This window comes from Myotis daubentonii, chromosome 1 (assembly GCF_963259705.1).
Source record: "Myotis daubentonii chromosome 1, mMyoDau2.1, whole genome shotgun sequence".
Classification (NCBI taxonomy): Eukaryota; Metazoa; Chordata; class Mammalia; order Chiroptera; family Vespertilionidae; genus Myotis; species Myotis daubentonii.
Window position 1 is genome coordinate 110,018,107 of NC_081840.1, and position 70,976 is coordinate 110,089,082.

The window sequence follows — 70,976 nt, forward strand, 5'->3', positions numbered from 1 at the left end:
TTGGGTCTATTCAGAGCTTTTGTTTCCTTTGTAGAGCTCAGAATGCAGGGAGGGTGTTGCAGGCTGTATTCTCTGCCTTGAGGCCCCTGGGAGGGGCTAGCTCTTCTGGGAAGAAATTGTTGCTTAGGTTTGGAGGGTTAGGAAGAGTCTTGGTTACATCTGACTGCCCTACCTCCCTCCCCAGACTCTCCTCAGACTACACAAATCTGTGCCTCTCCCTGCACCAGAGCCTTGGGTGAGTTTTTGCAGCTGAAAAGTCCTATATTCTGGGTTTAGAGAATAAAAGCAAAGACAAAACGAAAGCAAAACAACCTTGAAATTGCGGGTTTCTTCCCCATCCCCCCATGGGCACCATGCCACTCAGGCCGTTTTTCAGGCCATCTTTCGCCCCCCATGGCTGTGGTCCCAGGTCTAGATTCCCTGGGCGCCAGCAGCCCTGTGGGTTTTCACAATTTGGTGTTATGCCTGTCACCAAGGGACATGGCTTTGGTGCAATGCAGCCCCTCCACCTTACCTTCTCGGCCTGGGGGCGGGCATCCCTCTCCAGTCCTGATCCCCATTCCTAACATTCTCCAGGAATCCTCTGCCCTTCCTTATTGAAAATTGTCTCCTCAGCTGTGTCTAATTTGTTAATTTCAAGTGGATGTTCTCCGATTTAGTTGCTTTTCCAGCCTGGTCCCCGGAGGATGTGCACAATACATCTGCCTATCTGGCCGCCATTTTTTCTTCTCTTGATAGTATCTTTTGAAGCACAAATGTAAAAAAGTATGCCCAGCTGGTGTGGCTCAGTAGTTGAGCATCAACCTGGAAGGTGAGATACCATAATCACGAAGATGGCTTTCCCAAGGTGAGGCTTATCCGTTATGTTCCAGATGGGCTGACCCTGCAATTTCCCCAAATGTGGGAACTCGATTGCATAATTTATAGTAGTGGGGGACTGTGTTTGCACTCTCCCTTAGTAGATTTCAGGCTTTGGTGAGCAATAGAACCATCAGGAACACACATTAAAAGTGCCAAAATAAGTCTTTACTAGTATTTCTCTGGGATAATTGCAGTTGTGGGGCCCTTGGTGAGTCCATTGTTTTGTTTTGGAAGGAACATGTTATATTTTGAAGATAGAACCAAGGATCTGGGTGTGGGAGGAGTTGGAAATGTCTTGAAATGACTGATGTTACAGAAGACTGGAGAAAAACCAAGCAATGCTTAGAGAAATGGAGTTACACTTTTTTTATGCTGGCGGGATCAGAGAAAGATGTCTCTCAAATTCTGAGCAAAACAATGGAGGAAGCTTATCCTTTTTATATCTTTCTAGCCCTTTGTCTCCCAAATAAGGGTTTTTCTGTCCCCTTTGCAAGTTCTTAAAGAGCCCCATGTGCTGGGGCCTTGAGACCACAACTAAAGGCCTGGCACCAGCACTGATAACTCTGTCTGGGTATGGTTTATGGCCTCTCTAAAATGGGAGTAAACAGGTCTTGCGGGACCAAACAATTAAAGGGGCATTGGCTAGACCAGGGGTAGGCAAACTTTTTGACTCGAGGGCCACAATGGGTTCTTAAACTGGACCGGAGGGCCGGAAAAAAAGCATGGATGGTGTGTTTGTGTGAACTAATATAAATTCAAAGTAAACATTACATAAAAGGGTACGGTCTTTTTTTTTTTTTTTTTTAGTTTTATTCATTTCAAACGGGCCAGATCCGGCCCGCGGGCTGTAGTTTGCCCACGGCTGGGCTAGACTATAGGCTAATAAGAATGTACATTATGTTAATGGCACAGATTCAGATTTCTAGCCCCCCAAAATGTCTCATTTTCCCCATCACTGATACACTCAGAACAGAGCTGGAATGGAGTAGGGACTCAGTGAATGTCAGCTAAACAAGTGACAGCAAACACAACTCAAACTATGGGGCAATGAAAAAACCCATGAGATACTATTTACTGCACACATTGCCCAGGCAGTAGGAGTCACTCAGAAGGCACTTGATGTATAGAAACCCCTCTGAGTTCCATTTCCTCTTAGGATGTAGAAAGCCACAAGAGACTGTCACTCCCAATCTAACAAGAAAAAGCCAGACAATCTATAACAGTATGAATTTTAAACCCATCAGAGAGTTGAGGATGTCATAGGTAACCAGGAGAACTGACTTCCAAAGAGTGACAGGCTCTCTGAGGAAAGATGGGACAAACGGTTTTGCCCTGAGAGAGCATGTGGGAGGTGTGAGGGAGTTTGTCCCTCCCCCACCATTTTCTAAGAGGAAGATTGGAGGGGGAGCAGGAGGAACAGAAGAGGGGAGAGGCCCTTTCACACACTTGATGGCACATACATATAAAAGGCGATTGGAAGATAGGCCCACAACTCATCTACTTCGGGAGGAGGTTCTTTCAAATAAAGCCATTGGGGGTGATAGGAAGCAGAAATTAAGATCCACTGCTTCTGGGGAAAGGATAAAAGTCAACTCCTGTGGGAGGGGCTCGCCTGTTCAAGTCCCACCAGACTTGAACACTGCCTAGGCCCACCTTCGAGTCCCAGGTGCAAAGGCTCTAGGAGGCTGAGCAAGCAGAACTGAGAACAGTAACAGCAGCTACGCTAGGGAGAGAGCAAGAGCACATGGAGGGGCCCATCTGGGGAGGCAGGCAAGGGCCTTTGAAAGCTATTGGTGGAACAGCAACAGTGAGAAAAACCCTCTGGAAACCGCCCCCCCCCCGCCCCCAGGCTGTCTACGAGAAGCCTAAGCTTAAAGACCTAGGTAGGTTAATAGTAAAAGAATGACAAAAAGACATGCCATGCCAAAATGAATCCAAAGAAAGCTGACGTATCTGTATTAACATGTGGCAAAGTAGACTTCGGAATACAGAATATTTCCAGGAATAAAGAAGGACAATGCATAATGATAAAGAGGTCAAGTTCATCAAGAAGAAAAGCAGCCGAAACTGGTTTGGCTCAGTGGATAGAGCGTCGGCCTGCGGACTGAAAGGTCCTGGGTTCGATTCCGGTCAAGGGCATGTACCTGGGTTGCAGGCATATCCCCAGTGGGAGATGTGCGGGAGGCAGCTGATCAATGTTTCTCTCTCATCGATGTTTCTAACTCTCTATCTCTCTCCCTTCCTCTCTGTAAAAAATCAATAAAATATATTAAAAAAAAAAAAAGAAGAAAAGCAACCTCAATGTGTATGTACTGGGAACATACCCTCAGGATACATACAGTTACAACTGATAGAACTGAAAGGAGAAATAGACAAACGCACTTTTCTCTCAATACTCGACAGAATGAGTGAGTAGACAGAAAAGCAGTCTAGATATGGATAGCTCGGATAACAGTATTAACCAACTTAACCTAATTGACACTTAGAGATCACTCCACCCACTGAAACAAAATATACATTCTTTTCAAGGCATATGGAACAGCACCACGATAGATCATGTTCTGAGCCATAAGACAAATCTCAAAAAAGTTTAAAATAATTAAAATCATACAAATATGTTCTCTCATCATAATGAAATTAAACTATAAATTGGTAACTGAAAGGTATCTGGGAAATCCCCATATATTTGGAAATTAAGCAACACATTTAAAAATAACTCATGATTGAAAGAAGAAACCATGAGAATAATTAGAAATATTTTTAATTAAATGAAAGTGAAAACACAACATATCAAAATTTTTAGGGCACAATTTTTAAAAAAATATATTTTATTGATTTTTCACAGAGATGAAGGGAGAGGGACAGAGAGCTAGAAACATCGATGAGAGAGAAACCTCAACCAGCTGCCTCCTGCACACTCCCCACTGAGGATGTGCCCGCAACCAAGGTACATGCCCTTGACCAGAATCGAACCTGGGACCCTTGAGTCTGCAGGCTGATGCTCTATCCACTGAGCCAAACCGGTTAGGGCATTTAGGGCACAATTTAAAGTAGCACCTAGAGGGATATTATAGTATTACATGTTTATATTAGAAAATATAGGAGAAGATCTTTGTGATCTAATTTAGGTAGAGATTTCTTAGAGAAGACAAACAGTACAATTCATACAAAAGAAAACATAATTACAGTGGCTTTCACCAAAATTAAAAAGAAAATTAAAACACGAACCATAGATTGGGAGAAAATATTTGCAAAACACATAACTGATAAAGGACTTGAATCCAGAATAGATAAGGAACTCTTCCAATTCAGTAATAAGACAGATAGGCCAATTAAAAATGGGCAAAGGATTTAAACAGAAACATACCGGGGGATGAGATATGGTGGAAAATATCTACATGACCAGATGCTTAACATTATTACTAACTATGGAAGTGAAAATTAAAACCACAATGAAACACCACTACATACCTACTAGAATAGCTTTAAAAAAAAGGAAGACAATACAAAGTGATAATAGCCACTTTGTGGAGCAATAGCCACTTTGGAAGACACTCAGGCAGTTTCTTGTACAGTTAAACATACCCACATGTGACTCACCAGCCTGATCCCTAGGTATAGAACCAAGAAAAATAAAACACATACCCATTCAAAGACCTGTAGGTGAATGTTTACAGCAGTTTTTTTTCATAATGGCTCCAAACTGGAAACGACCAAAATATTTCTTTTCTGGTATATGAAAAAATAAGCTGTGGGCCACACAATGTAATACTACTTAGCAATAAAAAGGCAAGCTATTGATATACACAACAACATTGATGAATTTCATAAGAAAAACATTATGTTAAGTGAAAGCATACAGATACAAAAAGGCCATTTATATGAGATTCTGGAGAAGGCAAAACTAGGGACAGCAGATTAGTGGTTGCCAGGGTCTAGGGATGGGGTACAAAAAATCACCTTTAAAGAGGCATGAGAGAAAATATTTTACATCTTGATTGTGTTGCTTTTTTTTTTTTTTACAACTACACATAGTTGCCAAAACTCATCAAACTATATACCTAAAATGGGTGAATCTCACTATATGCAAATTATTCCTTAAAATACTTGAATTATCCTATATAATAAAAGGCTAATATGCAAATTGTCCCCTTGACCGGAGTTTGACTGGGAGTTCGACTGGGAGTTCCACTAGGGGGGCGGGGCTGGCCAGCCAACCTCCTGTGTCCTCCCCCCTGCCTGGCCCAATTGGCAGCGATTTGGGCAGGCCGGCCAGCCCTCACCGGTGCACTGGGCCTCTAGTATTTTAAAAAATGAAAGAGAGTCAGAAATGAGATGGCCTTTGATGTCACATATTCTGGACATAGAGTCCTGCACCCTGTGGTGGCCTCCAGGTGCAGTGACCGTCTGTTTGCTGGCTGAGACGCTCCTAGGCTGCTGGGACCCCAAACGGAGGCCCCATCTCTTGTCTGACATAGGTGCTCTGCCAGCTGGATCAAGTCCCTTGGGCCCAGGATTCAGTTGCCGAGGTGACCACAGGCAGGCACTGTTCCAAAGTGTTGAGCATATGCACATTAATACAGCAAAAGAGGGAATTCCATCAGGACTTGATTATTTAGTCAGATATTACCAAGCCCAGTAGGGAGACGCAGAGAATGTAACCTACTTAAAAACAAAGAAACAAACTAAGACCTTCTCAAAAAGAAAAATAAATGACAAATTATCAACTCAACAGGGTATCCCAGCTGAAATTTGAGCTGTTGTCTTTTGTGTTTTTGCAAGCTTTGCACTCGCACTCCAAAGTACTGCCAGCCTTTCATCTGGAGTTTTTGTTTCCATGGCCAAGAGCAAAATTGCCTGTGGTTATCATCAGGAAGGAGGTTGGGGTAGGATGGCTATCTTTGTCAGACTGGGTATCGGAATGATGTTGGCTTCAAATTCACTCAGAAGGATGAAATCAATTCATCATTTCCCCCTTATGCTCTGAAAGAATTAAAAAAACAACAATATAAGAAGTGACCTGTTCCTCCAGTTGGAAGGAACTCACACTCAAATTCTACACCTGGTGTCTTTATTAGAGATAACAATTTTTTAACTTTCTTCTGTGGTTATTGGCCTTTCACTCATTGAGTCAGTTTTGGCAATTTACAAATATGTGCCTAGAATATTATTATTTAATGCTGAAACACTCTACTTCATAAGCATGGATATATATATATATATATATATATATATATATATATATATATATATCTTTAATTTCTTTATTTGTTAAGGTATTACAAATGTGTCCTCATCCCCCCATTAACCCCCAACTCCCCCCCCCCCCCCACTCATGCTCTCATCCCCCTGTTGTCTGTGTCCATTGGTTGGGCTTATATGCATGCATACAAGTCCTTTGGTTGATCTCCCCCCCTTACCCCCACCTTCCCCTACTTTCCCTCTGGGGACTGACAGTCTGATAGTTGCTTCTCTGTCTCTGGATCTGTCCCTGTTCATCAGTCTATGTTGTTCTCTATATTCCACAAATGAGTGAGATCATGTGGTATTTATCCTTCTCTGACTGGCTTATCTCACTTAGCATAATGCTCTTCAGTTCCATCCATGCTGTTGCAAATGGCAAGAATTCCTTCTTTTTTACTGCAGCGTAGTATTCCATTGTGTAGATGTACCACAGTTTTTTAATCCACTCATCTGCTGATGGGTACTTAGGCTGTTTCCAAATCTTAGCTATGGTGAATTGTACTGATATGAACATAGTGGGTGGCATATATCCTTTCTGATTGGTGTTTCTAGCTTCTTGGGATATATATTCCTAGAAGTGGGATCACTGGGTCAAATGGGAGTTCCATTTTAGTTTTTTGAGGAAACTCCATACTGTTCTCCACAGTGGCTGCACCAGTCTGCATTCCCACCAGCAGTGCAAAAGTGTTCCTTTTTCTCCACATCCCCTCCAACACTTGTTGTTTGTTGATTTGTTGATGATAGTCATTCTGACAGGTGAGATGATACCGCATTGTCGTTTTGATTTGCATCTTTCGTATAATTAGTGACTTTGAGCATGTTTTCATATGTCTTTCGGCCTTCTGTATGTCCTCTTTCGAAAAGTGTCTATTTAGGTCCTTTGCCCATTTTTTGATTGGGTTGTTTATCTTCCTTTTGTTAAGGTGTATGAGTTCCCTGTAAATGTTGGAGATTAAACCCTTATCGGTGATAACATTGGCAAATATGTTCTCCCATGCAGTGGGCTTTCTTGTTGTTTTGTTGATGGTTTCCTTTGCTGTGCAAAAGCTTTTTATTTTGATGTAGTCCCATTTGTTTATTTTCTCTTTAGTTTCCATTGCCCTAGGAGCATTATCAGAGAAGAAATTCCTTCGGCATATGTTTGCGATTTCGCTGCCTGTGGATTCCTCTAATATTTTTATGGTTTTCCGTCTTACGTTTAAGTCCTTTATCCATTTTGAGTTTATTTTTGTGTATGGTGTGAGTTGGTGGTTTAGTTTCATCTTTTTGCATTGGAGTTGTATATATTATTTTCTAAAATTTCAAAAGTTATCTCCATGGCTGTGTTAATATTTCCTTTCTCATCTCATTTTTTAAATTCTCACAACTGAGGATATGTTTATTGATTTTAGAGAGGGAGGAAGAGGGAGAGAGAAAGGAAGAGATAGATAGATAGATGATAGATAGATAGATAAGAAACATTGATGGGAGAGAGAAACATCCATCAGTCTCCTCCCACACATGCCCTGACCAGGGCTTGAATCTGCAACCCAAGTATGTGCCCTGATCAGAATGGAGCCCCCAACCTTTTGGTGTATGGGATGATGCTCCAACCCTGGCCAGGGCTGTATTTTTATTTTATTGACTAGATTCCTGGTCAATTTTAATTTGCTCCTCCCTTCCTCTGCCCATAAAGAACAATCTAAGTATGAATCATACTTCTTCTAGGAGGAATTCTGCTTTTCCTCCTGCAGCCTGTGTTTGAGCTGCTATTTCCAGAGAGCTGTGAAAAAAAGAGATAAAGGTTTGAACAACACTCTGGCTACACTTCAAAGCGCAAGCATATGGCTTTCTGTCTGTTTCCAGACTGCCTTTACGAAAGGAAATCACATGACCTCTCTATGCCTCTGCTTCTCCATCTGCAAAATGGTAATAACAACAGTGTATCTTTCACAGGTTCATTATGAGGATTAAATGGGTGAACTTTTGTAGAGCATTTAGTACAGAGCCTGGCACATTGAAGAAGTTAGCTGCCATCATCATCATTACTGGGTCTTTCCCCCCTCCCCCAAGAGGTGCTTGTGTTTCCCCACCCAAAGGTCAGGTCTAAAGGAGCTTCTGTGAATTGAGGCACACTATGGGGTGATGGAAGTTTTCCCCAAAGAGAAAGAGAGGCAGAGTGAGGAGCTAAGGAGGACATGGTAGAAGCAGGCAGAGGAAAGAGGTTGGGAGAGCTGGGTGATGGGGCTGAGGCTTTGCTCCATAGCAAGGACAGTGTCCTCACCTGGCAGCGCCCTGAGGTCATGGTGAACCTTGAGGGGCGATAAGACTGACTGGTGTCCTGCGCCCAAGCTATGCGGGAATTGGAGATGCCTCCCCTCGGAGGTTCAGTCAACAAGCCTATGTGAGATAGAGGGGACTGAAGGCCACAGGGCTCCTCTCTGATGTTCTGGGCCTTTTAAGGCCTCTAGGATGAGAGTAAAACGACTCAGCACATTGAATTTCCCACTTGGTAGCCAGGGGCTCAAAGCAGATTGCATTTAATTTTGAAAAATTAAAGGGGAAAAAGGAAGAAATGATTTCCTATAGTCAGAGCATATGAGTGCCAAAATCCACAACTGCTTCCCCTGCTTTCCATGTTTTGTGTTTCAGCATTAAAGCTTTTTCAATACCTTCTCATTTTCAGGAAGTTCTGCAAATTCCAGGTAGCATGTGTCATGTGTACCCTTGAGTCCCAGGTTCCAGCTGCTCTGTACAGCGGTATCCACACAGGCTTCAGTGAGGCTCCTGGTTGGGGCAGCATCTCTCATGCACCCTGGCCAGGTCTGCCCACGGGCTCCTCCTGCATGACTCAATCTGGGGATGCCAGGGGGTTTGCAGAGAGCTGCGTGAAGATTTCCAACATATGCTGTGGCTGTGGTGTGTGCCCAGAGGCAGCCATAATGAGGAGCCCACTCCTGTGCATGACCAGCTGGCCTCAGAGGCTATGAGTGGATAGCCAAGGGCACCTTGGTCTCTGGTCTTGATCACAAAGGGGGAGAGATGCCTGGAGGGAGCTGGGAAGTAGCCCCTCATCCCAGGTTAGAGAGGCAGGCATTGTTACCTCAGTCAGTCTGGAATCAGCAGGGCAAGCAGGACCCTCCCTTAGCTGGGGGTTGGGCATCATAGGCATGAGGCATGGCCTGTATGCTAGTGTGGATGCCATGGGATTGGGCCGAGAGACTCAGAGACTTCCAGCACATGGGGCAGGGGTAGGTGTGCCCTGGGCTTCCCATCGAGAGTCAAACTTTGTTTTCATGAAATCTGCAAATATCCTCACAACCTCCCACCCCTGGCCAAGCAGTGTATTGACATGCTCTCTTAAAAGCCATGCCGATGCATTGAGAAGCTCCTCACCTAAAAGCCAGGAAGAATGTCAGGCCAGCTCCACCATTCACACTGTGGGTCTGAGATGTTTCCTTGACATAGGTCTAAGTGGCTTTTCAAACAAGGTGGGATTTTTGTGGAGTGAGGGCAACGGGGAGGCTCTACACTGAGGGTGCTGCTGCCCTGGGTGGCAGGCAGCTATGAGCATCTGGGGCTGGGGGAGAGGGAGATCATCTCGAGCAGGACAGCAATGGGATCTGGGTCCCAGCTGTCCCCTAAACTGGTTTTCATCAGAGGCCCTGCCCCTGCCCACTCAGCCACTCCTTCCCCTGCTAGGTCCAGTCTGGTTTGGCATCTAATGCCCCATTTTAGGCCTCTGTCTGCAGTGACGCCCCAGGCCCTCCCAGGCTGCAGTCTCTCCGCTGGCTCTCCTGCTCTGAGTCCAGCAGTCTACCTCTCCTGCCTTCACACAGGCTGGGTTTGCCTATTACCTCTCCCTTCCCTCCCGTTTCCCACCTTCTCTGATAGAGCAGCACTGGAGCGTAAGGAACCAAGCCTCTCAGGACACAGATGGGGAGACTGAGGCCCGGTTAAAGACAGAGTTAGGACCACAGCCAGGTCCCCCGCCTCTTGCATAACCCCTCTGTGTCCTTCGCCCACCCTCACTCCAAGTATTAGAACTTAATAAATCTGTGGCCCTGACCAGAGATAGGCTGATGGGAGGTCCATTCCCCCTCCCGGTGTTCTCACAGCAGTGTCTGAGAGGTGGTGGCCTCTCAGCTCCAGGGCTGAGCAAGCTGAGGAGGGGCTTAAGGCAGGTGACTGAGAGGCCCTGTGCAGCCCAGGTGGATTCTCACACATCAGGATGCAGAGGGAGGAGGTTCTGGGTCAGGAGTGGAGATGACCTGCCCACCATGCCATCCTCATTTTCCTGGAAAGCCCTGTTTGGTGCTGAGTGCCAAGCTCAAGTGAGCACACAGGCACTGCCAGGGACCAAGAGGGACACTGGTTGGTGCCAAGGCCCCCACCAACCAGCAAATTTTCTTAGAAATCCACTTTCAAGAAATAACCCTTTCTTGGTTCAGCCAGGGAAGCTGGTCCTATTCCCCCTCCCCTCCTACTCCTCCCCCAGCCCTCTAGCCTATCCAGACCAGGCAGACTACCCTTCCCCCAGGAGCACTGTGTGTCCCCAGGAGCCTCCCGGGAGCATTGGCTGAGACCTGTGGCCTCAAACAGGCTCCCATTCTGGGCTTCCTTTGTGACCTGGGAAGAAGGGACTTTTAACTCCACCTCAGGGTCCTCTGATAGTCTGGGACAGGGTGACCTTGCCTGAGCCCTCCCTTGCTCCCTCTTGGGGGTATCTAGAAAGGAGAGGGGTGGGCCTGGAATCAAGATAGCATCTCTGAGGCATATGTGGGTGAGGGGTGCAGCAGGACGATGACCTTTGGATGACAGGCTTTTGCCTACTCTCTTCAGGCCTCTTGGCCCAGCCCTGGATGGAGGGTGGCAGGATGAAGCGCCCCTGTGCCAGGGAAGAGCTGATCCTAGCAAACCTTGTGAGGGAAGGTGGAAGGTGGAAGGGGCTGTGGCCATGCTCCACTCCATCCTGCTGCCTGGGATGGGAGTGGCCCGAGGACCTAGGGGGCTGGGGCCAAGACTCTTTTGGCGGCATGGCTGCAAGAAGCCCTCCCTCCCCCACCCCATCGGAAGACCTAGTTGCTGCTAGGGACCCTGAGTTATGAATTGCATGAGAGAAAAAAGGGGGGTTACTTTCTCCTTTGGGGGCACTGAAATGCAAACAGGTGGTGGTCCACAGTGATCTGGAGCCTCTGCAGCTCACCCAGTGCTGTCCTGTGGCTCAGCGTGTGAGCCTGGCAGGAGTGCTCCCACTTGATGCTGAGGAAACCAAGGCCCAAGGAGTAGCATGACTTGCCCAGAGTCACAGAGCCAGTGAGCAGGAGGGCCCTGGGACCAAGCCCTGCTTCTTGGATGTCTCTGCCCTTTTTTCACTAGTTCCTCCCCTGGGGAGATAGGGAGCTGGCAGCGGGCAGGTGGGTGCAGAGGCATCCTGAGGGCTGGTGGGAGGGGAAGGAGGAGGAGAGGCACACCATGACCCAGTGCCCAGGACCGCAGGAAGACCACAGACAAGGCTGGAGAGGAAGGGCTGCAGCAGTCAAGGGCTTCCCTGCACCTCTGCCTCCCGCCTCCATCAGCCTCTGCCCAGTATACCCCTGTCCCTTCCCTTCCTGGGGAGACCACCTCCCATGTGAAGACTCCACCTTCCCCCCAGGAGTTGTCTCAGTAGGTGTGGTGTGCTCTCGTCTCCATTCCTATGAACTCTAACAGCAGGAATTGTGTCTGGTTCTCCAGTGTGTGCTTAGCCTAAGCATAGCCCCAGCTTTCGGTAGGCGCTCAGCATGTGAATAAGTGGCTGGTTGAATGAGGCAGGGGGCAGGTGGGGAAGGAGTGGGAGACTGAGCACTGACCCCACCCGCAGGGGGATCCTCTTCCTACACAGAGGACTTGGCCTTGGGGTGAACCTCTCAAAGTTTCCACAGCGGGCTTGATGCCCTCTTGATCAAGCTGTAGTCCTGATGGGTAGTGGCTGCTCTTTCTGAATTCTGCGAGGAGAAAGAGCAAGTCCCATGTTGTCCCCTGAGCCCACCCTAGCTCTCTTTGGCCAGCCCAGCGGCAGGCACAAGCAGAGCCACAGAGTAGAAAAACCTTGTTTTATTCAGCCCAAGTCTGGGCAATCTTGCTCTGTGGTATGGTCAAAATATAAAAAATAAAAACCAACAACCAACAAAATAATGTTGTAGTGAAAACTTAAGTATGAAATTGGGCCTGGCACCCGGTATCCCTGTGGTTTCGGTCCAGGTTCACTCCCTGAGGCCGGCAGAGAGGGATGCCCCTGTGTTCAGCTGCCCCTGCCTGTGGGTGGATGGGGTTGCACCCCTTGGACCAGGTGTGTCCTCGTGGGAGGCTGCCTGGTAAGCAGGACCTGCTTTGGGAAGCGGGGAGGTTGGCAGTTTGTCCACCTTCTTGGAGATCAGGATCTAAGGAGAGAAAGAGAGGCAGGTTTCTGGGTAGGGCCTCTCACTCCACTGTCGGCAAAGCCCCCACTGCCAACCCTGCCAAAGGCTTCCCTCCACAGCCCAGATCCCATGTGGAAGGGCAGGCACAGGCTTTGTTCCCCTCAGTAATCTGGGCTTGGGGAGAGGGGCCCCTCAGCCCAGGTCCAAGAAGACTTTCATGGACTCCCACCCAGGACAGGGTCTCAGCACCCCCCTTCCCCATGCCCTGGCCCCAGATAGTTTCCTTCCTTCCTTCCTTCCTTCCTTCCTTCCTTCCTTCCTTCCTTCCTTCCTTCCTTCCTTCCTTCCTCCCTCCCTCCCTCCCTCCCTCCCTCCCTCCCTCTCTCCTTCCTTTCTTTCTTTCTTTCTTTCTTTCTTTCTTTCTTTCTTTCTTTCTTTCTTTCTTTCTTTCTTTCTTTCTTTCTTTCTTTCTTTCTTCTTTCTTTTGTTGTTAAGCCTCACCAGGGGATATTTTTTCTATTGCTTTTCAGAAAGAGTGGGAAGGAGAAAGGGAGGGCGGGAGAGAGAGAAACATTGATGTGAGACACATCAATTGGTTGCCTCCTGCAGGGCCCTGAGAGAGGGCCAGGAATGAACCTGCAACCCAGGTACACAACCCAGGTATGTGCTCTTGACTGGGAACCCAAGACTCTATGGTGCACGGCCAGTGTTCTGCTGGTGCTCTAACCATTTAGCACACCGGCCAGGGCATCCCAGATTGTCCTTCCTTCCTTCCTTCCTTCCTTCCTTCCTTCCTTCCTTCCTTCCCTCCCTCCCTCCCTCCCTCCTTCCTTCCTTCCTTCCTTCCTTCCTTCCTTCCTTCCTTCCTTCCTTCCTTCCTTCCTTCCTTCCTTTTTCTTTTGTTCTTTCTCTCTTTCTCCTTCCTTCCTTTAAAAATATGTTTTTATTGACTTTTTTAGAGAGAGGGGAAGGAAAAGGGATAGAGAGATAGAAGCATTGATGAGAGAGAAACATCATTGATCAGCTGCTTCCTGCACGCCCTCCACAGGGGATCAAGCCCACAACCTGGGCATGTGCCCTGACGGGAATTGAACCCTGACCTCCTGGTTCCTAGGTTGATGCTCAACCACTGAGCCATGCCCAGATCGTTTTCTAGGCAGAGAAATACTTTCTTTTTACCTCAGTACACTTTTTTAAGCCTTTTTTCCTCTTCAGAAACAAGATTGAAACCCACAGGTGGGAAGGCTTCTTCCAGCTTCCAGTGCGCTGGGCCAGCACCTGGCCGAGGTTAGTGTCACAGAGACACTAACCAGACCGGAGCCTCTCCAAGCATTTAGGTGCAGGGCTCAGAGGGAAGGGCCGCAGGCCCAGGGGAGCAGGGGAGCCAGAGCTTATCAACTCGACGGTGGGGCCCAGAGATTGATGATGGTTCATTCCAACCAGAATCACTTCTAATCTAGGACTGTTTAATTCGATCTACTTGATAAGGACACTAATGATCACAGTTACCATTCATTAAGTGCTACTGTGAAAGGTTCTCAAACACACAGACCTAAGGCCTTTAAATATTCCTTAGAAGCCCATGTGGGAGATAAAAAATGCCTGTTTTATATCCTAGTTGAAAAAGTAGCTCAGAGAGGTGAGGTGAACTGTCCAACGTCACAGAGCCAGGAAGTCGCAGAAGCGGGATTACAGAGCCTGTGCATGTCCACCCAGCACAGCTGCCTCCTGCTGGTTCCCACTGGAGAAATCTCAGAGAGCCGCACCGCAGATCAACCCTGCAGCCGGAGCCCCACCACGGCACTCAGCTTGGGGCTGGCATGGACAGGCTCCTTCTGTTCAGCCTGTAGGCTGGGCCCAACTGCAGCTGTGTTTGGCCATCAAGGTGACTCAAAGTGCAGGTATCTTGTGTGTTTTGTGTGGCCAGCCTGCTCCCCAGGTATGAAAGGGGCTGGGGCGGGGAGGGGGGGGGGAGAGCACTTACTGGACAATTTTGCAGTTTGTCGTAGAAACATAGCGACCTGTATAGTGGATGTTGCATCTCACCACATTGTTGGTGAAGTCAGACTCCAAAACAATGTACTTAGGGTTCACGTGCACCTGAAGGAGGGAACAGAGAAAAGGAGTCTGGTCGGGGGCTGTGCTTCACTTGGTCATCAGGGAAGGTGGTGGAGAGGCAGACACACACACACACACACACACACACACACACACACACACACACACACGGGACAAAGAGAGGAAGACAGGGAAGTGGAGACATAGAGACAGAAATACACTGATGGAGGAACATGGGGAGATGCAGAGAGACAGAGGGAGGAGAGAAGAGACAGTCATAGCCAAAGGACACATCAGATCTCCCTTCTCAGAAGATGGGAAGCTTCCCCAGAGCCACAGCTCAGGCCAGGTTGGCCCCACATTCGGGGTCAGAGAGGTTGAGTCACTGCCACCAGGAACACAGCAGGCAGTGAGGGGCCAAGCAGGGATCCCATGCTTGGTCTCCTGACTCCGAGGCTCTCAGCCTTTCACCACACATGCCCGTCTACATAACCTGTTGAAGGCTTGTCAGATGCCAGGTGGCATCCCCTGCCCTGGAGCCTAACACTCACTGAGATGATGGCCCAAGCATAACCTGTCCTTTTTTTTTTTGAAGAAGCGCTGTCCAGACACAAGGAAGCCTTTCAAATGTTGGATTATTGTGGGGTGGGGAGGTTCCCTGGGGTAGGCTGCATCCAGCAAATACAGCAGAACATGTAAGTCAGGTGGAAAGATGTTACTTTTAAGTCCTTATACATCCTTAAGGGTGGGAACCGTGCATTGCTTATGTGGGTTGAATCCCCAGTTCCCAGAGTTCAGAGGGGCCTTTGCACATGTTTGATGAGTGGATGAAGGAAGGAAGGACAGAATGCCCTTGAAAACCCTGGCCCTTGGGTGAGGTGAAGAGAGGCCCAAGGAGCCTCCTGAGAGGCACTGAGGGCGGGCTGCTATGTTCTGACTGCGGCCCCCAGCAGCCATCTTCATGCAAGTTAAAGCCACTGCCCAAGCCGGTCTTCACTGCTCCTCCTTCTCTGGACTTCGGTGTGGAACAGTGGGTTCGGGGGACCGGGCACAATGACTCCCACCTTTACGGCACACCTGTGTGAAGGGAGGCTGAGATTGCCTTCCCCAGGTGAGGTCATGACGGCTCGGTCCTGCACAGCCTGCACAGGGATATACCACACCGGGCAGTGTGTCTTCAATGTGCTTTCCTACCTGCCCCCACCAAGGGAAGGGGCACTGGGGCGAGCATTGGAGGTGGTGTTTAGGCTGGAAGGACTCGATCACAGGAGCCTCTGGCTTTGCAGGGTCACTGTGAGGAGCTGAAGGTCTCTCTCAGAGAGTGGTGTCCTCTTCCAGATGGCCTTCACTGCCCACAAACAGGGGGGTGGGCCACAGGCTCTCCAAGTCCCCTTTTGCTTAGGGAAGACAGAGTCATCACCTAACACCGCCACACCTGGCCCAGGAGTCCTCAGTGTCTTTATGGAAAGAGGCTGTATCTGCCCCAGGCTGCGACCTTCAGGTGGGAAGGGCAGACCTCTGCCAGATGCCCCAAGACGCCGCCTCTGCTCAGCTGCTGGGAAGAGGGGAACATGCCCAAAAGCTTAAGCAGATCTCAGAGGTGGCGACACTGATGTGAGCGGCAGGCTGCTGGAGGCGGTGCTCCAGGCTGGGAGGCCCACCTTGAGGATGTAGTTGCCGGGTTGCACATCAGTTATGTCAATCCACTGGCAGTCGATGTCTGCGTTGTAAGTGTCATAGCAGCCTGGGCTCAGGCCCTGAGAACAGGGACAAGAGTAGAGGGTGAGGTGCTATATACTCCTCAGAGGCCCTCATGACCACTCCAGCAGCCAGGGCCCTCCTTCCTTTGTGCTTTGCCCTGACCTTGGTCTAGGGCAACTGCTCAGAGTGGGTCTGCTCCTCCTTAAACCCACAGGGCAGATGGACCAGAGAGATAATAAATATAAGCACCAGATTACAGGGATCAAATGAAGAAGGGCATGGATGGAGGATGGATGGGCACTTTGTGGTGTTTGGGCAGACAGACAGAAAGATAGGGCTGGGTAGACAAATAGGCAACTGGAACATCATGCCATCCGACTCTGTTGGAATGTTCCATTCTTTCCATGAGTAGACACCCTGGGAATGATGTAGGAAGGGGTCTGGTTGGGGGAGGGGGGACGAGTCCCCAAGGGGCCCTGTGGTGGCCCAAGGACTGGTAAGAAGACCCCCATTCTGTTGAGCAGAGTGGCCAGGGGCCTTGGCACTGGTCCTTCAGCTTGGCCCAGGCTGCATCACTGTCTGCTCCTCCAGCTCCCAGGGTACGGCTGCATCCTGCACCCTATTCCCTGCACCCTAGCACAACCTGTGTGTGTGAGGTGCATGCGTAGCGCTTGAGGTTGCCGAAGTCGCAGGTGCTGTCCTCCAGGCAGAAGCTGGCCTTGTGGCCCTCGGCTACCTTCATGCCTGTGGCTGCATCCAACAGGTCATAGTGGCTGAACTCGTCCATGCTGTGGTAATGTCTGGAGGCACAGGACAGGAGAACAGAGAAGGCCTAGTCACCCTGGTGCTTCCCATCCCATTCCCCTCCTGAGATGGGCCCAAGTGACCCTGCTGTGACACAGCTTCTTGGCCAGTCTGGGCTCCTGCTCTCCTGTGTCCACAGGGCAGCACCTCTCCTGTCCCCAACTAGCCAGGTCACCCTAGGAGAGCGCCCCTTCAGGACTCCTCACTTCCTTTGGGCCAGCTACCTGCACTCCCTTGGCAAATGCCCTTCATTGTAGCCATTTCCATCCCTTCAAGGCGGGTTCGTCCATGACCCCTCTTCCAGCGCAGCTTTCGTTAGGCTCCTTTGAGAAACTTGCCCCAGTGCTGGATCCTGGGCAGGCAACACCTCACGGTCCCTCCTACCAGCACCTCCCCTCCCCCAGCACTAACGGATGAGGGAGGTGGGGCAAGTCCTCCAGCCCAGAGGAGGGGTGGGAGAGGCCACAGCCCCACTCACTGGTGGCAGCTGTGCCACTCCCAGGTGTGCTTCGGCCGGTTCGGGAGGAAATCCGCTGTGCCCTGGTTCTTCACCCGCTGGGGGAAGCGCAGTAGCACCCGCACGTCGTAGTCAGTGGCCTCCGGGGCATAGGCTGTGCTGCAGGACAGGTGGGAAGACGGGAATAGGACTGGGAACCAGGGCACCCAAACCCAAAACCAGCCAACTTGCCCTGAAGATCTTGATATCTGACCCTGCACTGCAGGAAGGCTCAGCCCTCTCCCCTCTCTCCAAAAGACTGACAGCCTCTGGTCTGACACAGCCTCTGAGGGTCCCTGGTGCCTGCAGGAGAGTCTCAGCCGGGGAAAGCGCGCGCGCGCGCGTGTGTGTGTGTGTGTGTGTGTGTGTGTGTGTGTGTGTGTGTGGCGGGGTGGGGGGGGGGGTGGGGGGAGGGGTCATATAGAAATCTTTAGAGGTCTTTTTAAAAAATAGGCCGATCTTGCCCAGCCAGTATGGCTCAGTTGGTTGAGTGTCATCCCATGCACCAGATCAGTGGTTGGTTTCCCAGTCAGGACACCAGCCTGGAGTGCAGGCTCGATCCCCAGGAAGCAGCGGATCAATGATTCTCTCTCATCATTGATGTTTCTATGTCTCTCTCCCTCTCCTTTCCTCTCTCTGAAATCAATAAAAACATATTTTTAAAAAACAATAAAAATGGGCCTATCCAGGAGATTCTGAAAGATTCTGCCCCTCCTCTGGACAGAGCCCTAATTGTTGACTAAAGTGTGTCACATCTTGGGTGTGGTCCTAAGAATCAGGCGCAGGCTCTTCAATGTCAAAGCCTATTCACTCTCTTAGTCCTGTCTTCCATTCCCCACACCCACTGGTTCCAGCTTCAAACACTGTTTCTCAAACAGGCTTAATTCTTTTGCTAATCTATACTTTCGCCCATGCTGTTTGCTTGATCAAGAACTCATTCAGCCTCCTAGGCCAACTCAATTCCCCTCCCTAAGGAATTCTGCTCTGATTGCTCCACTTAAAGAAATTTGACTGCTTGTGAGCTCTAACAGTGATCCACACACTCCCCAAGCCAGGTCCATGTCACTAGGTCACCTCTACCTATTTGTATGGCTTCAGTGACCTACCCTTTTCTGTTCAGGAGGTATGGCTCTGGTGTAGTCTGCCTGCTCCCAACTCACTTACTGACCCCCAATTCCCAACTGAGATGGCTGTCCTGGCTGTCCTGAGGAGCACTTCGCTGGCGCTCATTAAGGTCTGGGCCCTAAGTCCAGAGGCAGAAGGTGGCCATTGGTGGGAATTAGCTCTGTCTGAGAGGATGTCTGGACAACAGGCACTGCAGGCTCCTCTCTGCCAGGACATAAGTAAGGCCTTGTCTGGAGGAGGCTTGAAATCCATCTGTGTCTGGGTTGGAACAGATATCCTCCTTCCCCCTGCTGTGTCCTTCTGTTTCGCTCAGCACACTATGGGAAACCATCAAGGTTCTAGGCCCAGCTTGGCTACAAACTTGTGGTGAGACTTGGAACAAGTCCCTTCCCTTGTTTGGGCCCCGCTGGCCATCTGTGCTCTGGCATCACCCGGCCTGCAGCCCACACTCCGATGACATCTGAGTGCCCTGTGCTCCAGGGCTTCAGTTTTGTCTGGTTTTCTAGGTCTGTACTCCGCACCCAGCTTCCTCTGATGCCTCGGCCCTTGCCGACCTCACACAGCTAGCTCCAGCTTGCACACTACTCATGCTAGCTCTCCTCCCTCTCCCAGTTGCCTGGTTCTGTCCTTGGGGCATGTCTCTTGGGCAGGACCAGGACATTGCCCCCAGGACTGTGCCCGGTTGCCTCCTTCCCAGCCCATCCAGGAGCTCAGGTCTGGACACACAGGATGCTCCAATGAAGATGTGCCGGGAGCCGGTCCATCCATGCTGTTTCAAGGGACCTGGCATATATGGTATACTGTTCTTAATATGTTTGCTCACTTTCTTGGCACTATGTGTTTTAACCAAGGTCACCTCTCTGAGAAAGGTTGTTTCCCCAGGTAGGGATTTTCCCCTGAAGTTAGGGAGGGAATAAAACCCCTTAACTAACCCCTGGACCTGCTGGGGTTGGGCCCCAGCAAAGATGGAGTGATAGTTGGGTTTTGACTCAAACTCAAAACTCAGCCTTAATGGATTGCCATGGAGGCTGAATTCCTCACTGCTGAAGGAACCATAGCAGGAGCATCATCACTGTGTTCTCTTTCCATGGACAACTGAGTGGTACTCAAGGTGTGGTCCCAGGATTGTTGCTAGTTCACACACTCTTTGTTGCCAGTCTGTAATGAGATAAGGAACTTGCACCAGCATGTAAATCAACTACATTACTAATCACAATGTTTAGTTAAGCTGAGAGTTCCTTTTTTGAAACCAGATTTTCTTGATGAAGGAAGCAGTGAGTTGAGCTGCATCCTGGTGTAATCTCCTTATATTGTTACAGAGATAATAGTTGTGATCAGCTACTCTGAGTGGCAGTGGACTAGAAGTTCCATAAATGAGAAAATGTTTAGATTCCAAAGGGCTTTCCAGATACTAAAAAAAAAAATAAATAAAATACAAGTAAATAAAGAGTTCAAGTGTCTAAACAAAGCAGGTAATTAAGAAAACTAGGTGCTTCCAGAATAGAGAAATGTCAACAAAAGAAGTAAGTCAATGTAATATTGAACTAGTCATTTAGCACAAGGAGGTAACCCCAAGGCATACAAATTTGAACAAAATATTCACTGTTTATAAAGTTAGAAGCTAGCTCTGTAGGAAGCAGAATTACCTAGGAATAATGGAGAGTTGGCTGGGCTAACCTTTGGGGTCATGTAAACTGGTCTCTCCCTTTTCTGGTGCCACACATAATTGAGGCCTCTTTGTCACCCATGCCCACTGTCCCTACTGTAACCCAGGTCCTGGGTCTCCCTGAGGACTTCCCAGGTCCTCGTAGAAGCACTGGAACTTGGGCCCTCCACAGGAAGCTTCTCATAAGGCAGCTTGGAGAAGAAAAGTTTTAGTTCCTGTCACTGCACCTCAGTTTCCTGCCCTGCTCAACACGCACCTTCAGGGCTGATGTGAAAATTAAAAGCCACAGTAAAAGGAAGCTTCTTTGTATAGTGACAATTGCTGGATAAAAGTTTGTTCCTTTCCCCTCCTGACTCCCTTGCAGCAGGCAAAGCTCATAGATGACGAGGGCCAGGTCCTGAGAGGCTCAGGCACTTGGCCAGTCTGACACTTGGACATTGGCAGCCTGGCATGCAAGTGGGTTCTGGGCGACTCCTAGGGACTGTCCCAATGCTCCAAGCTTCATCCTCAGCTCCTTACCTGGCCAAGCACTTCTCCTCTGCTGCACAGCGCAGGGAGTATAGGTGGGCTCTCTGGACATAGGTGGACGCTTGCACATAGTTGGGGTCTGGGACCAAGTCAGGGAGACCTGGGAATGAGCAGTGGGAGAAAGGGAGGAGGGAGGAAGAGCATGACATTGAGAGTCAGGCTGGCCATGGTTAATGCCCAGAGAACTCCCCAGCCCCAAATACCCTTTGCCATTCTTCTTCCTCTACACAGGCTGTCATTCAGGAAGCCTCCCAGCCTGAGCTAGGTGTGGGATGTGAGCCCTTCTCCCTAAGTTCAGGTGTGGGAGTGCTGACACCTGCTAGCAGAGCTGGGACATAAGTAAGAGCTAGGAGACAGGGCAGAATGTGGAGAGCCAGAGAAGAGGGAAGGGTATTCTTGGTTAGGGGGAACAGCATGGACAAGACTTAGAGGCAAGACTGCATGAACCAAGTAATTTCCTGACAGAGACACCTTCCTCCATGTCCTTATTCCCCAGGCCTCTGCATCAGCCTCCAGACACCCTCTGCTCCTCTTGCCTGGCTTTTTTCATAAACCACCAAGATAGCTCTGGGCTTTTGGCCCCAAGTGAGTCCCAGCAGGCTTGTGGGAAGAGCCAGGTGAATGTTGACTGGCAGAAGTAGGGGTGGGCAGGAAGGGATGGACTAGAAGGAAAATGTATCTGCAGAGCAGGCTGCTGACTAGGCAGGGTTCTCAGCCTGGACACCCAGCCCTATTCCTTTCTTCCAGTCATCTTCCCCCAGACAGGACCACCCCACCCTCCCGTCTGCAGCTTCTGGCCTCCAACCTGAGGGCACCTGGCTTCCTCCCCTGAAGGGCTCAGGGGAAGTATGGAGTCTTCTCTAGCCCATGATCACTTGATCTCAGGATATGCCAGGATCGGTCCATCCGACCTTCCTTCCTCCTTAACCCTCCCCAAGAATAAGTTATTCCCACTGAGGCAGATAAAGATGAAACAAGACTGTAAGCTCCTCCTAGCTTCTTTCAAGCCCTCTGCTCTTGGGAGACAAGCAAGGCAGGGGGACTCTGTCCTGTGTACAGGCTTCCAGCTCCCTCTTCTGGCTGCCAATACTCTCTTGTCAGCCTTTAGGTCCAGAAAATGAGGCAGAAGAGGGCACTCTGGCTTCTAAGCCTTTCACAGAGGTGTCTGCCTACAAACCATCCCTCAATGTCCCCTGCGCTCCTAGACTGTACCCCTGCTCAACCTGGGGCCCTAGCCTCATGTGGGGAACGGGTCCGGGCAGCCAGTGTGACCTCACCTACTTGGAATGAAGAGAAATCTCGGAGCACTGGGGTGGGTGAGGATGAGGTGGCTCCTGGCTGATGGAGCCATCTTGGCCAGCCTAGGTCCCATTACTCAAGGCCCCAGGAATGCCCGCAGTCATTTTCCAAGGGCTCCTCAGGCCTTCAAAGCAAGGGGATACCTTGGTGTCCAGCTGGTTCTCACACACTGGTTCCTAAAACCTTCTGGGGCAGAGGTGAGGAAAACAGGAATCACCCCCTACCCTTCAGCAACATGTGGGGGTGGTCAGCCGGGCTTGAGCCCTCATGAGATCCAGCATTTGGCCCCAGAAGCTGCCTCCCCCATCGCAGGCTCGGTTTCAATAAACACTGCACAGATGGCTCCACAAAGCTTTTCTGGCCTGGTCCTTCCTCTCTAGGCCAGTCCATGAGCCAGCTGTGCAGTCCAGGGAAGTTAAAAGAGCCTGTTGAGTAAGAGGCCAGGGGTATTTAGGGCCAATGAGGGTTAGTGCCATTACAGACCTCTGACTCTTGTCCGACCCTTGTCCTTTATTGAGCCCTAATCCTAACCACACACTGAGGTCTGATACCTATCAACAACTCAGAATCTCAGACTCATTGCTGTTTGTCTCCAGATTGTAGACTAAAGCGTGGTACTTAAAAAACAAACAAAACAAAAACCACACCTTAAAAGGAGTTGCTTTGACATCATCAATCCTTTTTATTGTAGCTGAGTGTTGTCAGGTTTTTAAAATAACCTCCAGAGCCATGGCTGGGGTAAGTGTGTGTGTGTGTGTGTGTGTGTGTGTGTGTGTGTGTGTGGTGGGGGAAGGCAGTTTAGTACTACATGTGGGCAGACACCTCTGAGCTGCTGGTTACAATCTGAGCCCTGACCTTGGCCATAGATGATCTTCCTTTTATTGTTGAGAAATCTCAGCTTCAGGCGGGTGCCTCCTGCTTCCATTGGCAGGGAAGACCTACCTCCCACCCCACATTCCTATCCCCATGTTGCTGGGGTTGATGGACTGCCCATCCCAAGGGCCTCTGTCAGGTAAGCTTCTTTAATGATTAGCAGAGTAATAAAGTCATCCCTCAGTATCCAAGGAGGATTTGTTCCAGGACCACCCCCAAGGATACCGAAATCTGCAGATGCTCAAGTCCCTTAGTCAGCCCTCTTATTTTCCACTTCTCCATCTCCAGATGCAGAGAGCCCACTATACTTTACTGTTCCATCATCCACAGGCATGCTCCTCACCCTGTCCCCTACAAGAAACCAGGGCACACAGAGGTGCTGGAGGGAACTGAGGCTCAGAAAAGGCAATGAATTTATCACAGTCACACAGGGGTTCAGGGCAGCTTCAGGAGATCCTGGGTCCTAAATCCCTCCCAGAACTCCTCTTGTCATTCTTCTTCTTCTTCTTCTTCTTTTTTAAAAAATAAAAATGAACACTTTTGAAATTTAACCTACACACATTCAAATGTACAAATTTTACATTTGTCAAAACTTGTACAGTCTGACAAGTTTTGACAAATGTAAATATCACCACAGTCAAGCTATGAATTTGAGGAGGGGTTGGGATCTCTTATTCAGAACGTATGGAGTAATCCAGCCCTTGGATGTGGCACTGGAGACTCTATTAAGTGGGTTCCAATGAGAACTTTTTGTGGACACTCCTGTTTTTATAAGTGCAGAAAATGGAATTAATCATAATTCTCATTTCAGAGAAAACTAACCATTATCACTGGTCTATGCAAGGCCCAGTGATAATTGTACTAAAAAATTTTAACCTTCATTCTCACCCCTGACCCTTAGATATGTCCTTGAACATTTGTGTCTTTAGAAAATCTGGAGTTTTTATGTATTCTTAAAGCATATAATTGATATTGTCTTATCATCTCATTCTGATTCTTGAGTTTTCAGCCAATGCAAACTTTTAAGATCTATCTAGTTCACTTCTTATCATTGTCAAATAGGACTCTGCAGTATGCATCCCCCGCCCCATGGCCAATCTAGATGGTATCATGGGATAGACCCACAGGATGGGGCTAACCACCCAAAGAATGGTCTTGCTCAGGCTACCCAGGGAGACCCTGGGTATCATCAGCATCTGGCCCTCTGCTCCCAGGAGGTAGACAAGAGCCTGGCTTCTACCCTCCTCTGTCACAGATGTTCTGTGTGATCCTGGCAGGCTTGGGCCTGCTTCAGGCCTGTCTGCCTCTGTTTCTTCAGATCTAATTGTCTTCTATTCTACTCATGGCCTGGAAACCTGGGCTGGGCCCCTGTGGGCACTCTTCCATGCTGACCATGGGGTCATGCACTTAGGAATTCAGGCTGCTTAGAGCCTAGCCTAGGGTGGGGAACATTGAGTCAAAGAGCAGCAAAGGCCCCTGGGATGGTCAAAGCCAGGCTGCTTGGCAAGGGAGGGGCTGGATGTAATTGAATTGGGTCCCAAGGCCATTCCAGAGGCAGCTGCTGGTCTGGGAAGCCCTTCAGCCTAGGAGGGCCCATTAGACCCTACAGGGCAGTGAAGACAGAGCCAAGGACAAGGGCCAGCTTTTGCATTCTGGCTCTGTCCCTAGAGCCTCCTCTGCGGGCATCCACCGCCCCTTCACAATGTGCTCAGCACTAGCCTGCCCCAGTCCCTCATTGTCCAGGTCCCTTCCCTTTTCATAGGCTCAGTTCCCTCGGATGGACAATGGGGAGATTGGACTATGTGGTCCTTGAGCATAATTTGATAGCTCCATAAACACTTGGAGATTAAAATACTTTTCAGGATCTATTCAGTCTACTCCCCAGCCTTGGGCAAGAGTCTAAACCTCTCATGACCTCTACGGACGACTCATTAACAGCCAAGAGATTCTCCCACGTCTGACCTAAATCCTTGCTCAGGAAAGATCTGTTCTCTCTTGCTCAGTGGTTCGTGGAGGCTGCCCAGAACAGAGGGCCTGTGGTTACATTCCTGCTGCTTCCCCACACCTCACCTATTTCCCTGCTGACTTCCCCCTTTCTATGGGTTACATAAACCTTGTCTCCTTGGAAATCTGTCCTCACAAGAAGCAGATGAAAGAGATGGAAATGCCAAATAGCCTGAGCCCCGGCTGGAGGATAATCCCCTGAGCCCCAGCTGGAGGATAAACAATGTCCAGCAGGAACGGGGCAGTGGGCTGTGAAATATGTGTGCAGCGGATGTTGTGGCTCATGCAGCCAGACTCCAGAGGAGCCCCGAGGTAGGAGAGCAGAATGCTCACAGAGCACAGCTTTGAATAAAGATGAGCCGAGAGGGCCTCTGGGGTGGGAGCTGGCAGCTGTGTCCTATGAAATTATCATCAGTAATGAGAACATTAAATTGTCAGCACGAGCCTGGCAGTGCCACACTAGGCAAGGTGGTTGCATGGTCCACTGTGCCCCACCATGAAGGGGCAATTGTAGCCCAGGCAAAGGAGCTGTGATGCCATAAAGTCAGGCCCAGAATTTTCAGTGCTTCCCCATTGCCTACAGAATCAAGCTCAAACTTCTCAGGGTGGTCTGGCCTCACTCCACCTGACCTTCTAGATCCTCTCTTAACCCTAAGGACCAGTAGACATCTACTTAGCATAACTGACCTTTTCTGCCCTGGCCTCTGACATATACTGCCCTTGCCATGGAATTCCCTACTGCATGCACACACACACACACACACCCCAGCTCTGACCTCACAGTCTTTAGGCCAAAGCCTACCTTGTCAGTCTTGACCATCCCTTTGCCACTACCCCAACCCCCCTCCCAGCACACATCTGCTGCCCCTACCCAACTGGGAGACACAGTCTAGTAGCAGTGACAACCTCACTCTGTGCAGCAGGCCCAACTCAGAGAAGGGGATCTGTCAGTGTTTGTTCAATTGAGCAAACTGCCCAGGAAGCAGATAGGGGCTGAGCTGGGAGGAGGCTAACCTTAGAGAGGTCAGTTACCTACCCCAAGCCTTCAGCCTCCTTCTCACATACCTCACTGCCCTCCAATTTTTGTGGGTCCTGCTCAGTGCTTCTGACCCCACCTCCAGAAGTCTTCCTGGGTGCTTCAGTCCCCTGAGTTCCCTCTCTGCCCCTGGATCCTTCACAGTGACCTGAACTTTTTACCTTTCTTACAAACACTCAGCACAATCTTCCCATCTCAGCTTCTAACAACTTCATTCTTTCAGCTGCACAGGCCAATACTTTCATGTTTTGCCTGACTCCTTTCTTTCTCTCACACCCTACATCTAGTCCATCAGGAAATCCCATCAGCTCTATCTCCAAAATACATCCCAAATCTGACTTCCTACCACCTCCTTTGCTGCCACCCTGCCCAGCTGCCATCATCTCTGCCTGGATTTCTGTACTAGCCACCTCTGTCTCTGGCCTACCTTCCCGTTGTCCATTCCCAGCATAGCAGGCAGGGCCTCTGTTCCAATGTCACTGCTCAGCTCAAACCCTGCAATAGCTTCCCGATGCATGAAGGGTCTTCCATGGTCTGAGCCTGTTACCTCTCTGGCCTGTCTCCTATTATGCTCCCATTCCCATTCCACTCTGTTCTAACCACACTGGCACACACTTAAAAACCCCAGGGAACTCCTGCCTCATGGTCTTAGTACTGGCTGTTTCCTCTATCTGGAATGCTCTTCCCACAGACAGCTGCATAGCTCACTCATTCCCCTCCATGTCTCTGCTCAAATGGCACCTTTATGAGGCCTACTCTGACCACCGTTGCAACCTGCCTCCCCCTGCCCACACTCCAGACCTCCCTTACATAACTATATTTTTTCCATAGTATTTACCACCTTCTGTTATTTAGCTATTTATTATGTTTATGCATGAAAATACAAGATTCACATGGGCAAAAATTTTGTCTCTTTCTTTTCTTTAGTGAATACCCAGCCCTAGACCACTGCCCAGAACATAATAAGGCACAAATAATGTTAAATAGCTGAATGTCCTCATGAAATGATCATCCAGATGAGAGCACCTGGGGGTGGGAGGGGCTCTGCTTTGCCTGCAGCCCAGCTGTGGGCTCAGGTCTCAGTGCACAGTGGGTCTGGGAAATTGAGAAACAGGCAAGATGGAGGTGGGCTTGCGCCACTGCATCCTGTGTGCCTGGTTTCTTGCTGCCAGGCTATGACCTTGGTAAGGACAGGGATGAGTGTGGGACACCCCTGAGTTCCCTGCACTCAGCTTATGGCCTGGTACCTGTACATCCTTGGTGGGCATGTGCACAAATACCTGCACCCTACAAAGGGTCTGGTGGCATCTGCCCGTGTGAGCACAGACTTTATTATTAACCAAAGGCTGGGATTGACTCCAAAAGTCCTTTCTTTTGAAAAAGGACACAGTACCTACCAATTGGCTCACAAGCAGGAAGAAGGGTGGATTATCTCCTGAGGCTTTGATGGCGCAGGCCTCTCAAGCTGCACCTCCCCCACCGAAATTCCTTCTGCTCTGGTGTTCTCACACCAGTATCATCCATTTCCAGATGATACTGAAATTCCTGATTTCTGGTGCCATCAGCAAGGGGGAGAGGAACCATGGCCCAATTCTAGCCCTGTAATCCTGAATCCAGAAAAAAAAAAGGCCCTCTGGGTCCAGCTGCCTGTGGCAAGGAGGCCATTAGGTCAGGGCGGAGTGGAGGACAAGACCCAACCTCTCCTTTCAGCCTTCTTCCGGAGCCCTGCCCGCAGCTGCCCGGCAGGAATGCCTGCATGGGAATTGGAAGCAGCTGTGGGCTGCCTGGGCCGACCTCCCGTCTCCAGCTCTCCCCCCTCGTCCTCTCCTGCCATTTCAGCCACTGCCCTGAAGAGTTTTCCATGTGTTCTTGGCTTGGACAGGAGTGGGGTGAACTCAGGTTGGGACTATTGGGGAGGGGTGCCCCTTCAGAGCTGAGAGGACACTGAAATAGGGGCCCCTAGAGTTAGAGAGAGGGAGGAGGGGGACAAGGCCAGAACTCCCAGGTCAAGTGTGGCAGTAGCCTGGTGCCTGTGGGTCCTAATGACTCTCCACCCTGCTTGGCCACCACCCCAAAAAGGCTCTGTGACACTTGTGGATTCGAGGCAAAACTCCAAATTTGGTTTTTCAGGGGGTCCAGACATTGTTCCAGGGAGAAACAATGAACACGAAGACACAGCCTTCCCTGAGGGGCAGTTCAGTGGGGTAGAGAGTCAGCCTGGGCCCAAGCTTGGCCACTGATGAGCTCTGAGACCTTGGATAAGTTACTGAACTTCTCTAGCCTCAGTTTTCTGGTCTGTAAAATGGGGGTGATAATGCTATCTATTTCACAAGGTTGCTGGGGGAGTTAAATGAGAAAATAAAAATAACTACTTGGCATAGTGTCTGGTACCTGGTAAGTGTTCAATAAATATCAGCTGCTATTAGTATTTAAACTAGGAGTTATCTCTTCTTGCAGGGGAGAGAGGCTATGACCCTGCAAATGGATAAGTAGAGAGGAGGGAGGAAATCTGCCTGAGATGAGGCTGCCAGGACACCACTTGTTTGTTCCCACACTAGTGGCATTTGACTGTCAAACAGGGAATTAGGAGGAAGAACCAGGTTCCTGTCTCCACAACCCACCTGACCCTTTATGACAGCTTCCTTCGCCTGAAAACTCCATTTCTTTCTGAAGAAGCACTGAGACAACTTCAGGGAAGGAGGAAGGGGTGCTCAGCTGGGATTCTGGCTCCACTAGTCACCAGTTATATGACCGTGGGCAAGTCAACCTCTAAGGGCCTGAGTTTCCTCATTGGAAAAATGGGGAATAACAACACCTTGGGTTGTTATGAGGATTAAGTTACTTTAATTATAAAGCACCCAGGACAGGGTTAGGCACTACGGAAGCACTAGATGAGTGTTTGTTAAATAAAGGTCTAAGTCTGGAGTGAGGATGACAAGGATTTAACATCACACTGCTGAGGGACTCTTCACTTCCAAAGCCTTGTGCACTCATTGTTCCAGATCATCCTGTCACCACCACCGCCTGGAACAGAGTTGACAAATATCTGTTGATTGACCAAATAAATGAAGTGTGCAAGGTAAGCAAGAATATACAAAATTTTAAAAAGTAATAATATGTGATATTAAGAACTCAGAATGGAGAAGTCATACAGACTCAAATCCTGGTTTCACTACTAAGAGGCTGTGTGACAATTAGCAAATGAGCCTGTCACCTTATCTATGAAATGGGATGAATGACAGTACCTGGCTCATTATTGCTGCAGGAGTTAAGAGGGGTGATATGTAAAACTAGAGGCCTGGTGCACGAAATTCATGCATGGGTAGGGTCCCTAGGCCTGGCCAGTGATCAGGGCAGATCAGGGCCTTCCGAATGCTGGCTGGGGCCTTCCTTCATTCCACACCACCCCCTGGTGGTCAGCGCACATCATAGCGAGCAATAGAACTCCCATTCTTGCGGTTGAACTCCCATAAGGACACATTGCATATTAGCCTTATATATATATAGATGCCAATAGATGCTAGTGTCAATAACCCCCCCCCCCGCCACCCGCCCCTGCTGCAACTAGGGGAATAGGCCCAGAGAGGGGAAGTTGGTGGAGGAAACCCAGGCTTTTGCACTGCCTGCCCAGTTTGCAGGTGGAGTATTGGTCCACCTGGGTCCTCTCTGTGCAATGCAGAGAAGACAGGCTCAGTTGCATCTAGCAGTGAGACTCCCTAAGTCTCAGCTTTCTCAGCTGTACCAGAGGACCATAATCTTCACCTCTCTGGGAGGCTGCAAGGATGAATGAAAGTAAACATTTAAACCACTAAGTTCAGGAGGTGTTCTTCAGCAAATGGCTAAGTTGTTACCATCGTCTCTGCCGTTGGGACTCTGGATGCTTACTGGGGGAGACTGTTTCTGTCCTTCTCTGCATCTATTCCAAGTCCTAAGAAGGTGGGTAGGTGACTTGGAGGGGAAGGCAGTAGGGATGTGAGTAGGGAGCCAGGGCTGCTGTCAGGGACTAAGGGACCATGTATGGTCTCTTGAGTGAGGGGCACTGGATGGAGAGTGAGTACCCCAGAAATACCTGGGTGTGCAGGTGGAGGAAACCTCTAGGCCTAGCTGCAGCAGAGTTCCCATGGGGGCTGCAGAGGCTTGAGAAGGGGAGGAGGAGGAGGTTAAAGGAAGGAGGTACCTCAAGGTCCTGGAGCCACAGGCCAAGGCATCAAATTCTGTCCTGAAGGCTTTGGGAGCCATAGGACCTTCTTGAGCAGGAGCGTAACATGGTCAGCAATGCAAGGGTTTATCTGCCCCATGTGCAGGATGGACTGGTGAGGGAGAGGCAGGGATCAGGCGATCAGGGGATTAGGGAGGAGGCAACCATAGCTCTCTCTTAACCTCTGATTGGCCGTGTGAAGGCAGGGCTGGAGAACCTCTGCCAGGCTAGGCTGGTGAAGCCATGAGAGATGTCCTGGGAGGATGGCCCAGACTGCCTGCTCCATGTTACTTTGATAGGGTTGCCGGAGCTGATGAGTCAGGCCAGGGGTGTGAGGGGGAGGCCCTGGGAGAAGAGCTGTGGTATTCTGGGGTCAGCACTAAGACCACCAGCTCAGAGAAGACGAGGCTGTGGGGAGGCAGGAAAGGGGGCAAGGAGGCCCAGAGAGAACGGGCCTGGCTGTGGGAGGAGAGACATAGCAAAGGGGACACAGCCGGGCCTAGGAAGCAGGTGGCCACCCTCCAGGCCTCTCATGGATTGTGGACAGCCAGGAAAAGTAAGTTACCCTCTCTGAGCCTCTGTTTCCTAGTCTTCTCTCCAGTTACACATTTTAGAGTCAGGTATTCTTGGATACCCCTGCCCAGGGTGAGAGGGAGAGGATCGAGGCACCCCGGGAAGAAACTGGGTCTGGACAGGCACTTGGAAACCACCCAGATAGAGGGACGAGGGTGGTGCGCACATGTGTTTAGTGTTGTGAGGATACATCCACACCCACACACTCAGGCTGCCAGCACTGGGCCTCAGCCCCCTGGCTGTGTGGCCAGGAGGAATGAGGTCAGCTTTGGAGAATCTGCCCTGGACTCCCACACCAAGCCTGGAGGTCTGAGTTAAAGAACAAGACTTGGCCTTCCCTGAACCGGGATTTTCCATGGTCCTGGCCTAGCAGAATAAGGAGGGGGGACCAATAAAAGGAGAGAAAGTAGTGTTCCCTCTCTGAGCCTCAAACTAGCCTGCATTCCACACAATCCCACCCCGCACACCATCCCCTTCATGACCAGGGGAGGGTGCTGATGGCCATCCTTTGCAACAATGCTTGGGCACGTCCTCCTGGGAAGTCCTGCCTGAGTCCCCAGGCCCTGATTTTGGAGACTCCTCCTCTGACCTCCCATAGACCATCCCCCGATGCTTGCCCAATCACAGTACTGAGATGCCCTCTTTTCTGTGCTTCCCAGGGCAGGGCCTAAATTTGGTGTATACCAGCACACTCTACCTGGCCTCCAGCATACTACCTTCAGGAGAGAAATGTCTTTAATTCAAATGAACTGTGGAGCTCAGGGGCAATGGCCAGAGGCCCTGCTAAGCAACAAGTGCCTCCACTCCAGACATGGCCTTGCCCTGGCAGGTCCCCTTCTGAACCTTAAAAACTGACAGGCCAAAAAGGGGCCTAGAATACCCACTGGCTTGGAGCATCCCCAGGCCTGACTGCCAGCAGTGCTGTGGAACTTGAGGCTTTGGTTTTCTCCTCTGCCCAGAGGTGGGGTGCCTTTGGCTGAGTCCCACTCTGTGGTCTTCCATTCTAAGAAAAGCCACCACAAAAACTTAGCACCTTCTAGGCAAAATATCCTCTCCTCCAAGGAGCTATAGGAACAGCTGATGCACAGGTGCTGTAAGTCCCAGTGAGGACCATGAAGATACATCACATCACAGAGGGCCCTCCATCTCGGTCCTTTTTCAGCTCCTGCAGATTCTCAAACTGGGAATCAGCACCCAACTCGAGTGCTATGCCTTGGATGTGAGGGAGTGGTGCTACCCGTGGGGACACTCCTCTCAAGAACTATAGCCTTGGGTTCCAGCAGCCCCTAGGGAGACAGAAGCACTGCCCTTACCTGAACCCCTGCCTCAGCAGCAGCCTCTCACCCAAGGTCACTATGGCTGAAGACAAGGCAGCAGTCCCTGTGCTGACAGAGGCAGCAGAGAAAAGGCTGAGGGTGCAGCACCTGAGCCCCTGGGCCTGAAGGCCTCAGCCCTCACCTGGTGGGCTGATTTTCTGTGGAGCAGAGAGAGAATCAGGGCACTGATTGCACCTTGAAAGAGCTATGGCAGGAGCATACATGCACTGGAGACTGAATGGAAAACCTTGACCAAGGTGGATTTTGAACTTGCAGAAACAGAAGGAGGAAGTGGAATTCTAAGACAGAGGGTGGGCCAATAGCTGGCCAGCTCTGACCAGACCACTAGCGGCCCTCGGCACAGTAGTCCACTTGCTAATAGCAGGTGAGGAGTTGACCATCTGAAGAAGGAAGGCTGCCTCCTGCACTTCGTCTTTGTGTGCAGATGGCTTGGGCTTTCCAGGTCATAACGTCACCCCTCCATCCCAAAAAAAGCCAAAGGGAGGCCCATTCACAGTGGCCTCCTAAGACTTTCTCAGGGCCAGGACTAGAATGAGCTAGTTGAATGAATGGGGCACTGTCCTGGGGTACAAACTTTAAGAGGGCGCCAAAATACTTGGTAACTAAGATAAGCAATATTTGATACAATATTCTAAAAAGTCAAAATCAATGCAAAAAATCTGTGATGAACAAAATATCAAAATTTCAAATAAAGACACAATCAGGATTGCTGATTTTTCAGTTTGCCTTGGGCTCCAATTTGGCTTGGCATGGCACCATTACTGATTCTATTTAAAACCTCATCACAGAATTTTTTGCATTATTTTGATCTAAAAAATACATTAAATATTACTTATCTCAATTACTGAGTTTTTGGCAGCCTATTCAATTTTGCACCTCTCTCATCTCGTCTGGATTCCTGCCTGGGGCAAGAGCTTCCCCTCTAGCCTGGAGTTCATTGGGGCCAAGCTCACATAGCCCCCTGACTGTGAACTTGCCACACCTCCAGAGGCATCCCCAAGGGCCTTTCGGACACTCTTGTTCCCTGCTTCACCCGGTGAGGCTGACATAGGGGCAGCTGATTGGAGTGAGGAAGAGGCAGGGAGAAGGGCTCCTTCCCTTTGTCCCCAAATGACTCAAGCCAGGTCTGGGAGGTGCCTCCTCACAACGCCCGACAAGTTCCTCCACCCCCGCCCCTCAAGCCAAGGTCAGAGCCCAGGCCTGGCCGGCCTAATGCTGGCACTGATGATACACGGACGCGCGGAAGCTGGGAGGTGGGATGCACTGGGGCTGTTGATTGGGGCCTGGCGGGTCCTGCTTAGCGCAGGGAGGGCCTTTGGTAAAAAGGACCGGCGAGGGTCTGGGCGCACAGAGCGGTTCCTCCGGGACCAGGAGGACAGAGCGCGGGGCCTGGGACTGGGGACCGTACTCACCGCGGCCGTTCTGGGTGGGCCGGTACACGCTGCCCACGCTGAGGCGGCCCTGCTGCGAGCCGCTGCGCTCCGCCACCGGCGGGGGCGCGTCGGAGCTGCGCACCGGCAGGTAGGGCGGCTCCAGCACGCGGAACGGGGGCTGCGGCTCCACGGCCCTCGGAGGGACGTAGGCCTCAGCAGGCAGGTTGGCATAGGGCGGGTACCAGCCCAGGGCGGAGTCGCCGCCGTAGGCGCCGCCGGCGGCCTGCGCGGCGTCGGGGCCGGGGTCGGGGTGGGCCTGCTCGGGGCCCGCGGCGCCCTCGTGGTACAGGCTGTGCGAGTAGCGGCGGTCTAGGCCGTCGGCGGGCGGCGGCGCGTAGGGCCTCTCGGGGGCCGGGTAGAAGCCCTGCGGCGAGTACTCGGGCTGCTCCTCGCCGCCGCCGCCGCCGCCGCCGCCGAACTCCTCGTAGCGCGCCCGCGGCTGGAACGGGTAGACCACCCCCGCCGAGGCCACGGCCGCCGCCCCGGCGCCCGCGCCGCCGCCCGCCCCGCGGTAGTACACGTAGCCCTGCTCGTAGGTCCGCGCCGCCGGGTCGTAGGTCTCGTACTGGCTGACGAAGGGCGCCTGCGGGTAGGGGAACGGCTGCGGGAAGGAGGCCGGCTGGCGGTACGTGCTGGCGAAGGCCGAGGCCGAGGCGGAGCCCCCGTGCTGGGAGACCGAGGTGCGAGCCCGGGCCATGCCCGTGCTGTCCCCGACGGCCACCTCGCGCCAGTTGTCCGGCACCTGGCCGAAGCCGAAAGGGTGCCGCGCCTGGCCGCGCACGGTGTCCGAGCCCACGCGCCCGGGCAGGGGCAGAGACGGGGCCTGTCGCCGCCGGGGGCCGCCCTGGCTGCGCCGCCGCGGGGTCTGGGGGGCGCCCGCCAGCAGCACCCGGGAGCTACTCTCGGCGCGCGGAGCTCCCGCGGGCACGTACTCGGAGCCCGAGTTGAGCAGGCTGTACACCTGCCCGTTGTTCTCCCACTGGATCAGCTGCCGCCAGCGCCCCGGGTCCGCGCCCTGCCCTGGCTGGGCCTGTTGCCCGTGCACCAGGATGCAGAGGCAGGCGCCCCACACCAGGGTCCCCACCTGCAAGCCGGCTGGGGCCAGCGCCATGGTGGCCCCTCTGCAGAGGCCCGCTGGACTGAGAGGCTCTCAGGAGTGGCCCCCTGTGCGTGCTTCCCTTCCCACGGCCTCGAGGACAGGATGGCTCCTTGCCTGCCGCAGCTCTAGCTTTGTCCATCCTGGCCTTGGTCCGAGCGGGACGGCTCCTCCGATGACAGCATTTCGAGGCCAAGGGGTCAGGGCAGGGCAGGGGCGGTGCCCAAGGCTGCGCGAGGCTCTCTGCAGGGCACCGGGCAGGACCGCCTGGGGGCCTTACGTGGGCAGCCCTGCACTGGCTGGCCTTGGGGCTGGCGCTTTCCCACTCTGAATGAATAAGCAACAGGCTGGGAGTGTTAGGAGGTTTTGGACAGCCTGGTCCGCCTGCTGGGGTCTCCTCCGCAGGGCCCTATGGCCCGCCGGCTTTTAGCTATGTGGGCCGTCCCACAGCTGCTGTGCTCCCTCAGTCCCTGGAGCTCCCAGCCAAGCCACAGACCTGCCTCTGAGGAAGGGAATGAAGCCTGAGTAGGAGGGGGCCTCTGGGGACTCAGGCCTGGCAAGTGGGGCCCAGGCAGGCAGAACCGGGCTGAAGGGTCCGCAGCACTCTGCTTTGGACACAGACTCCCTGCCTCCAACTTACTGCTTCTTGTGTGGGCTTGAAAGAGCCCCTGACTCCTGTTAACTCTAGCCACTCACTAGGATCCCTGGGCTCCCATTCTCTTCCCCAAAGCTAAGAGACACCCTCCTTGTTGATGGGTCTTTTGGGGGAGATGCTGAACCCTAGCTGAACCACCCTCTAATTCAGGGCGCCTGCGGCCTGAATACAAAGGGATTGGAGCTCAGCTTTTTCTTTCTTACCCTCCTGGTCTATAGAATGGGCCTATATCCCTGTTTTTTGTTGTGTGCTTTTTAAATTTTGTTTTAATGCTTAAAGTATTCCAAAGAGTATTACATATGTCTCCTTCCCCCCCCCCCCCCCCCCGCTTGACATTCTCCCGGCTTCCCCTACCCCCCAGTTTCTTGTGTCCATTGGTCATGCTTATATGCATGCATACAAGTCCTTCAGTTGATCTCTTACTGCCCACCCTCCCCGGCCTTCCCGCTGTAGTTTGACAGTCTGTTCGAGGCAGCTCTGCCTCTGTATCTATTTTTGTTCATCAGTTTATAATGGTCTTTATTATCCATAAATGAGTGAGATCATGTGGTATTTTTCTTTCATTGACTGGCTTATTTCACTTAGCATAATGCTCTCCAGTTCCATCCATCCTGTTGCAAATGGTAAGAGTTCCTTCTTTTTTACAGCTGTGTAGTATTCCATTGTGTAGATGTACCACAGTTTTCTAATCTATTCGTCTGCTGATGGGCACTTAGGCTGTTTCCAAATCTTTGCTATGGTAAATTGTGCTGCTATGAACATAGGGATGCATATATCCTTTATGATTGGTGTTTCTGGTTTCTTGGGATATATTCCTAGAAGTGGGATCACAGGGTCAAATGGGAGTTCCATTTTTAACTTTTTGAGGAAACTCCATACTGTCTTCCATAGTGGCTGCACCAGTCTGTATTCCCACCAGCAGTGCATGCGTGTTCCCTTTTCTCCGCATCCTCTCCAGCACTTGTCGTTTGTTGATTTGTTGATGATAGCCAGTCTGACAGGTGTGAGATGATACCTCATTGTTGTTTTGAATTGCATCTCTTAGATGATTAGTGACTTTGAGCATGTTTTCATATGTCTTTCGGCCTTCTGTATGTCCTCTTTCGAAAAGTGTCTATTTAGGTCCTTTGCCCATTTTTTGATTGGATTGTTTATCTTCCTTTTGTTAAGGTGTATGAGTTCCCTGTAAATGTTGGAGATTAAACCCTTATCGGTGATAACATTGGCAAATATGTTCTCCCATGCAGTGGGCTTTCTTGTTGTTTTGTTGATGGTTTCCTTTGCTGTGCAGAAGCTTTTTATTTTGATATAGTCCCATTTGTTTATTTTCTTTTTAGTTTCCAATGCCCTAGGAGCTGTATCAGTGAAGAAATTGCTTCAGCATATGTCTGAGATTTTGTTGCCTTTGGATTCCTCTAGTATTTTTATGGTTTCCCGTCTTACATTTAAGTCCTTTATCCACTTTGAGTTTATTTTTGTGTATGGTGTAAGTTGGTGGTCTAGTTTCATTTTTCTGCATGTGTCTGTACAATTTCCCCAACACCATTTATTGAAGAGACTGTCTTGACTCCATTGTATGTTCTTGCCTCCTTTGTCAAATATTAATTGAGCATATTGGTTCGGGTCGATTTCTGGGCTCTCTATTCTATTCCATTGATCTATATGTTTGTTCTTGTGCCAGTACCAGGCAGTTTTGAGAACAGTGGCTTTGTAATTCAGCTTGATATCTGGTACTGAGATCCCACCTACTTTGTTCTTCTTTCTCAGGATGGCTGCAGCTATTCGGGGTCTTTTTTCATTCCAGATAAATTTTTGGAGAGTTCGTTCTAGGTCTATGAAATATGCTGTTGGTATTTTAATGGGAAGTGAGTTGAATTTATAGATTGCTTTGGATAGTATGGACATTTTAATGATGTTGATTCTACCAATCCATGAACATGGTATGTTCTTCTATCTGTTTATGTCTTCCTCTATCTCTTTTTTCAACGTCCTGTAGTTTTCTGAGTAGAGGTCTTTTACCTCCTTAGTTAAGTTTATTCCTAGGTATCTTAATATTTTTGGTGTGATGGTAAATGGGATTGCTTTTTTAGTCTCTCTTTCTATAAGTTCACTATTGGTGTGTATAGAAATGCCGTAGATTTCTTGGCGTTAATTTTGTATCCTGCAACATTGCCAAATTCACTTATTAAGTCTAACTAGGGGCCCAGTGCACGAATTCGTGCACCTTGAAAGGAACTGTGGGCCGTGAGGCTGCGGTGGGCACAGGGTTGGGTCTTGGCCCAACCTCCGCGCCCCTGCCTGGCTCCTCCCACCACGGCCCCCAGTCCCCTGTCTGCTAGCAGCCCCGCTCTCACCTGCTGACAGCGGAGAGTGATTGGGGCCGGTGCAAGTGCCCGCAGTGGGTGTGAATGGCAGCTCTGGCACTAGCAGTTGGTACGAGTGGGTGTGAACAGCAGCTCCGGTGCCAGCATTCGGAACCGGGATGCATAGGAGCAAAGAATTTTCAGTAACCACCAGAGGCTTGCCCCAATGACAGCGACCAGCACCCCACCTTGGTCTGGTGCCCCCACTTACCTGCTCCACATCCCCCCATGGCTGATGCCCGCCATGTTCCACATTCTGCCCCCCTGCTGCCAACACCCACCATGTTCCGCACGCGACCCCTGGTGGTCAGCGCACATCATAGTGACTGGTTGTTTGGTTGTTCCACTGTTTGGTCCATTTGCATATTAGCCTTTTATTATATAGGATAGTTTTTTGATATACCCGTTTTGAATAGAACTTGTGAAATCATAAGAGACATTGACTTCTTACACATTATATGTGGTTTCTATTCTGTATCTCTTGAGTCAACATAGCCTGGAAATATCCTGAGTGGATAAAATTAAACTCAGGGCTGTCTGCTGTGGGACAGGGGTCATTTGGAGCATTGTGTGTTATAAAATAGAATGACAAAATGGGAGATTCAGGAGAATGGGCCTAGCCCTGTTTGAACACTTTGGTGTCTAAGAAATCAAATTCTGAACATCTCTCCTGGACTGCCTTCTGCCTTCCAACCTTGCTCCTGGAAACTGGAGAGCAGAAATCCCACTCTGGTGCGTATAAAACAGGTAGAAAGACCCTGCCTTTAATCTGTCCACTGCAGATTGCCCTTCTACTTTGTGAACTCCTGGAGTCCACCTTGGGAGGAGACAGCCAGAATGGACATTCCTCAGGAATCCTGAACCCTTGCTCCCCTGCCAGCATTTGTTCACCCATGACACTGTGCTTTAGGATGAGCTGGTTCAGGTATCCGCCTACCATTTAAATGCTCATAACCTAGCCAGCAGCCATTCAATACTGGTCCCTCACCTCTGCAGTGTGGGGTTTGGTTTCAGACTTCTGACAGGACTCCTGCAAGAAGCAACTGGTTTGGCTCAGGACACCAAGCCAGATGCAAAACCCGCTTACAGAGGATCACTGGGACTTGGAGGGTTAAGCCTACCCTCCCTCCTGCCTGCCCCCTGCAGTGCTGGCCTCAGCTGCTTGGAATCCCTGGGGTCCTGTAGGGCCCTCCTGCCAGCCAGATGGGCAGCAGCACCAGGAGAGGAGGAGGAGGTGAAGTGGAAACAGGCCTCAGAGTCCCCCCAGACAGGAGGGGAAGGGAAGAGGAGGAATGGAGGGAGTACAGAGGTAGGGAAGCCTCACTGGCCTAGAGTAGAGTAAAGAACTCTTCGTGAGCCAGGCAGGAGGCAGGGGCTGCCTCAGGGCTTTCCAGCAGTGGGGAGATCAGGGCATGGACCATTGTGCTCAGCAGGCCTCTAACTCTGAGCCAGCTCTTGGCATGAAACCCTACCCTATGCTGGCTCCTGCTCCTCTTTCTTTTTTCTTAATAAGGTCGAATCAGAGTGAGTCAGAGAAGCCAAGTTTCCTGTTAGGCTCTGTTTGAATAAACTGCTCTGAACACAGCTTGGGCCTCTGCACAGTCTCCCAAGGCCAGAGCTGCGGCCCTGCCAGCCCCCTGCTGAGACTGGAGACTTGGGGTCCCCAGGATGACAAAGCTAGGGTCCTGGCCTAGCCAGGCCTCTATGCTGGGAAACCAATTAAGCTGTCAGAGCTTCAGAGTCTTCATTTATAGCCTGGGGGTAATACCTTTCTTGTGGTCTATTGGGAAAATAAATGAGAAGATTATGAAAAGTACCCAGCATAGTACCAGACATATGGCCACTGTTTTCTTTCTTTTCCCTGGTCTGTGAGAGCAGGAAGGGGCTCATCTCTCAAGGGTGCCCTCCCCCCCCCCCCCGCCTTTGTCCCTGTCTCTTTCCTGTTTTTACCTATCTTCAGCATCCTTCCTTGCCCAGTATGAACCTTGTGAAAGGCAGACACCTCCCCTGGGGACTGTCCTCTTTCCTCCTCTCCATTCCCTCGCTCTGACTTCCTTCTTCCTTCAGTTGGGTTTCCCCAGGGCTCTGTGGCTGACAGGGCCCACCATCTCTGTGAGCCCAGGGAAGCCTTTGTGATTCTACCTCTCCACAAAGGGCAACACCTTACCTCAGTGGCTGGAGGTGTCCCAGCATCAATTGATTGAGGCCTGCACAGTGGGGAACTGAGAAAGACCTGGACAGCTGTAGAGGGTACAGAGGTTGGGTCAAATGAGGGCTTTGAATCCCCAGGTTGGGCTGGCCCTGAGCTGTCTGGAGGTGAAGCAGGCAGGCAGCTCCTCTGGAGGCCTGCCCCTACAGGCCAGGATTCGCACCCACCTTTTTAAGACCCAGGCATGTGGTTAAGGCTTGCTGCCAGTCCCTGGCACTAGAAACTGGTCACAGGGGACCTTGAAGAGACAGTGATACAGGGCTGAAAAAGCTTGTTGACTATGCATGACTTTTAAGCACCTACTGTGTGCTCAGCTCTAGACTGGGCTGTCTGTTTCTGGGACTCCCATGGAGTCCTTGCCCTTGTGATGGAAAATTTCCCAGGCTCTGAAAAATCTGTGGGGGAACAAGACCAGCAGAGAGTTTGAGGATCAGAGAAAGGATGGGCGCCATGACATGCCTCGCTGCTTTGCAGAGGAAAGGACCAGGAGACCCACTGTGGGTCAGAATGTTTCTGTGGTTGGGAAGGGGTGAGGCACACTCTGGTGCTCCTGCCCTATGTTTCTCACATTGGGCAGAGCTGGGTATCCTCTCCCATAATCACTAACTGCTGAGCTTAGGCCCTGACACCTGGGTGGGCAGCCCAGGAAAGGCCGTGGATAGTTTTTGTGCTGAATTGGGAATGGGAGCCCCAGCCACTCTGGAAAGTGGGCTGGAGGAAGTGCTGAGTGAGGTCTGGCAGCTGGCACAGAATTCGCTGACTCCGCAGGGAGAGGACCACCGAGTGACCACTGCCAGCTGGGCCCTGAGCCCACCCTTCCCCTGCAGCCACATCTAGTGCAATGGTTGGGGAGATGAGGGGTTCAGTCCCCAGAGCCCAGGCAGCTGGGGCGGGAGCATGGAGGGGGCTGGGGATCTTTGGCTTGGAAGCATCTTTCTTTAGTGTTGGAACTTCAGAGAAGCCAGGAAGTGGGGGAGGTGAGGTCAGAGACAGATGGGGTGAGAGGGGAAGGGAAAGAACCCAACCTTCTCTAGGACCCACTGGAATTCAGTGGCTCTGGCCACCTCCCACTCAGTTTTTCCTCCCAGCAAGGGCCCCTCTGGGCCCCTCCCCCATGGTTCTTGGGGAATTGGAAATACTGGCCCTAATAGAACAGTCTTGGCATCAAGGCAAGGCTCTGTGGAGTCAGGAAGTGCCCCCTCAGCCCCCAGCCTAGCCAGCTTCTCCCCTTCCTGACTTCTCCTCCTCTCAACAGGCAGCCATGGCGTTGGGGCCTGCTTAATGATACATTCCTTGTTCCCACCCCCACCCCCTCCAGCCCCTGGGGGCTGGTAGATGCAGGGGAGGGTCATCATTGCAAGGTGGAGGAGAGGAAAACTCATTCTCATCCCAGCTGCTTGGTGGAGGCCCAAGCTGTTGCCTGGGGTCTCCTGGGTGGGAGAGCTGCTTATGTCAAAGTGGTGGGGTGGAGCTCAGCCACTATGCAGTGGGGAGAAGGCGGTAACAGAGTCCCCTGCCCAAAGGAGTGTGCTGGCAAGACCAATGAAGATGCTCAGTCCCTTAGGCTAAAGCTAGGCTAATCCTGGAGAACTAGCAGGGAAACTGAGATAGAAACCCTCTGGTTCTAAGGGAAGGCTCTTCTCTTTATTCTCTCCCCATCCCCTCTCTGCTTTTGTTTTCCTGCCTCTGTATTTAACTTTCTTTCTGGATCTCTAGATTTTTTTGTTTGTTTCTGTTTTCAGCACATCTATTCATTCATTCATTCATTCATTCATTCATTATTTTTTCTGTCTCCCTCTGCTTCTGGGTCTCGCAGTCTCAGTTCTTCCACATCTTTCTTATTCCATCTGCTGATATTTCTCCCAATTATCTCTTTACCTATCCACTCACTTCCTCTGTCAGCATGTTCCCTGGGCACCTGGCTGGCTACAGGGGTTACAAAGAGAAGCAAACCTGTGTAGTCCCCAAAGAGCTTGTAGGCTAGTGAGGGTGATACAAATGAACAGAAGGAGCAGAGTGAGGAGCCCTGAGTGGAGGCAAAGACATTGTGCTACCTCTTCGTGACCTTTGAGAGACATTTCTATCTTCCTCAGTCTCTGTCCATCTGTCTGTCCCTTTCCATCTGTGACTTTCCTGGTGTCACCTTTGTGAGGTGGCTTGCTCTCCACTTTCTGGGGGACACATGCACTTTGCTTCTTTCCCTGTGGTGAGGGAGGCAGGTGGTCTGGGCAAGGATAGAGGTAGGTGGTAGAAGGAGCGTGGCCTTCAGGCCAGTGCTGACAGATGTGTGCTAACGGCCATGCCTGGCACTGGGATTCTATTCAGGCATTTCTGGGTGAGATGAGATGAGTGTCATGGATATGGATTAGCTCCTATTGTATGCCATAGGACAAACAAAGTAAGGTTCTTCTTGTACTTTAGTATAAGTGATCCCCACCTCCAGGAATCCTCTATGAGTTCAGTTTTGCCCACATAGGGGCTAGAAGAGGAAGGAACCACAGCTTTTAATAGCTTTTCAATTCAGATTACAAATGAAATACATCAATGATAGGAAATTTAGAAAGGGTAACTGTCATGACCTACTTTTCTTTCTAGTATTCATATTGATCACAGGAGTGCCTGCCTAGCCAGATGAGGAGGTACTTAAGATTTTGTTCCCTTAATTTTGTTCTCCTCGTCTGGGCGGTGGGGAACTGGCTCAGGCAAGGCTCCAACCTCAGCTCCCCTCCTATTGGGCCTGGATATGAGCCAATGGTCAGATCTTGAGTTTTCACTCTGACAGGAGAAACTCAGGTCTAAATTGGGACATCTTGACCCAGTGGTTGAGATGGGAAGGTACAGCGGTGGGGTTGCCTTATTGCCTTCTATCAAGGGCTCCAGCCGCTTCCTTCCTGTGGTAGGAAGGACCAGACTTTCTCTGACCATGAAAGGTTGGTAGCAAACTCCCTATGGAGCAACTTATGTCTGCAGGACCAAGAGGGACTCCAGGGGCTTCTTTGATTCCAGAAGAAACATCTGACAACTTAAATTTAAAAAAATAACTTATTTTTAAAATTTTATTTATTGATTAGAGAGAGAGAAACATTGATTTATTGTTTCGCTTATTTATGCATTCATTGGTTGATTCCTGTATGTGCCCTGACTGGGGGTTGAATCTGAAACCTTGGTATATTGGGATGATGCTCTAACCAACTGAGCTACCTGACCAGGGCCTTAAAAGTTTTACTGTAACATACATATAGAAAATTGCACAAAGTGTACAGCTTGATGAATGATTCCAACATGAACACCCCTGTGGAACTACCACCCAGCTGAAGAAATGGAACGTCACAGCTGCTGGCATCTTCTAACTGGAAGCTCCTTGAAGTTCTGCCTATGCCAGCACCTGGCTACACTGAAAACATTTTTCTTCAACCAGATTTTAAATGACTGAGTTATGTGGATAATCATAATATAATTAAAGCCTCCCTTTGATTTCATTTTACTTTCTTTGCTCTTATAAATGACACTATAATCTTCATGTCTACCTATGCTACATAGGAATCTCAGAGGGCCTGGTTTGGTTCCAGCCATTATTTGTGATCTGTGTGACTCACTGTGCCTTTTTTCTTTCTGCAAAACGGGAACAATGATAAGGATTTAAATGGGAACAATGATAGGATTTAAATGAGGTGTCATAGCTCCCACCACCTCTCTGGGCCTTCACCTCACTATTGTCTGTGTCCATGGGTTATGCATGTATGCATGTACATTTTTTAGTTAACCTCTTCCTACCCACACCTCCCCCCTCAGATTCATTAGTCTGTTGCATGCTTCCATATCTCTAGTTCTATTTTGCACTTTGATTTGTTCATTAGAGTCCACATACAAGTGAGATCATGTGATACTTGTCTTTCTCTGACTGGCTTATTTCGCTTAGCATAATACTCTCCAGGTCCCTCCATGCTGTCTCAAAAGGTAAGATATCCTTCTTTTGTACAGCTGGATGGTATTCCTTTGTGTAAATGTACCACAGCTCCTCCCACCCCCGTGTGCCCTTTCTAAACTCATATCTGCATGAGAGTAGGTCTGTTATTAGCACCAGCCTCTCTGCTCCCAATGACTGACTGACTGGCCTTCCCCTCTTTTAATCTGTGCACCATTCTGCCCCCTTAGCCTTCAAACTGGGGGGCTAGAGAGGACTGGTTTACACGATCAGTTCAGTACACTTAGTAGTGTGAACAGAGAACAGAAGCTGTAGACAGTGAAAGTGATTTACGTCTTTTTCTCTGTTTTTCTTGAGCCACTGTATACACCACAGCATTTTTATCCAATCATCTACTGATGGGTATTTGGGCTGTTTCCAGAGTTTAGGTATTGTAAATAATGCTGCCATGAACATAAGGGTGCATACATTTCTGATTGGTGTTTTGGGATTCTTAGGATATATTCCTAGAAGTGGGATCACTGGATCAAACGGGAGTTCCATTTTTAATTTTTTGAGGAAACTCCATACTGTTTTCCATAGTGGCTACACCAGTCTGCATTCCCACCAGAGTGTGCTAGAGTTCCCTTTTCTCCACATCTTCGCCAACATTTGTTGTTGTTGATGATAACCATTCTGGCAGGTATGAGGTGATATCTCATTGTCCTTTTAATTTGCATCTCTTAGATGATTAGTGACTTTGAGCATTTTTTAATATGTCTCTTGGCCATCTGTATGTTCTCTTTGGAGAAGTGGCTACTTAGTTCTGTGCCAATTTTTTAATTGGATTGTCTTCCTTTTGTTAAGTTGTATGAGTTCTTTATATATTTTGGAAATTAACCCCTTATCAGATGTATCATTGGCAAATATGTTCTCTCATATAGTGGGATCCCTTTTCATTTTTTTGAAGGTTTATTTTGCTGGGCAGAAGTTTTTTTATTCTTATGTAGTCCCATTTATTTATTTTTGTCTTAGTTTCCCTTGCCCTAGGAGATGTATCTTTAAACATATTGCTACGAGAGATGCCTGAGATTTTGCTGCCTGCCTGTGATTTCTTCTAGGATTTTTATGGTTTCATAACTTACATTTAAGTCTTTTATCCATTTTGAGTTTAGTTTTGTGTATAGTGTAAGTTGGTGGTCTAGTTTTCCATTTTTTGCATGTACCTGTCTAGTTTTCCCAACACCATTTATTGAAGGACTGTCTTTACTTCATTGTATGCTCTTGCCTCCTTTGTCAACTATTAATTGAGTGTAATGGCTGGGTCATTTCTGGGTTCTCTGTTCTGTTCTATTGATCTATATGCCTGTTCTTGTGCCAGTACCAGGCTGTTTTGATTACAATGGCTCTGTAGTATAATTTGATATCTGGTATTGTGATCCTTCCAACTTTGTTCTTCTTTGTCAAGATTGCTGTGGCTATTCAGGTCTTTTTTGATTCCATATACATTCTTGAAGTATTTGCTTTAGATCTGTGAAATATGCCATTGGTATTTTAATAAAGATTGTGTTGAATCTATAGATTACTTTGGGTAGTATGGACATTTTAACGATCCAATCCACAGTATATCCTTCCATTTGTTTGTATCATCCTCTGTTTCTTTTTTTCAATGTCCTGTAGTTTTCTGAGTATAGGCCTTTTACCTCTTTGTCCAAGGTATCTTTTTTTTTAAAATAATAAATCTTTATTGTTCATATTATTACAGATGTTCCTCTTTTTCCCCCCATAGCTCTCCTCCACCTGGTTCCCACCCTGCCCCATGCCCTTACCCCCTGCCGCTGTCCTCATCCATAGGTGTAAGATTTTTGTTCAATCTCTTCCTGCACCCCCATACCCCCTTACCCCCAAGAATTGTCAGTCCACTCCCTTTCTATGCCCCTGATTCTATTATATTCACCAGTTTATTCTGACTTAATTTTTAGGTTCACTTGTTGATAGGTATTTATTTGTTGTCACTTTGTTGTTCATAAATTTTATCTTTACCTTTTTCTTCTTCTTCCTCTTCTTAAAGAATATCCTTCAGCATTTCCTATAACCCTGGTTTGGTGGTGATGAACTCCTTTAGCTTTTTCTTGTCTGTGAAGCACTTTATCTGACCTTCAATTCTACATGATAGCTTTGCTGGGTAGAGTATTCTTGGTTGTAGGTTCTTGCTATTCATCACTTTGAATATTTCTTGCCACTCCCTTCTGGCCTGCATTGTTTCTGTTGAGAAATCAGCTGACAGTTGTATGGATACTCCCTTGTAGGTAACTGACTGTTTTTCTCTTGCTGCTTTTAAGATTCTCTCTTTGTCTTTTGCCCTTGGCATTTTAATTATGATGTGTCTTGGTGTGGTCCTCTTTGGATTCCTCTTGTTTGGGGTTCTCTTTGCTTCCTGGATTTGTAAGTCTATTTCTTTCACCAGGTAGGGGAAGTTTTCTGTCATGATTTCTTCTAATAGGCTTTCAATATCTTGCTCTCTCTCTTCTTCTGGCACCCCGATAATTTGGATGTTGGTACATTTGAAGTTGTCCCAGAGGCTCCTTACACTATCTTCATATTTTTGGATTCTTTTTTCATTTTGCTTTTCCGGATGGGTGTTTTTTGCTTCTTCATATTTCAAATCTTTGACTTGATTCTTGGGATCCTCTAGTCTTCTGTTGGATCTCTGTATATTATTTTTAATTTCAGTCAGTGTATGTTTAATTTCTGACTGGTCCTTTTCCATTTTATTGGCATTCTCATTAAGATCCTTGAAGGTCTCACTAAGTTCCTCTTGGAGGTTCATAGAAGATTCTTTAGTAACCTTATAACTGTGGTTTTGAACTCTATGTCCTTCATTAGTTTGCTTTCCTCCATTTCTTTCATTTTTGATATGTTTCTTTGTCTTCGCATTTTTGGCTGACTGAGAGGACCCGCTGTGTCTATTGTGGAAGAACTGCTGTGCTGGAGGCACCCTTATGGGGCAGGACTTGCTTCAGTGAGGCTTTGGTGGTCCCTGAGTCTGCTTCTTGAGTGTGTCCCTTATGGATGTGAAGAGTTGAAATCTGGTATCTGACCAGGGGTACCCTGGCTCCTGGATCTCCAAGTCAACCACTGTGTGAGTCCACACAGCAGGAGCTACAGCAATACCAGCAGATTTCTCCTCATTTTTGGGGTTTGGAAGCTTTGGAGCTCTCTGACCCAGCTGCAGTTTTTTAGGTTAGGCTGCAAAAGCGCAGGTAATCCCTTTGCGCCACTGTGCACAGTTTGGGTGGGGATGTAAATTGAGTGGGGTGGGGTCTCAGAGAATCACCAGGGCGGAGCAAACAGCAATGGCTGTCGTCAGCCTCTTTGCGATTCCGCGTGTCTCCCGCGACTCCACGTCTCTGCGTCCAGAGTCCCTCTGTGTCCCCGAGTCCCGTGCCCCCACAGTAACAATGATCCCTGCGAGCAGCTTTGTGAGAAAGCCACCCTCGCTTTCTGACCCGCTGCAAGACAGTCCAGTTTCTCATCATAGGAGTTTGGGACCCCAGAATCTCGCCTTAAACGAGCTCAGTGCATTCGAGAGCTTGTATCTCCTTCCAATTGGAAAAATCCACGCATCCAGGTGCAGCCCGCCTTACGCGCCCTTTGTACCTCTGTTCTTGGCACCTCTGCCCCTCCTACCCGTTCTTAATGCGCTTCTTTCTTTCCTTCTGGTTGTAGAACTTCTACTCGGCCAGCTTTCACGTGGTTCTGGATGATAGCTGTTTTGTCTTATAGTTGTAGTTTCAATGTTGTTGTGGGGGGCAGCACGTACAGGTTTGTACCTTATGCTGCCATCTTGGTTTCCCAAGGTATCTTTTTTATTGTTGTTGCAATGGTAAATGGAATAGTTTTTTTTAGTTTCTTTTCCTGAGAGTTCATTATTGGTATATAAAAATGCCATCTATTTCTGGTTGTTAATTTTGTATCCTGCTACTTTACTGAATTTATTAAATCAAGTAGTTTTTTGTGGAGTCTTTAGGGTTTTCTAGGTACAATGTCATGTCATCTGAAAATAATGACAGTTTCACTTCTTCCTTTCCAAATTTGATGCCTTTTTTTTCTCCTTTTTTCTTTTTTTTTTTCACTGTGGCTAGGACTTTCAGTATGATGTTGAATAAGAGTAATGAAAGTGGACATCCCTGTCTTGTTCATGTTCTTAAGGGAAATGCTTGTAATTTTTGCCCATTGTCAAGATTGCTATGAGAGTCTGATGTTGCACTGAGTCTGATGTTGGCTGTAGGGTAATCATATATGGGCTTTATTATATGAGGTATGATCCCTCTATTCCCATTTTGCTGAGAATTTTTACCAAAAATGGGTGCTGGATTTTGTTGAGTGCTTTTTCTGCATCTATTGGTATGATCATATGGTTTTCATATTTCATTTTGTTTACATGATATATCACATTTATTTATTTGCAAATATTGTACCTGCTTTGCATCCTTGGGGTAAATTCCACTTGGTCATGGTGAATAATCTTTTTAATACATTGCTGGATCAAATTTGCTAATATTTTGTTGAGGATTTTTGTGGAGAGCAGCTATGTGGGAAACTGTTTATTGCCTTCACTATCTGATAAGCATAGACAGAGAACCCCCTCCCCCCCCAAGGCTGGGTGCCTTTGAAGCCCTAGCAAAGGTCGGAGCTAGGCGCCACCTCTGTTTGTCCAGACAGTGGTAGCTGAAACTACTCCCCATTTATTATTATGTAAATCCTTGCTGATGGGCTAGTCTGCCTGTTACTGGGGGGTCGCCTGCCTAAGGGCTATGCTATGGGTGCATCCCAGATCAATAAAAGCTTGGTGAGGCCTGATCATGGGTGGAAGTCCTTTCCCTTGAGTTGGACTTGCCCACCTGGCTCCCCAATATTTCCAATTATCTTGTGCATTTTATCTTTCATTTGTGTGCGGCTCCGCTTCCAGGTCCTGAACCCTGATCCATGTGGGATGTGGGAAGGAAACACTCAACACAGCTACAGTGTTTGGACAGGTTCAAGCTTTGGACTAATGAGAGGGCACAGTCCTCTCTTTGCCACGTGCAAGTCCCAGTTTGGAGGGCAGAGCCCTCCCAGCATAATTGTAGCCAACAGCTATAGTTGTAAGCTTGAACCTATGGTCTGAACACATGGCCCCACATGCCTGAGTAATATGGGCTTGTTAGAATTCAAGTGCATGTAATTGAGTAGGATCAAAACCCATGAGAATGCTGTAAATATCTTGACCACTCTCTTACTTTGCCTTGTGAAATCTGGCTATAAAATAAAGACATGGCTTGTAGTCCGTGGTGCTGTCTCTCCATCTGAGAGGGCAGTGCCCCACTGAGACCCAGCTTTCTTCTCTTGTCTGTCTTTTCTAATCCTTCACTGCTCCCACTCAGGCTCACTGAACCTGGCTGAGCTGGCGCAGCACAAAAGGCACCCAATCTGGGGCTGAGTATGCCATGGCCGTGCCAGCCCGCCACATATGGCGCTTGAACAGGGACTGAGTTCTGGGAACAGGGACTGAGTTCTGGGAACAGGAACTGAGTTCTGGGGAATAGGGACTGAGTACGGGGGAACTATACTTGGAAGGTGAAAGGAGGCTCCAGTGAGGCACACACAGAAAGCAAAAATAGAAAAATAAAAGGAAAAGCTGAAAGCAAAAGTAAGGTAAGGAGCCGAGGTTTGGTAGTAGCTCGGTGTAAAACTTGGGAAATTCAGGGTCCTAGGAAGGGGATCCCTAAAAACAATGCTTATTGGAGCATTTTTAAATTTCTTAGGTAGAAACAAGCAGTAGAAAATAAGTTTATTTTTGTTTATGTTGTAAGTTGGTGGTCTAGTTTTCTTTTCTTTTTCTTCCTTCCTTCCTTTCTTTCTTTTTCTTTCTTTTCTTTTCTCCCCTCCCTTTCCCTTCCCTTCCCTTCCCTTCCCTTCCCTTCCCTTCCCTTCCCTCCCCTCCCCTCCCCTCCCCTCCCCTCCCCTCCCCTCCCCTCCCCTTCCTTTCCCTTCCCTTTTGCATGTACCTGTCTAATTTTCCTAGCACCATTTATTGAAGAGACTATCTTTACTCCATTGCCTGCTCTTGCCTCCTTTGTCAAATATTATTTGAGCATAATGGCTTGGTTCTGAGTTATCTGTTCTGTTCCATTGATTTATATGCCTGTTCTTTTGTCAGTATCAGGCTGTTTTGAGACAAGTGGATTTGTAGTATAACTTGATATGTGGTATTGTGATTCCTCCCACTGTTCTATTTTATCAAGATTGCTGAGGCCATTTGCAGTCTGTTTTTGGTTTCGTACAAATTTTTGGTAGTTTTACTTGTTTATTTATATATATTGATTCCAGAGAGGAAGAGAGAGGGAAAAATAGATGGAAACATCAATGATGAGAGAGAAAATCATTGATGGGCTGCATCCTGCATGCCCCCTTCTGGGGATTGAGCCTACAACCCAGGCATGTTCCCTGACCAAGAATTGAACTAGTGACCTCTTGGTTCATAGGTTGACACTCAACCACTGAGCTACACAGCCTGGGCTTTATTTAACTCTTTATTTTATCTTCATGTGTGGGAAGAGATATGACCATAAATTTAAAACAAATTAAACAACTATCCCAATATGAATCATAAAAGAATTCATTATTTCCTGGTAATCTGAAAGGCCATTTTATCATATACTGAGTATTTTTGTGTTTGGCTGAGCTTTCTATTCTATTCTATTGACCTATCAGATAATCTTACACTGGTATTGTTCTATTTTAATTATTATGACAAGTCCCCTTTATTTTAAAAAATATTCTTTGCTATTGTCATGTAGATGAACTCTAGGTTTTATTCTAAATCAACAAAAATGAAATAAAAACCCCCTCTGGGTTTGAAGCTTAAAAAAACAACAAGAATGTGCCATGCATAAAGCAAAGGATTCCAGAAAAAAAACAAATTTGCCTTGACTTTAATGCAGTTGAATCACTTTTGTTATTCAGCAAGCAACCAATGTAAGATGATGCCCGTATATATTTTTTAAAGGTGGTTTTATTCTTTCTTTCCCCATGTCACCATTTTAAAATCTGAAAATGAAGGCTCTATTACCAACACTAAAACTTTATCATTTATAGCCCCTAGGTGCATAGGATTGGATCAGACCACTTGTGTTCTATTTCTTGTGTTGCCCTATTACTACGCCTGGAGACCCAAGTTTGCTCTAGCTGCAGCATAGGGACTGAGACCTGCTGCAGCTGAATGGCGGTGAGGTGCATTTTGAGTGAAGGGCTTATTTATTTCTGTTACTTTTCTGCAAACTTTTCTTTTCTTTCTTTCTTTTTTCCCCAAAATTTTCTTCAAAGCAGCGGGTCTCAGGAGCACACAAAACAACTGTACTAAAGCCTTATTCATAGGCTTTCCCCTGGAAAAGCTCTTACCTAAAGGTAAAGCAAATTGATAAACTGAAGGTACCTTTCTTATTACTCCATGGGGGTGGGGAATGTGCAGAGCTCTGTGTATATACATATTCATGCCCACCAAATTGTTGCTGCAGTGGGGGTTGTTTTCATATAAATCTTGAGAGAAAAGTCAAAGGTGCTTCAGCCTTGTACTGTGTATATACACTGATTGGCCAGATTATTATGACCACCTGACGTTTGTAGGTAAATTAGCTATACTTTCGCGCTGAAGTTGCTAGAGGGCCAGACCATTATAAATAGGGAAGCAGGTTGTTTACCATGACAGTAGAAGTGATTTTTTTCTGAAGATATGGGTAAACAATGCAATTTAACAGCCTTTGAACGTGGTATATATATACACACACACACACATACACACACTGAGTGGCCAGGTTATTATGACCACCCCATCAGTACTTCGTTCGGCCACCTTTTGCCTTCCATACTGTGGCGATTCTTCTTGGCATTGACTCCAGGAGATGTTGAAAGGTGATGTGAGGAATCTGACACCATGCCTGATGAATAGCACTGTCCAGTTCTGTGAGATTTGATGGTTGTGGAACCAACTGCCTGATGGCTCTTTTAACTTCGTCCCACAAATGCTCAATTGAATTGAGATCTGGTGATTGTGGGGGCCACCTAAGCAAGGTAAAGTCTCCCTCATGTTCTTGAAACCACTCCTGCACAATACAAGCACGGTGGCATGGCACATTGTCTTGTTGGAAGAAGCCATCTCCATTGGGATACGCCATCAACATGATAGGATGAACTTGATCAGCAATGATACTTAGGTATGTTGTGCTGTTCAGACGTTGTTCCACACGAATTAAAGGGCCCAAATCATGCCAGGAAAACATGCCCCAAACCATAACACCGCCCCCACAGGCTTGAAGGGTTGTACTCATGCATGTGGGGTGCATGCTTTCATGCTGTTTCCGCCAAATTCTCACTCTGCCATCCGCATGATGCAACTAGAAACGTGATTCATCGGACCACATGACTTTTTTTCCAAAGCTCGACTGTCCAATCCTTGTGTTTCTGTGTGAATTGGAGATGTTTTATCTTGGTAACTGCAGACAGCAAAGGTGTTCGAACAGGCCTTCAGCTTCCATATCTCATACGATGCAGTGTACGGCTAATTTGCCTACAATCTCAGGTGGTCATAATAATCTGGCCACTCAGTGTATATTAAAAAACAAAGTTTTGTATGTTTTTATTACTTTAATTATTGTTATAAAAAGCCTGCCATTTTTAATATGTGGTTTTGGGAAATTTTTGTTTGTTTGCTTTCATGTTTGGACTTTTTGTTTGTTTTTCTGGGTCAAAGATCCCACATGCCTTGCTTTTAGTGTTTGTACTACTGCTGGTCAGGACATTAAATATTGAAGTGTTTTTAAAAATTAAGAAAAGTAAAAGAGCTTAAACATCCCTCTGGGAATTGGAATTGGATTAAATTTATAGCTTAATCTTGTGATAATCCACTTCTTTGCAACACTGAATATTTTCATCTAAGAACATGGCATACCTTTCTAGTTTAAGGTTTTTTATTGTTCTTCAGGGAAGCTTTATTTTGTAGATGAATATAAGTGTTTGGTGCTCCTTTTCAGGAACTGGAGCAATGGCATCTGTAGTAGGCAGCCTCTGATATGGCTCCCAAGGATCCCTGGTAGTTACTACTTTATGAAATCCCTTCTCCTTATGTGTGGGATGGACTTAGTGACTTACTTCTCATGAATAGAATGTGGCAAAAGTGATGGGATATTACTTCTAGATTAGGTGATAGCAGGCTGTGACTTCTGTCTTGCTAGAACTCTCCCTCTCTCTACCCTCTCACTTACCTGCTCTGAAGAAACTAGCTGCCATGTGTGAGCTGCCTTATTGGAAGCCCCTGAGGCAAGGAACTGAGGCCCTAGCCCAACAACCACAAGGAGTGAAATTCTGTCAACAGCCATGTGAGTGGGCTTCCCACTTGAACCTTCAGCTGAGACCACAGCCTCGGCTAACTTGATTGTACTTTGTGAGCAAACTTGGACTAGCAGTAACCAGAAGCTATTCCCAGAGCTGCAGGGACAGGGGAGGAATCAGTGTGACTGGAACCCAGAGAGAGCTGGAATGTTGGAGAATGGGTCCAGGTGAGAGCAGTGACCAGGGACCCTCCCACTGCCAGAGAGAGGTCACTAAAGTAGGGAAGGAGCAGGAAGGAAACACTAACTTTACTCTCCTCCCAGCCCTGAGTCTCCAGCCCAGAATTCCACCAGGGAGTCTGGAGGAGTATGGTCTGTGAGGGACAGCCTCCTGGGCTGGGGCTAGGCAGGGAAGGGAAGGATTCGTGTCTAACACGTTTTTAACATTCACTTCCAGGTCTTTTATTACAACAACTTCCCCATACTGATTTTTTGTTTACTATAGTTTTGCTAATTTTGTTTTATTCCTGCATGCTAAGAGTGCATCTCTGAACATTTCCCCCCGCTGAAAGGTGGAGCCATGCATGGCATGTATTCTAAATTCTGACATTAGGAAAGTCTTTTTGTGGTCTTCATGCTGATAGTCCCTGCAGATAGTTGAAATTTTAGGATAAACTGTGATCTCTCAAAATTCTGTAGAAGAGTGGTTCCCAAAGAGCATTCCAATGAGTGCACAGATGGAAAAGGGTTTCATCATCAAATAAATTTGGAAATCTATGCTTGCTAATATCACTAATTTAACAAGATGCACAAACATTTTAACCACCCCCAAAAAAGCTTCAATATAAGAGTTTGTCCTTTTTCTGATTCATTCAGCATTTATCAAGTTTGTTTTATGACATAAGCTTTAACCCCCTCCAACATAAGCACTTCCCAACATTCCATGAAATCTCTCTTCCAATTATACAGTTTCAGAAATGTAGATTATTTCTTATTTCTTTACCCTTAAAATGGGCAAAAATCCTGCATGGTATTTCTAAGTATTTGTTTCTTTTTATTAATTTGACTTAGGTAAAAGGGTGCCTTTTAACTTTTCAGGCTCAAGGTTTTCATCAGCTCAGAAGTATTGTCTCCTCTCTTCTTTGATTCTTGTTTTGTTTCATTTGTTTGGTTTCTCCTTTGATGTCTATTATGCTCTCTCCCTTAGTTTTTTTTCCATTGGGCTTTCCCCTGCATTCTCACAGAATTCCTATCTGTTCTTCACACGTAATGATTCAGTTTCCTGTAGTTTCCATTCTGTTTTTTGTTTTTTGTTTTACCATCATAAAGCAATTTTAAATCTGCAGCTACATTATTAGTTTCTTTACAGCCTTTTTTTTCTCTTACATGGTTTGCTTTTGATTTCTACCTGCCTGTTAGCCAACAATCTTCTCATTTCATTCTTTCCATCTTGTTTTTTAACTTTCTTTTCTTAGAGTTCACATTTTAATTAAATGAAGTGAGTACAAAGCAGATGTGGTCTGAAAGTTATTTGTGTTGCTGTGAAAAATCTTTTTCAAAGGATTCTTTCCTCTGCCCTCTCAGAACACATTCTTCCCCCTTCATGATGCAGTCTTTTCAGAGACCCCATGAGTGTATATGCATGTGCTGGTGTGTTTGCTGTTTGTTACTTTTTCTTTAAAAATGGGTGTTACTGTCCCCAAGTGGATTCTCTTTAGCTCACCATCCACCTGGATGTTTTTTCCATTGTCTTATCATATTTTAGACTGAAGGACTGGTTAATGCTCACTCATGTCCCTAGTTGGCTGTGGACACAAATTGCCTGTGACATACATCCCCTCGACTCATCTAGAATTGACTTGTGGGTCCAGCTGGCTGCATGTTGTGCGTGTGTGTGCGCGCATGTGCGCTGTTCTTCTTTCTCCACTCAAGTAGAGACTTCCAGTGCCATGACCAGCTCAGGGATCTAGTTTGGCGTCTAGTTAGGAGTTGGCTGGGGCAGGCCCAGTGGGGCACAGGCAGGGTCTATGTGCCAGGCTGATTTTCTAGGTAACTGATGTAGCCATGACAAGACTTGCACCCACCCTTTCAGGACAGGAGAAATGTGGAATCAGGGAGAAGCTGATTCAGGGAGAGCTTCCCCCCATTATCTACTTGAACTAGTTACCGTATGCACCCCAAGGCCTCCCTGTCAGCTCCTTCCACAGGCTGTTGATCCACAGCATTGAATATGCAAATGGCATATTCTCTGCAAGCTCATGTCCTACCCCCTGCCTCCAAATTTGGGGGCAGTAGGCAAATGCTGCCAGCATCTCATCTGCTTGCTTTTCCTGGCACAGTGTTGCTCTCTCAGAAACTGGAGGTGCGAGTCAGCTCTTGGGTCTCCCTTAGATCTGGATCTTGCACATTTCCCACAGACTCCCAGCATTCCTGGATTGGGAATTAGCCTTCCTTTCTTTTTGATTAGTTTGGCTGGGCTCTGAGAGGGAGGAGAGCCCTGTGCCAGCATAACAGGATGTTGCTTGGCACTTTTCCTCCTGTTCTGCAAGGCAGTTAAGACCCAAAACTGAATATGAAGACATCAGGGCCCCTGTGTCCCTACATTCAGAGAATTGCACATCTTCCTTCTGTACGGCTTGAAAGAGGATTGCACTGGCTCTTGTCTGTCAACCTTGACACCCGGTGGTGAGTTTAAGAGCAGCAGGGGTGGGGGGAGAGGGAGCAACTGTTGTGTCGCTGGCAGAAGCTACTCTCCACAGGAAATTTATTTTAAGGCAAGACTAGCATGGTGGGTATCTGCTTCATCTGGGGACTCTGTGATATACCTTGAGCTGCCTGGGTAGGGGAAAGGAGAAATAGGAGACAGACAGGAGGCGGAGAGAGCACTACAGAGAGAGCTGCACTCAGCTGCGATGCTGGAGCCCACCCAGGAGACCCTTACTTCAAAGGATGCACAGGTCCTCCAGAGGGACTCAGCTTTTGAGCAGAGAACAGTGGGCGCGGCCAGAGAAGCAGGGACAGTCCACTCAGGAGAGGACAGTCTCATGAGACTCCAATCCCTCTCCTAGTCCCCAGTCCCAGAGATCCATAGAAGAGAGAGGGGGAGGACAGCCACAAGTCTGTCTGAGCAGCGGCGGGGTTGACTGGAGGAGGGGAACAGGAACAAGTCTTGCTTACTGACCAAGACTGTTCTAAGAGATGGGAATGCAGGGACTTGTGCAGTGCAGCTACTGTGTCACGCAGAGCCCTGCCACTCAGTTGGGTAAGAGGGTAGTTGTTAGAAAACAATTTCCCGTTTATACTCCAACAAACTGAGACTATAATAAATATGTTACACTTGAGAAAACATTTCTTAAAAGCAAAAAGAAAAAAACAGCTTTGGAACTCTTTAGGGTTAGGGAATGTACGAAAGAGTAGGATGGGAACATCTGTGAGTGAAGATGAAGAGAAGCAGGGGACCAAGGAGTCGAGGAGCATGTCCCTATCCCTTTGCTTACAAGTAACAGAAGCCCAACTAATACAAACTTGATTGGAAGTGGGGCTTACTGCAGGGACCTTGGAGCACCTCACAGAATCTAAGTAGGAATCTAGTAATTCACCAAGTAGAGGGGCGGTGATACAGGTGGGCATGAGCGGCATCTGGAACCAGGGGTGTGTGAACCATGAAAACCCCTTCAATCCCTCATTTTCCATTCCTGCTGCAGGTCAGCTTCTTTCTTTCCTCTCACTGCAGACTGGTTTGGTCCACAAGACAGAAGTGATGGCCACCGACAGCTTCCAAGTGTTGTTGTAACGTGAAGGTTTTGTTACAGACAGAACTGGTTCCCAGTGACTCTAAGTCTAAATACCCCAGAGAAGGGCCTCACTGGCCATGTGAGGCCAGATGCACACCCTGCAGAGGCAGCCTGGTCCAGGAGGGCAGCTCCTGGGGAGCAGGGAAGAAACCAGGAGAAAGAGGGTCAGTGCCCGTCAGGCAGTCTCAACCCTTGTTCCGGGCAGGAATCTGACCCTATGGCCTTCTACAAAGACCAGGACTCTGTTGAACCCACCATCCCTCCACTTTAGGGTACCAGGTAAGCTGCAGAGGTTCTGATCACACTGTGTCCTTCACCCCTCTTGAAGCCCATGGAAAGGGAGACAATAGCAGCAATAATAATAGCTGCATTTATTGTGCACCTGCTGTGTGCCAGGCCTGGGCTGTGCTCTGTGCAAATTTTTATTTAATTCCCACAGCAACTGTATTATTTCTATCCATTCTGAAGATAAGAATGCAGAGGCTTGGAAAGGTTAGGAACTCAAGGTCATATGGCTCCCAAGTCCACATTTTTTACCATCAAGTTCTCCTGCCTCCAACTCTGGGCCTTGGCCCTTTCAGAGGTGATAGAAAAATCTCCCCGGATCAAGGTATAGTTCTGTTGTGTGGACTTACAGGCATCACAGCCAGAGCCTACGGCAGGGGTGGGCAACCCCTGGCACGCGTGCCAAACATGGCACGCCAGTAACTTTTGCTGGCATGCAAAACCCTCTCTTATAATCTTCCATTTACAATTTTTGTCTTAATATCAACTTTTTTTATTTTTCAGATAAATTCAGTGTAGGTGCATCTTAGATAAATAAATAATTTTATATAACAAGTTATCTTAAAGACCATAGACATGGATTGTCGAGAGAGGGGAAGAGCAATTTCTATGCCTCTGCCTTAACTCTCCCTGCCTTCCTAGATCCGACCAGTGTTTGGGTTTCATCCACATACGCTTATGAATCTTTGTTCTCAGTGATGAATTTTGTTAAGTCTCGTAATAGGAGTAGCCTGACGGATGAAAGTAGTAGCTCGTGCATATCTCTGAAGGTCATGAAATATAAACCTGATGTAAAATCTCTGTCATCAGTGATGCAGCAGCCAAAGTCCCACTGATAATATCAAACGGAGTCATAAAGTTTTCTGTCGGACTATCAGTGTACATGTATACATTAAAAAATAAATGTATTTTTCATCATCATATACTGTGTTTTTGTCGCTTGAATGAATTTTATTATTTCTTCAAGGTTCTTCACATACATACACCTTAAGAGATATCAAGTAGGCGTAACGTGTTCTCAAAAAATTAGGGTTGGCACGCAGAAGAATTTTGAGTCAGAGATTTTGCTGGTTTTGGCACGCACTCACAAAAAGGTTGCCCACCTCTGGCCTGGCTGTGTCCCTGTGAGGTTTTCAGAGGGTCCGTATGAGCATCCGAGGAGGTGAGTCTGCTGTAAGCAGCTGCTGTGCTGAGTGGACACATAGCTGGATCCTCCATCCTGGTGGCTTTGAAGACAGAAGGGGCTCTTTGGAACTCCATCTCCTTTCTCTTTCTCCCTTCTGGTTTTCCTATTTCCCACACTAAAAGGAGGCGAGTCCCCCAGGCACCCAGGCACCCAGTGCTTGCCACACAGGCTCTATTGAGTTGAATGTGGGCTGCAGGCAGTGCTGTTGTCAGCAGAGGGCACTAAAGCCTCTACACACACACACACACAAACACACACACACACACACACACACACACACACACACACACACGGCCATCTTGCCCAGGAGGGCAGTGCAGAGGCAGGCTGGTGGAGGGATGTTTGGGGTGAGGGGGCACTGCATGCTCTCGCCTCCCTGCCCATTCCTCCTGCCCCAGTTAGCCTATGGCCTATGCGCCTGCACCCTAAGTGGACAGATGTGCACATGCCGTCCTGTGTGTGTGTGTGTGTGTGTGTGTGTGTATGTGTGTGTCTGGTTCCCCAGGAAGCACATCTGACTGCCCCATAGTGTCAAAGAGGGAGGTCAGGGTCAGGACATAGGGACAGATACTCTGTCCATAACAAACTACTGATTTTACAGATCTTCTGGGTAGGCATAATTTTATGACTTCTGTTCTACTGTGGGACAAGCAAAGAATGTGTGACGGGCCCTAGCCAGTTTGGCTCAGTGGATAGAGCATCGGGCTGCAGGCTGAAAGGTCCCAGGTTCGATTCCAGCCAAGGGCACGTGCCTGGGTTGTGGGCTCGATCCCCAGTCGGGGGCATGCAGGAGGCAGCCAATCAATGATTCTCTCTCATAATTGATGTTTCTATCTCTCTCTCCCTCTTCCTTCCTCTCTGAAATCAATAAAGAAATATATTTTTAAAAAAAGAAAGAAAAGAATGTGTGGCGGGAAGTGATGAACTGTTATCAAGCTCTCCCTCTGTGCCAGGTCTCGGCTAGAAGCTTACACCTATTATGCTGGTTGACCATCCCAGCAGTTCTGTGAGCCACGCAGTATTAGCCCCGCTGTGCAGACAAGGACCATGAGGCTCAGGGAGGTTCAGTAACTTGCCTGAGCTCACACACTAGGAAGTGGTGAAGCTAAGATTTGAACACCAGTCTTTCCAAAGTCCATGCTGGTTTCACATTTTCTAAACTGGTCCTCTCAAACTACTTTTCCTCCATGCAGACCCCAACAAGAATGGGCTGGAGAGCAGCCCAATGAGGTTCCAGGAGCAGCAGATGGTTCATGACTGGAACGACACAGCTGAGCAATGAAAGAGCATGGACAGTTTGCGACTAGTTGGTAGATGCCAAGGAATAAGGGACTATATTTAGCTGTTTTCTGTGGGCTAATTGGTTGATAGGGAGGGAGGTTTGGGGGAGGGAAGAAGGGAGGGAAAGAGGTGAGGGGGAAGGAGGGAAAAGGGGGTTGAGCTTTGACCTATGAACCAGGAGGTCACGGTTCCATTCCCGGTCAGGGCACATGACCAATTTCAAGCTACCAACATGATGCCACTGAATGCAGAATTGGGAAAAGATTTACAAATCTTTTGTTGTTTTTTTTTGCATCAGTACAAGCTGACTTCAGTACATTGCCAGGCAAGGGGCAGGGTGTGAATCGGGGAGCCTAACCTCACGGATGTACTGATTCAGCCAGGGGAGCCACCAGGCAGACTCTAGATCTGCTCATCCCTTCACCACTGATTAAGAAGGGAGAATAAAGCCCTACACCAGTGATGGCGAGCCTATGACACGCTTGTCAGAGGTGACACGCGAACTCATTTTTTTGGTTGATTTTTCTTTGTTAAATGGCATTTAAATATATAAAATAAATATCAAAAATATCTTTGTTTTACTATGGTTGCAAATATCAAAAAATTTCTATATGTGACACGGCACCAGAGTTAAGTTAGGGTTTTTCAAAATGCTGACACGCTGAGCTCAAAAGGTTCACCATCACTGCCCTAGACAGTGGTCGGCAAACTGTGGCTCGTGAGCCATATGCGGCTCTTTGGCCCCTTGAGTGTGGCTCTTCCACAAAATACTGACTTCTGCACATGGGCCACGAAGTTTCAATCGCACTGTACATGCGCGCCCGCATGTGGTATTTTGTGGAAGAGCCACACTCAAGGGTCAAAGAGCCGCATGTGGCTCGCGAGCCACAGTTTGCCGACCACTGCCCTAGGAGGGAATTTCCTTCAGAAACAATCAAACCACTTAGCAATTTACTTGCCTAAATATTTTTTACCTAATTTAAAATTGCTCATTATGTGAGTAATTGGGCAATGCATTATTGAATTACTGAGGGATTTAGTGCCTAAATGGAAGAAGCAATCAAACATTAGCATTTTTTAATCTGGTAGATGATTGGCACCTAAGGAGGTATTCCCACTGTGGCCGGCGGCTGGGGTTGTGCGGAAACCTGTTCTATGGCCTCTCTTGCAAGCTGCTCCATGCCGTAGAAGCAGGTTTCACTGTCAGCTGGGTGTGGGCTGGTCACCTCCCGGGCCCTGTCAGGATGTTAATTGCCTTTGTTCATCGCTCCCTGTTTTCACTTTTGTCACTGAATTCTTCTATTTTTGCCCTTGGCTTTTGCCATTTCTGTCTTACTCTCCCTTTCTCACGCTGTCTTTCTCTTTGTTTCTGCCTCTGTTTCTATTTACCTTGTCTTACTCTGTCTTCTTCCCTCCCTCTGTGTTTTTTTGTTTGTTTTGTCTGTGTTTGTTTTATCTCTCCATGTTTTTCTTTTCCTTCTCTCCTTGTCTCTCCCTTGCTGTTTCTCTCTTTTACACACACACACACACACACACACACACACACACACACCCTGGTCTCCCAGTTCCTTCCAGCTCTGGTTTCCATCTCACCTAGCTGAACTCTGGTCCCTGGCTCCATCCACATTCATCTTGGCATCATCTGCCCAATTGACATCCCTCCCCCAAGCTGATTCTGCCCTGATTCTAAACCCACAAACATTGTGTGGATTTCATCACACCCAGAGCCACATGTTGTGGGGAGCAGGGATGGGGACAAAAGCAGTAGTGGCTCTCTGAAGAAAACTAAATCCTTGATTTGTAGCATTTACCAATTTCCATGGTGTAAATATTCTCATCATGGCAGAGTTCAAGATATCGACTTGATGTCAGTGAATGCAGAATTGGGAAGAGATTCAAGTTTCATTCTTTTGAGCCAGTTGTAAACAATAATATAAATGGAACCACTTTAAAATGGAGCTGGATACCTCAAACCTTGGAATGTTAAAATAGGGCAAAATAACCTTTTGACTGGGCTTAGGGAAATACTGTGTCCAAAAAAATTTTTCAGGGTGGAGGGCTGAGAGAAAGGGGAAAGGGGCGGGGGGAGGGGATGGGAGATATCTGTAATACTATCAACAATAAAAACATATTTAAAAATTTTGCAAAAAACCCCCAGTTATTGTGACTATTTGATAACGTCTGGACTGAAAATCAACAACATTGCTTAGAATTAACATCAGTATGTATGTTATTTGCACACACAAAAATGTCTTCCTTCTACTGATGTATTGTTCCCCCTCCCCTCTCATAAATATCCATCTCCTAATCACAACACTGTTTGGACTTCTGCTGATTCATTGCATTTCAGAATAGCTTTTTAAAAAATCCTCACTGGAGAATTTCTATTGATTATTAGAGAGAGTAGAAGGGAGGGAGGGAGTGGGGGAGAGAGAAAGAAACATCGATGTGAGAGGGACATATTGATTGGTTGCCTCCTGCATGCACCCTGACTAGGGCCAGGGTTTGAACCTGCAGTCCTTTGGTGCATGGGCCAACACTCTATCCACTGAGCCACACCAGCCATTGCACAGAGTAGCTGTTCTTATTGATCTCAAATAAATGCTTGTTTGCCTCTCACTCTGAAAGAACTTTTTATTTTTTAGGTTAACACAGTGCAAGCTGATCACCAGGCTAGGGGAAGGGGCTTCCTGCCTGCCTGCAGGGCCTTGGAGGGAGGGGAGCTGCTGGCACAGCAGCCTCTCCAGGACAAGGTCTCTGGGCCAACAGTCTATTCCATCCTGGCTGCCTCACAGTATGCTGACTAGGCAGGAAGTCCAGGATTTGCCTCCCTAGTCACAAAGGAGGCCGCCAAGACAAAATGCTTGATTGAGCATAAAGTAGAAAGGTACAAGGGGGCTCCAGGCACAGGCAGGGCCAGAGTGTGTGGGGGGCCGCAGCTGCTGTGGGTGGTGCAGGTGATGGTGACCGCTAGGCTGGGAAGGGGGTAAGTGGTACAGAAGAGGCAGGCACTTCAGGACCATCCAGGGCCTTGGAGACTGAGCGAAGGAGCCTGGTCTCTTGGTTGGCAGTGGAGAGAGTAACACGATCGGTTGCTGCCTTAGTTTGGTTTCCACGAAAACAGGCGTGTGTTTTTGTTTTATTTTGCTTTTTTGTTAATCCTCATCAGAGGATCTTTCCCCCTATTTCCTTTAGAGAGAGTAGGAGGATGGGGAGAAGGGAGAGAGGGAAGGAGGGAGGGAGGGAGGGAGGGAGGAGGGAGGGAGGGAAGGAGGGGAGAGAGAGAGAGAGAGAGAGAGAGAGAGAGAGAGAGAGAGAGAGAGAGAGAGAGACAGAAATCGATTTGGTTGGCCAGGTTGAAAACAGGCATTATGACAAGGATTTGGGTGAAGCCACTTGTTTGGGAGGTGGTTCCAGGAAGCAGAGGAGAAAGCAGGGAAGCGAGACTGGGTAGAGAGGCAAGTCAATAAAAGGTGTGTTAATGATCAGGCCACAGCTGTGGGCAACTCCTGGCCCAATCCCAGTGTGGACCCCCTGATAGGCAAAACATGCCTTAGAACTGTTCCATGGAGGGGCAAGGAAGCAGTATTTATCCACCAACTCCCACCCCTGGCCGGTTATGGGTTGCTCCTGGGACACTCATGCCCCAAGCATTCCAGTCTGACCCATGTGGGGGCCAAGTCCAGTCCAGGGCCACAGAATGGCCTTTTGAAGAGAAACCAAGAAGCCGAGGGATGGGAGGATGGAGAGCAGCAGAGAAGCCAGACCTTCCTGGAGCCTTTGGATTGGGCAGCACCAAGGTTGCTGGTGACTCTGGGGAGGGCAGTGTTGTGGGAGAAAGGAGCAGAAGCCGGACAGGACTGACTTATGGGAGAACGAGAGATAATACAGAGGATGTAAATTACTCTGAAAAATATGGAAATGGGAAAGCTATTGGAAGGTACCTGGGGAAAGGGGCTACTAGCAGATTGGGGAGTTTCTCAGAGCCAGGGAGAGCCACCAGGTGGGCCTGCAGGAGCAGCAGCATACCACTCCTCCAGCTGCCAAGCCTAGATGGATGGAAGTGTAGGTGGGGCTCCCTAGAGCACCCCAGCCTGCACCTATTCCGACTGAGCTGCCAGGCCACTGGGCTGACACCTTGCCCTTTGTCTTTCTCCTTGGGAGTCATGGATTAGCTCAGGGGGACCCAGTTCTGTGAGCAATTATTTGATTGATTGAAAACAGACCAGGCTTCTGCTCTCCAGGGGCACAGACCCCCATGGTGGGCATCAAAGGGTGAGAAAATGAGAAAGACCTGTTCTCCTCGGAGAGAGAAGTTGGAGATAGACTCCTGCAGCAGGCTGGGGGCAGGCACCGATGGAGGCACAGGGGAGCGTGGTGGAGGCCAGAGAGCAGGCAGCTGTTTTGAGTGGGCTGTGGCAGCCAAGCCTTCAAAAATGAGTAACATTTAGGGGTAGAGAAAAGAGAGCACAGGCATTCTTGGATTTCAAAGACATAGGCCTGCATAAGCCTTCCTGGTAGCTAGATATCTCACGACCTAGGTCTCACTGCCTCCAGAGGCAGTCCTTCCATAGTCAGACCCCTCCCATTGTTCTTTGATGGAATCAGACTGTCATCTGGCCTTCCAGCTTAAGATAGAAGGCTACTTTCTTTGGTTTGGCTTCTTGGTGTTGCAAGCTGAATAGCTCTCCCCATCCCTTTAAAATGTCCACATTCTAATCCTCAGAACCTGGGGATGTTACCTTATATGGCAAAAGGGACTTTGCGTATGTGATTAAATTAGGGACCATGAGCTGGAGAGTTTATTCTGGATTATTTGGGTGAGCCCTAAATTTAACCACAAGCGTCCTTACAAGAGGAAGATGAGAATTTGAGAGGAGGAAGTAGGAGATATGACAACGGAAGCAGAGGTTGGGGTGATGCAAAAGTAAGGGGCCATGAGCCAAGGAAGGCAGGAGGCCCCCAGAAGCTAGAAAATGTGAGGAAACAGATTCTCCCTTAGAGACCCCCAAAGGAGCCAACCCTGCTGCCACGGTGGAGGCTGATTTCAGGCGTTTGGCCTCCAGAACTGAGAGACAATAAATTAATGTAGTTTTAAGCCACAAAGTTTGTGCTGATTTGTTACAGCAGCCAGAAGAAAGGAATACTGTACCTGTGAAGCACTCAGGGATGAAGGTTTGCGCTCAGGGCTTTGAGTGGGGTTGCCTCTCACAGTGAAGGAAGCAGAGGTGGGCAGAGGGGTAGCTGCACTGCTGAGAAGGCACCGATGGCTCCGGAGGCCCTGCAGAGCTGCCCCAAGTGGGGGGAGAGATCCTGACCCGTGACCTACATGGAGTCATTGGCCAGGGCTGCCCTGGGAGCTCTCAGCAGGCCATGCTCACCTGGTCCTGAAGGGGGCTGGGCGCAGCTTTCTGAGCCACCTTCTTTTGGTCTGCAGGTCTGGTACTTTGACAACTAACATCCTAGACTTACTCGTCTATTGTGGGCCTTTAAGGAGTGTCCACATCTCTCCTTGCAGGAAATTAGGGTCTTAGTCCCAGTTTCTGTAACTGTCACTACACGCTCTCCATACAGTGCTGTCTTTAATCTGGGGAAGAGCCCTAGTTATCTCCATGTTAACTCAGATAAACAAACTCAGAAAGGTGAAGTGAGTGCCCAAGGTCAGGGCCAGGACAATCCCTAGGTTTGCTTGGTGCCTCTTCACTGCCCTGTGACTTGGCTTCTCATCCCCACCATTTTGTTATTAGCTGTGCCAACGGAGGCACTTAAACTCTTTTGGCCTGTATTTGTTTGTTTTTTAAGTAGAACTCTACTCTCTGTCCTGCCTCTCTCCAGAGTTGTGTTCACCTGGCTCCAAGGAGACAAGATGTAGCCATCTTTGTATCCTGGCACACTACTGCTCTGATTCCCTGGGTTCAGCAAGCTCACCCTGCCTGAACCTCCCCACTATCCTGCCCCTCATAGCTTCCTGATGATATTTACCCAATAGGTCTCCCTCCCCTGATCTGAGGGAGGTGGGGGAAGGTCTCATTGTGCTTTTCAGGTGTGACTTGTCACTTCAGCACAGTTTCCCTCAACGCTGGGAATCATGCAGGACTGCTCTGCACGGCCGTGTGTTTATGTGCTGGGTCTCAGCCACGGGAGAGGTGGGAGTGAAATCCAGCCCATTCTGGGCACAGTTTAGCACAAGGCACTATCTGCCAAAGGGATGCCTCTTCCCAGAGGGACAGCCTTTATAGTGCTCACACGTGCCCTGCATGGTCTGCAGTGAGCTGAGAATATGTTGGCTTTGCAGGAACCCAGGGCTCACTGCTTAGCCCTCAGACTCTGTAGTCCAGAATAGAAGGTGAGTGAGAAGCAAAACCCTACCCAACTCACAGCCACAGTAGCCATTGGAATCCCTTGGTGGAAGCTGGCAGGCCCTCCTAGAGACATGCAGAAGCCTGGAAACTCCTGGGTAGCTCACCTTAAAGCCTCTGACCCACTTTTCTCTGCAGACTCTGCATGGAGGCCCCAACCTAGGCTGAGCTCACTAGAGCCAAATACTGGAGGTCACAGGTGCCCTTCATTCCACATGTATAATCACCCCAGAGTGGTTACTTCCTTACTCAGCCCTTCCTTCCTGGTCCTCTCTGTATGGGCTCCAGTTAACATGCCTCCAACCCAGACTTCATTGCATTCCTTCCATGGCTCAGAACGTCCATGGTTCCACCTTGTTTAGTTTGGCATTTAGTGCATCACATACACGCACACGCATACACACATGCACACACACGTACATGCACACACACACACCTCCAGGGCCAACAGCTGCTCCTTTCTCTTTCTCCCCTAATTTTCCTTTGGCTCCCTGTCATCACCTGTCCCCTAGATCCCACGTCCAGACCTTTGCCCAGACTGTTGCCGTCCTGGGCCTCTTTCCTTACTCTCTTCTTCCCACTCTGCAGATACTGTTAACTTCCCTTATGGTTGCACAAAGTCCCTCCCCTCAAGTAGGACAGAGGGCCATCCCCAGCCTCAGGGGAGGCTGTGGGCCAGGGCAAGGAGCTCTGGTAGTGCAGCCTTGTGCCCTGAGTGCCTTGAGGACTGGTTTGAAGAGGGCTCCTGAGGTATGCTGTGGAGCTTGCACCAGTTGGCAGCCTCTGGCAAGGGAGCTCCCTGGCAAGGGTGGATGGCCCATCCAGCTATGAGCAGGTTCCAGTTCTGCAGGAGGCTCTGTGGGCTTCCCTTGTGGGGGTAATCAAAGGGAGAGAGCCTGAAGCTCATTAGATCCCTCAGCCACTGCTGCTCAGGATCCCAGAAGACTACCAGCCTGTGAGCCAGACAGTCCACATAAACTTGCTGAGATTGGGGACTAGAGGTAATAAGGGTGAGTGACTGTCTCACATGCACTGTCCCATATGGGAGCCACTAGCTCCATGTGGCTGTTGAGCCCTTGAAATGTAGTTTGTCACAACTAAGATGTGCTGAAAGTGTAAAATATGCATTGGATTTTAAAGACTTATACCAAAATAAGAATGTAAAAATCTCATTAATATCTTCGTATTGATTACATGTTGAAGCAACAATATTATGAATATACTAGAGGCCTGGTGCATGAATTCATGCACTGGTGGGGTCCAGCCAGCTTGCCCCAATGGGGGCCACTGGGGGTGGGCCAGCTGGGGCAAGCGGCCGTGGGTGGGGCCAACTGGGGTGAGGGGCCGTGGGCTGGCCTAGGCCCTGATCGGGGTGGAGGTGCCTGCTCCAAGGCAGAGCCAGCTGGGGCAAGGGGCCGTAGGCGTTTTGGTCATTCCACTGTTTGGTCGATTTGTATATTACCCTTTTATTATATAGGATTGGTAAAGTAAATATTTTACCTGTTTCTTTTTACTTTTAAAATTACTAAAATATTAAAAAACACATTTGTGGCACACAGTCTAGTTTTATTGGCTAGAAAAACAGAGGCGGCCTCCAACTCCAGCCCCACACAGAGCCCTCCAACCCAGACTTCATTGCATTCCTTCCCTGGCTCAGACACATCCATGGTTCCACCTTGTTCAGATTGGCATTTAGTGTGTATCCTAAATGGCCCTGCTGGCCCTGACACTGGCCCCATGGTAGGAGGGCCCAGCTCGTGTCATCACTGCTCTCTGTGCCTGCGTGACTCAGAGCAGAGCGTCTGCCGATGGGGACAGCAGCATCCTGGTGTGCGCCTGTATGGTTTGTGGGCCCAGGGACGAGGCTGACAGACAGATAGGAGAGGTGACTGCCGAGTCCCGCTCTCTTCAGGCCATCCTGGGCAAACTTGGGCCATCGGCTGGGCCATTAGGATTATTGCCGCTCACAGTGAATCGTGCTGGATCACAGTGTATATGTGTGGGGAGGGATTCCAAACAAAGAAAGGGGGTTTGGAATTGCCCAGAGATGCTTCCAGGGGAACCCTGATGGCTCTTCCGCCCTAAGCTAATGGCCAGTCCCCAGCAAATCTGCAGCCAGAGTGAAAGACTTAGGACCTCTGAGCGCCACAAACATCAACTGATTCCATCTCACGGCCCCTCCTCCGGCCTCCCGAAGCAGTCTGGCCAGGGGTCTAGGCTTCCTCCTCTCCCCTTCGCCCCGGGTGAGTACAGGGATTGCAGAGTGACTCTCAGTCTGGGCAGGGTGTTTTCTCCCTGGGGCAGCCTGGTCTTCCATGGAGTCCTGTCGTGGAGGAGGTGCGCCCTCTGCAGGACAATATGTGCAAGTGTAGGTTCCACCAGAAGGCTCAACTGTACCTTGCAGCTGTCAGAAGCCACAGGTCTTGGAGAGGCCCTCTCTCCTGTGGCTACTGCTTCTTAGGTTAAAGAATAAATGATATTGGTGCACTTGACTCCTGAAGTGTCTGCCCGACTAGTTAGCTGGACTAAACATGTTATAGACATCCACACTACAACCTGTATAGTAGATATTTTTATTCCTAATTTATAGATGAGAAAACAGAACCTCAAAGAGGTTAAGCATATTGTCCAGGGTCACACGACTATTATCTGGAGCCTGACTCCAGAGCATGTGGACTAAACCAGCTCACTCTGTAGCTGGCTTCGGGTGTGACCTCCCGGAGGGAACTGTGAGGGAGCATCAGGGATACAGCTCTGGCAACCTTCATTGTAGTAATCAAAATGAGGTGAGGGTGACAGAAAAGTGGAGAGGATCTGGGCTGTGGAGGAGTGATAGCAGGCAATTGCCTGTTCTGAGAAGACATTTGTCAATGTTTCCCAAGCCCTGATTACCATGTGCTCTCTGTTTTCTGACACTCACCTCTTCCTTCCCTGCCTCCCACAGGCAGCTTCCTGCCACTGCACATGCACAGCTGGTCAGCCCAGGGACCTCTGTGGGTAAGGGCCCTGCTGCCCCAGCAAGAGACCAAACTCACTTATTCACTTGGTTTTCATATTTCCTCCAACTTCTCAGAAGAGGAAACTGAGGCCCAGTGGCTATGATTTCTCCACCCCACTGGGCACTTGCAGACCTCAAGTCTGCCACCCTCACCAAATGGAACTAGGGTGTAGCTGAGATCTTGCTGAAGAGAAGCCAGAAGTTGTCTCTGAGTTTTCTTTAGGTCCATGGTTGGGAACCTCCTCCTCCCCACCACAGCAGACATTGTGTCTCTTCAGATTCCTTCCCCCTTCTCCCTGCTTTTGTTATGATGGTTCTATGACACCCTCCCCCAAGGAGCTTCAGAGTTGTGAGAAACCATCTTCACCAACTCCCTTTCATCATCTTTACCTCATCACTTCTCCATCACCCTCACCTCTTATTGGTCACCACAGTGATCTTCATACCCCCACCTCCTTGCCACTGCCAATTCTCTTCCTCTTCCTAATTTCTACCACCCTTACCTCCTCAATGCCACCCTTCCCCCCATCCTTCCCACTGTGACTGCTGTTAGCATTATCTCTGTCATCTCCACTTCATCCACATCATCACATCCGATGTTGCCTCAGCCATGACCACCACCACTGCCACCACTACCATGACCTCCACTATATATACTTACCTTCTTTACTGCCACCCTACCATCTCCTCCAACCCCATTTCACCCCTGTCATTACCATTGTTACCAGGGACTTCCTCATTCTCAACTCTACCTCTGCCATCTTCTCAGCTACTTCCAAGCCTATCTATTCCACATCATCTCTCCCAGGGCCTCCACCATCCCTGTCACCATCACCTTCTCTCCACCTAGCGTTGAACCTGGGCCTTGGGCAAGGAGCCTAGTCAGAGAACATTATCCTGCCTGCAGACACCCCTCCTAGGTTTCTCAGATGAGACCATCAGCAAGCCAGATATCAGAACACACCCTCATCTTGACCCTTCCTCAAGATGCTTTTGACAGGAGGCAGCTCAGCTCTCCTGTCAGCCATGCTTGCACCGAAAGAGACAGCTGCTCGGGGCTGCCCTTGTTTGCATAGAGATTGCAGACATTTGCCTCCCATTTCCTCCCAGCTCCGAGTACTGTACTGTGGGTGTTCAGGTGCTGTAATTTGATCTTCTCCAGACTTTCTGAGGTCATAACAGACATAGGGCAGGTGAACACAGGAGTTGCCCCAGAACTAATACTGCAGTGTTAAGAGTGAAGGCTCTGGGATTCACTGTCAGTATTCAAATTCTGACTTTGCCATCACTGGCTCTGTAACCCCTGTGGTTCAAGTTCCCCACCAGTAAAAAGAGCGTAATGAGAGAGAAAGCCTATGAAGTGCTTGGCACAGGCCTTGAGACATGGGAATTACTTAGCAAATGCAGCTGTAATTACTGTGAGGGTTGGGGCCACAGTGCCCTTGTTCCTGACCTCCTGGAACTCCAGCCCACTCCTCATTGTCACAGTCCCCTCCCTCAGGTCCCTAAAGACTTAGTGGGAGGGTGGGATTGGGGAAAACTTGCTGCCTTTGGGGGTAGGAGCTGCAGTTCCAGATTATGGGGCCTGATGCATCTCATTGGGGTTGGTGGAGACAGTAGCAGGAGCAGGAACCAGGGTAGCCCCCTTGGGACTACCTCACTAATGAGCTCTGGACTGCAGAGCCTGGCCTGTGCAGACCTGGAGGGAAAGGGGCCAGAGAGCATGGTTAAGCCACCTTCTCTCTCCCAGCAGTTGCAGAACTAATAGTCTATGTAGAGGTAGAAGCGGTAGGACTTGGTGACAGAATAAAGGTCTATCTGTGTGCATGTGTGTATGTGTGTGAATGGATGTGTGAGTGTAT

At 48.8% G+C, this 70,976-nt stretch overlaps 1 protein-coding gene and 1 non-coding gene across 2 annotated transcripts; one reads left to right on the plus strand and one right to left on the minus strand.

Annotated features, from left to right (window-relative positions):
- Window positions 1-796: 796 nt before the first annotated feature.
- On the plus strand, window positions 797-958 carry LOC132224903 (U1 spliceosomal RNA). Its single transcript, XR_009450760.1, has one exon. It is a non-coding gene; the product is annotated as a U1 spliceosomal RNA (small nuclear RNA).
- An 11,207-nt stretch (window positions 959-12,165) lies between these two features.
- On the minus strand, window positions 12,166-35,066 carry LOXL1 (lysyl oxidase like 1). Its single transcript, XM_059657497.1, has 7 exons — window positions 33,596-35,066; window positions 20,855-20,963; window positions 17,527-17,664; window positions 16,888-17,044; window positions 16,205-16,300; window positions 14,470-14,585; window positions 12,166-12,506 (listed from the first exon to the last, which is right to left on the minus strand). The coding sequence occupies exons 1-7, from the start codon at window positions 34,725-34,727 to the stop codon at window positions 12,500-12,502; spliced, it is 1,755 nt and encodes a 584-aa protein (XP_059513480.1). The 5' UTR covers window positions 34,728-35,066; the 3' UTR covers window positions 12,166-12,499.
- Between the last annotated feature and the right edge of the window lie 35,910 nt (window positions 35,067-70,976).

Bases quoted from the DNA above. Each gene is read 5' to 3' on its own strand.
- LOXL1 (XM_059657497.1), bottom strand. From the start codon at position 34,727: ATGGCGCTGGCCCCAGCCGGCTTGCAGGTGGGGACCCTGGTGTGGGGC. The intron at 16,301-16,887 runs GTTGTGCTAGGG...CCCTGTTCTCAG, and splicing joins CATGCACCTCACACACACAG to GGCCTGAGCCCAGGCTGCTA. The intron at 14,586-16,204 runs GTGGGCCTCCCA...TCCCTCCTTCAG, and splicing joins CCGGCAACTACATCCTCAAG to GTGCACGTGAACCCTAAGTA.